The sequence below is a fragment of the Protopterus annectens genome, chromosome 5.part0, assembly GCF_019279795.1.
Source record: "Protopterus annectens isolate FY-2018-M chromosome 5.part0, PAN1.0, whole genome shotgun sequence".
NCBI lineage: Eukaryota > Metazoa > Chordata > Ceratodontiformes > Protopteridae > Protopterus > Protopterus annectens.
This window is the reverse complement of record NC_056735.1, coordinates 1,553,146,020-1,553,218,108: the sequence shown is the minus strand read 5'-3', so window position 1 is coordinate 1,553,218,108 and position 72,089 is coordinate 1,553,146,020.

Genomic DNA, 72,089 nt, shown 5'->3' with positions numbered 1-72,089 from the left:
TCTCCCGGGATGTCCACACCACACCATCACCCCCAACCATTGAAACCACAGTGAAAAACTTTTTTAAAGCAAACTTCACCTTACTTAAGGCAGAGGTGGTAAGTTTCACAGCCCCCACGCTAAAGGATAACACTGCCCAAGATGCAGAATCCTTTACAATTGAACTCTATGAGCACCTACAAGGATGCATGGATTGTGCCATCCCTAGCAAAACCAAGGCTCACTCCCCTAAGAGAAGGAAACCAGTCTAGCGGACCCCTGCCATAAACAGGTTATACAACAGAATGAGGAAACTAGTTCAGAAAAAAAGTAAATCCCAAGAAGGAAAGACATCCCCGATCAGTATCATTAAGAAACTAAGGTCCCTCATAAAATCATCCAAGGCTAACTTCGAAAGGCAAATAGCCAAGGATTCGAAAGATAACTACAAAGCCTTCTTTAGCTATGTCAAGAATCTAAGTGGCAACTCACAGATATGCTCTGAGCTAGTGCAAAATAGCACAAAATATACTGAACCTACTGATATTGCCAACATCCTGGCAGATAGATTCAGTGCAAACTTCACCTCCCTCTCACCTTCAAAAGGGTCCACAACAATACCGGAAAAGTGTAGTGTCCAGGAAATCACAGAAGCACAGGTGAAAACAGCACTTTCAAAAGCAAAAAACACAGCATCAGTGGTGTCAGATGGTGTCCCAGGCTGCGTATTGCATGAACTACAGAAAGAACTAACCCCCCCCCCCACACCTAAACAAGCTGTTCAACCTCAGCCTCTCCACAGGCTACGTGCCCATAGAATGGTGCACAGCAATGGTTATTCCACTCCACAAAGGAGGGGCCACAACTGACCCTGGTAACTATTGCCCCATAAGCCTGACTAGCCTGTCCTGCAAGGCTATGGAGCGCATCATCATGGAACTCATTAACAAAGACATTGGGAACGTCCAGACACTTGACCCAACCCAGTTCAGCTTTGTTAAGGGCAGATCATGCCAACTAAACCAGGTTGACTTCTTCAAGACAGTCACCAAGGCCATAGATGTGGGAAAGGTGGTTCACACAGCCTACCTTGATCTCGCCAAGGCATTCGACACCATTCCTCACTCGGGTATTATAGAAAAACTCACCAGCCTGAACATAAACCCCTACGTCACAAGATGGGTTTCCAACTGGCTTACAGACAGAACTCACATGGTAAAAATAGCGGGCTCCAGGTCTGACTCTAAACCAGTCACAAGTGGTGTCCTGCAAGGCTCAGTTCTGGGACCCCTACTGTTCGGCATTTATTTCTCAGAAGTACAGGCAAACACAGGAGGACTATGGCTAACCAAGTTCACCGATAACTGCAAACTGGAAGCCATAACTGACTCTCCGGCTGACAAAGACATCCTTCAAAAAGGCCTTACTGAGACAGACACCTGGTGTCAAAGTCATGGCCTCAAGCTAAATGCCAAAAAATGCATAGTCATCCCGTTTGGGAAAAACAAAGCACCCACGAATTACCACATAGGCGGTAGGCCCCTTAATACAGAAGAGGTAATAAGAGATCTAGGGATCCAGGTAGATAGTAATATCTCCTTTGACAATCATATTGCCAGAGTAGTTAGGAAATCCTTCTATGTGGTCCATCTAATTAATAAGGGGTTCGCATCTAGAAATAAAGAGGTTATAGTGCCCCTCTACTCGTCACTCATCAGACCCATCATAGCGTACAATGGCCCATTTGGGATGTACCTTACAAGACACTTCCAACAGCTGGAAAGACCACAAAAGCACCTCACCAAGGGGATTACTGGCCTCAAACATATGTCCTATACAGCCCGACTGAAAAAACTCCGGCTGTACTCAGTGGCATATCACTTACTCAGAGGTGATCTCTGCCTGACTTATAAAGCCATGTCCAACTCAGAATTGATGGACATGCTCCACCTAAAGAAATCCAAGTCACTGCGAGCCACGCGCTCTAGTGAGCTAAACCTCACCACAACAATAAATAGAACATGCTGGAGGGATAGATTCCTGTCACAGAGACTCCCCATGCTTTGGAACAAAATTCTTAACTACATTAGGCAGAGCCCCTCACTAACACTCTTCAAGAGAAACCTTGACGAGTGGATGGGTAACAGAAAATATGCCCCTGTGATCACTTCATTGGCTCTGCTTGACAGAGGCTTAGTTAATTAATCAATGGGGTGGTGAAAGCCAACACACTCTGGCTATTCTTATAAATGCCCTTGGGCAGATAGCCACGTACCTACCTATGAACCTATTTAAATCATGTAACATTGCACTTACTGGTTTATGTTAATTAAAAGTAGTTATGCAGTTTTATTACTTGCATCTAAGGGGTTATACTAGCCCTGACTAACAGTTCTGTATTAAGTTTATCATAGTTCATGCCTGAATCTGTGTTGCAGGGGGATGGAACCCTGAGTATGACCTAGGTTACAAAGATTTGAGTAGTGCCCCCCCGAATATTAAAAGTACCAAGCAGGGAGGAGAGTCCCCAAAAGGGAAGGGGAGGCTTTATTCACTTTGAAATACACATGCTGGTGTGATCTCCCTGATAGAGATCAGAGACCCCTACTTGTGCTGCTGAAGAGACGGATGCTTTAGAGAACACCACTTTGCCAAGTAAGGGGTATCCTCTGCAGGCAGTGTACTGCACTTCCCTTCCTCAACACCTGATCAACTGTGCACACAGGGTCAGGAGAAAAATGAAAAAATGTGTGTGTGTGTGTGTGTGTGTGTGTGTGTGTGTGTGTGTGTGTGTGTGTGTGTGTGTGTGTCTGTGTGTGTGTGTGTGTGTGTATGTGTATGTGTGTGTGTGTGTGTATATATATATATATATATATATATATATATATATATATATATATATATATATATATGTATGTGTGTGTGTGTATACACACACAGACACACACATACATACACACACACACACACACACACAGCAAGCAATATATTGAGAAAACTTCTATTACTTGGCAACATGAGGTTGAAATGTAAGCTGTAACTAATGAATTATTTTCTATAGACAGAATTATCATTAATACCTTGGATGACAGCAGCACTGATTCAGACAGTAGTGAATGTGTTTTTTTTTGTTCTTCATCAGTAATGAACATATCTAATCAAGGTTATGTATTTTTAGATTTAGGACTATGTACATCTGACTTCTGTTAACTGTTACTTAATGTTCTTAAGATCATGATATTAGCTGATACTACAGAAAGAGATGTGATCAATGTGCTGGAAGCTATGTTTTCAAGACATGCAATTCCAGGTGTATTAATGTAAGATGTGGGTCCATAGTTTGCAATTATGAGGTCTATTTTTTTCAGAAAAAATGGAGTTTAAACAGTTAATCTATAGTAGTAACTATACACACAGTCTAAAGGTCAAGTAAAGATGGCAGTGCAAACTGCCAAAGAACTCATGAAGAAATTAATATATTACCAGTGACTGCCATACTGATTCACACACAGTAGTTTTGGAATAGTGATGTACCCTACTGCCATGCATTGATCTATAGGCTGAAGAGGTATTAATAGGTAATAGATTGAAAGGTTTATTACGTTTGCATCTTTACTAACCTTTGAGAATTGAATTCAGGTGCAAGAGTGACTGAAAGAAAATGAGCAAACAAGAAGTAATGTTATGATAATTAAGTACATTATCTGTTTTGTCTAAAAGAAGGGCCATACATCTCAACCTCTTAGTGCAAGAAATCTGGACCAAACTTAAAATAACGGGGGGACAAGGGCCCAAAAATAGGGACAGAGTTTAAATATTGCTCTTATAAACTTAGAAAGTTGCTAGAATAACAGGATTGTGTTAGCATGCATTTTCTTAAGGATACAATGTCTGAAAGTCAAATGTATGACATTATTTACTGAAATCAATCCTCAGTGATTTGACAGAAAACCACAAATTTTACGAGGAGCAGACCAAAATTATAAAGCAAAAATACAAACATTCTGTGAAAATTTGGACAATTGATAGGTGTAGACTGAGACTTCATCAGGGCTACATTGAGAAGCATGTGAGGGTGTTGCTTTGAAGCCATATGAGCAGCCAAGGTCATTTATTGTTCACTAAAGGAAACACAAGACTTCTCTTTAAAATGAATGAATCTTTGTGACTGTGGTGAATACAATGACTGTGCATGTGATGGCCACAGAAATGCTGAAGTATTCAGGGATATATTTCATGAGATATCCAGCAGTTTTCTTGACATGTGTTTCCAAAGATGAATGGTAAAGAGAAAAGCCTAGATGAACTGTCCCCAAGATCATTACCAGAATAAGCAACCTGAGTATATCATCACTAGCAGTCCAGACTATTCAAGACCCTAAGTACTTGAGATGTGGAAGACATCGCTGAAAAATAGGTAAATATCTGTACACCCCTTGAACAGAAAAGTACTGTCTTAATTGAGTATTGAATAGTGTTGATTTCTGTTTGTCATTGTTTCTTGTGCTTCAGTGAAGAATTCATGGTTGTATTCATGTTATTACATGCCAACCACACCAGGATGATTAATACTTGTAAAATTATCTAGAAACATTCTAGGAGAACCAAGACTGGCAACACTAGCCCTGCAAACATTCATGCTGTCTTTCCAGCTGTTCTTCACCTTTCATTCCGAGCAGTGTTCCGTGCATTAAGAAAAGAGGCAGAAAGATTCCTGCACAGAGCTGTTAATCTTTCTTCATCCACACTGAGTGACTTGTCTTAATTATACCAAGTGCTTCATGAGCTTTAATGACGTAGCATATTTGGCTACTTTTGCTGATTCACAAAGAGGAACTGTATCTAAAATTAAGTGAAATCTGACTCAGTGACTTTAATCTGTGCTCCGAATATCTCAGGATTGAACATAGAGTTTTATACACATTATTTGTCAGATTGAAAAGTAATATTTTTTTACTTTTATTTTATTTTTTTAAGATTTGATAGTAGTTCTTTACAAAAAATAGCATAATGCCTCTATCAAGCTTAAACACAATATTTTTGTTTTTAATCACAAGATTTGCTAATAAAATCAATTGGTACTGCTACAAGTGACTTTACTACTGTCTGAAGATCAAGCAGTATTCAAATTTATATATATATAAATATATATATATATATATATATATATATATATATATATATATATATATTATTATTATATATATTTTTATGCATTTCCACTGTGCATAGAAACGTTCCCATTTTATTTTGTTATTTTCCCTCTGTAACATTTATATCATACTGCGGAGGTAATGTGTGGTTTACATTGTGTGGTTTGCCAAGGAGGTGTTTAAAAAAGTCTTCATCATCCATTTAAAGAATGGTATGCAAATGGCAAATAGTTTGCAGGAGATGTTTGGGTATGAAATGATGGCTGGTTGAGTGGTGGTATTTTCCACGATCCTTTCACATTTCCATTTCTTTCCATTGATGGAGGGTCAACAGACCATAATGTGACAGGTTGTATGACCACTAGCATCTATAGTGCAACAGTATGTCTCGGTATCATATACATGACACAACCATGAGAATGAACAGTTCAAGTGGCATCGCATAATAAAGAATATTGTCTTCTGTCTGATTCAGTATTTGTCTTTGTTACCTGTAAATTTATGACAGATAGGGATGTAGCAGTCACATGGTCTGTGATGTTTCTTCACATATGCCAAGGAAGTCTCACACACTCTCTCTCTCTCTCTCTCTTTGGCAATAGATAATCTCTGACAAATGAATTCTGAGAATGGTTCATCAGGGATAAAGATAGCAGTGGGAATCTACCTCCTCAGGCTTCTCTTTTCCCTCCTGTTACTCAGAATCTGTTAACTCAGGGAATGATACAGGCAGCCCCTCCTTCTCAGATAGGAGAATGTTTTATTCAAGAATAGTTTTAGTAGTAAAGAAAGAAGTTTTGAAAAAACTGTGCTAAGATAAGCAGGTTATCTAAATAAGAAAAAATGTGAATAACTTGCAGTCTGCATTAGGCTTTCCCCTGAGCTAGATCATTTATGAATACCTCTGTAGAAGTGGATAACCCAAAGAGATCTAAACCCGTTTGTAAAACTTCCACAATGTTCCATAATGATAGCCATTTAGGTTTTTAGTAATCCTACATTTAAAGGATACTTATCATCCTATAGGACAGATTTCAAACATTTCTTAAGGTTTTCTGTGTCTGGCTTTCACTTTCAGTTCTCTGCATTACCCATTGAGTTATCCATTGCTCCAGGGTTACTCATAAAGTGTCTAGCTCCAGTAAGAGCCTACTGCAGAGTGCAAAGTGTTCCCATCTGTTTCTTATTTAGATGACTTACTTATGTTTGCAGTCTTTTTCAATGTGTCAGGAATCTTACACTTGGGTGAGATATTTTCTTCACAAACTTGGGTTTCAGGAGAATATCCCAAAGTTTTGCTTGACTCCTTCCACAGATTGCTTTCCTGGGATGTATCCTAGATACCTCAGTTAAAAAACATTTCTTCCACAGGAAAAAAGTCGATCTATATCTAGAGCTATTCCTGAGATTTTCCAATCAGTCCAAGACCTCAGTAAGGGAATGTCTCAGGATACTTGGATTTATGGCATCCGTGATTCTCATGATTCCTCTAGCCAGACTCCACATGAGAGAAATTCAGTGCTACCTAAAATCATTATAGTCCCAACATCTACATCCTCTGACATTTCAGATTCCTGTTTTGGTATTTGTCAAAGGAGAACTTGTTTAGTGCTATTTTCCCTTCAATCATCAGAAGTCTGTTACAACAGACACCTCAGACTTTACTTGGGCAGTACTGCCCATGGCAGTGAAAGTGCAGGTCTTTGGAACAAAAAAAAGACAGACCAAAGCACATAAACATAAACATAAAAGAGATACTGGCAGTAATAAACTCCTTCAACTCTCTCAATCATCTATGAGTCCCAGGGCATACCTAGTGATTGCAGATGACACCACAGTAATGTGATACATAAGCAAATGGGGGTTGCGAGGGGTAACCAGACCTTCCCTGTGCAGACTAGCCATGATAGCTGAGGTTTTGCTTTTCAGCGCAGTTTCATTCTACAGGCATCTTATATTCTGTCCAAGCAAAATCTTGCAAGTGGAGCTGTTATAATGTTCCACTGACTTCAATAGGTAATTACACTGCTCTGATTAATCTTCATAGGAATCATCATAAATATGAGACTATTCAACCAGAGGCCATGTGTGTCTTGCCAATAACCACCTTTCAACCTCCCCCAACTCTGTGAAAGATAGTAAGGTCTGCAAGTCTCAGGGTATATTTTAGGGCATTGATCTATTTGTCTAAGCTATGTCTGAAAGTGAACATGGAGTTTCATTGCTTGGTATGCAAGAGAAGTGTATTCCAGAACAAGGGGAGGCACTGGGTTATGAACCTATCTCTCCATTTAGTTTTATCATCTTATGAAAACTGATATCACTTGTCTTAGTGTTGACTGCAATTTTTGCATATTGAGAAATAGGAGATCTGGATAATAGGGTCCCCTGAGGGCATGGAAAGCAAAGCAGAAATCTTTCCTCAACAGCCTATATGATATGAAACAGAAGGAGAGTGATCCCAGCCTTTCCTAATAGCTACAATTTTTTGAGGTTTGAGATCCTTTTTGTTAGGAACTTTTGAAGTTTTTGGAGTTTTTTAATGTGCCTAGTGAGATACATGGCAAAGGGTGCATTATTTTTTAAATCAGCCTAACCATGGGCAGACTACATTGGAGCACGAGCACTAACTTTCTTGGTTTTAGATGAGATGCATTTTGTTATTAATTATGAGATATAGAAGGATATGAGATATAGAAGGATATTCCAGCTACCACTGCTCCATGGTGAGCAAAGGAGATGAAACAATTAACCCATATCCCCAAGTTCCTCATCACAGACACATTGGACAGTGGGGTCATTGATACAGAAGGTAGTAGGTATCTGTTGTTTTTTGAAAGAGATGATACTGGATTTCTTGCCATTCACTTTGAGGTAATTTTTGATGGACCAGGAAGTAGATGTTAGTTCCGTGCAAAGGGCATTAGTATCCCTGGTTGCTTTAACAACTGCACTCACCTTACAATTATCAGCAAATATAGTCAGCCAGTGATCATTGTGGTCAGTGTTTAGATCAGAGAAATAAATGCCAGAAAGTTGGTGATTAAAGAACCGTGTGAAATGCCAGTGGTCACCTTCTCCCTGGCTGAGGAGGCATCACTAACCCCGACAACTTGTTCAATCCTAGAACTAGTTTGAAATCCAGCTTAACACATAGGTGTCAGTGTTTAAGGCCATTGCCTTGTAAACAATCCCATTGTGTGTTATACTGTCAAAAGGATTTGCCAGATCCAGGTGGGCAGCATGAACAGTGCAACCACTATCCACCTTCTGTGTGACCTTTTCAAAAAAACTCACAAGATTTAACAGGCATGATCTGCCCTTAATAAATACAACTTGTTGCAGGTTGAGCCTGATCAAATTTGTTTAATATCCTGGTTTATGAGTGATACTGCGGTGGTGGTGGTGCTGCGGTAGCGTTGTCGCCTCACAGTAAGACTTTGTCCTGTTCGATTCTCAGCTAGACCGTCTTCTGTGTGGAGACATGCGTGAATGGGCATACCTTCGTTGAAGGTTGTGCATCAGGGCTTGCAACTCGGCACGTAAAAATCTACTGCCAATCATTAGCAGACCAGAGTTCTGCTGTGGCGACCCCTAACCGGGAAAAGCTGAAAGACACAACAACAACAACAACATGAGGTGAGTGATGATGTATTCCAGATGCCTTCCATGACTTTACAGACAAGACTAGTAATGCTATTTGGCCTATAGTTACTTGTGTCAGTGATCAAGCCACCATTATTAAGGAGCATCACCACAGCAGTGTGCCATAACTCTTAGAACACATCATGTGGCAAAATTTAGGTTGATCAACTTAAGGAGAGTATCAGCAAGACCCGGCTTGACACTTTTTATTAGACAACTCAGTATATTTTTGGGACTCATTGAAGAGGTGTATTTGGTCATAGAGAATGCTTTAGGATATGAGCCTTTGAGATGTTGGGGGTTGGGACTCGGGGATGATAGTTTCAGGTTTGAACTTAGCAGCAAACCTATTTGTTTATTTATTATTATTTGCCATTGTTGACCAGGAAAGCCTGACTGGGTGAGCCAAAAGTACTAATTGACAATTGCATTATTACATGTACAAGTATTAAAGTTATAGATTGTCACAGATGGTTAAAACTTGTATCACAGATATCAATGCATTCATCATTGTTACAGTCGCAGATGAATAATGTGTCACTTTACAGAATGCTGATGGGTAATATTTACATTTTTAGAAGTTGGTATAACAAGGTACTAAACTGAGTTGTTGACATTATGAGAGTATAGACAGAGTGTGGGAGGAAAGATGGAAAGACTTAGGAGAAAAATCAGAGAGTTAAAATTCTGAATGGTATGAAAATAAAAAGGCTAGAGAGAGAAGGAAATGTGCATGAGTGGAAAAGGCAGTAGATTACAAGTTAGGGAAGATTATATGAGAAAATGCAGGGATACTGGAAGAATCAGTCTGGTGCAGACTATGAACATGACCAGGGTGCATTCAGATGTTGTCTGAGCAGAGTTTTAAAGCCTGGTAGTTTGTCAGTATGTTTCATTTATCAGGGATGGCTTTCCATAGTTTGGAAGTATAACAAAAGTATAGCGAGTCTCCAGCTGAGTTATTAGAATTATTTATTTTAAATAAAAACCTGTCAGCAGAAGGAAGGTACTTAGAAGAGAGGGAGTAAGGCAGTAAGCTATTTTTAGTGTAGGACATTTGTCTGGATAGTAAATAAGTTTATAGACAGATAATAACTGTGAGTATTTTAGGATGTGTGTTATTAAGCTGAAGCCAATTAAGCCACTTTAAGGCTTGACAGTGGTGGGTTCTATTTGCTGAGTTAGTGGCAAATTTAGCAATTTTACTCTAGCAAGTGGCTAGTTTGGATTTAAGTGTGATGTTTAAATTAGTCAGGATGGGTGATGCATATAGAATGGCTGGGAGTAAGTGAGCTGAGGCTAATGTTTGCCTTGCCGTGTCTGTGAAGTACTGTTTGTTCTTACAGCGGGAGCTCAATTTCCAATGAGTCTTTTTGATGGTTTGTAAGATATGGTGGTCAAATCTGAGATTTTCGTCTAGTGCAACATTGAATAATTTACTAAATGTATCTATTTCTATCATAGTATTGTTTTATGATGATATTAATAAAGATCGCTTTTGATTGCAATACTGTGCAGGGGTCAAAAGCATTAGGATTTAGAAGCAGGAATGCATTTTTTTTTCTAGACATGTTTCTACAGAGGAAAATGAGGTTTGTGCAATTTCTTGGAGTTTGGATAGAGTTGTGGCTGCACATATTAATGATGAATTATCTGCATATTGGACTATACTACCATGTCATGTAGTAGTATGGAGTTTGCTTATAAAAGCTAGTGTGTCAGCAGTGTCTTTAGGATGGAATGGAGATGTGATTATAGATCATTTTCGAGTGGTCAGAGTGGTGATGTAAATTATTCCTTAGTTTTCAAACTGAAAGAAAGAAGGACTTTTAATTATCCTAGAGTCAGAAGTTAGCCAATGCTCATAGGATGTTTTTCAGGTCTTTATATCTGCCTTCAGTTTCTTGGTAAGGTGATTTCTTGGTAAGTCTGTTATTCTAAAAGTGTATTAGGTCTGGTTTAAGTACTTGGGCTTCAGGCCAGTCATTTTACATTAAGAAGGTTTGTGGTCTGCACTCTTGTGGGAGGAGAGGCTGGACTCTGCCCTTCTGAGCTGGGAATTTCTGGTTAAAGGCTTATAGTGCCTGCATATTTGAACTGTTTATTACTGAAATTGGTGTACCTTGTTTGCTGTCGCATAAACTAGATTCAGGCCTGCTGAATTTAGCTTTGTTTGTATAACTTGAGCACTAAGCCAGGCCTTCTTTTTGGAGAAGGCTCCCCTGCACCCCTGTGGCAGGAGTGTGCAGTTAAAACTTGTCTGATTGAAGACTACAGGAACAGGGCTCAGTTTTGAGATTATTTTACTGGTTACTTGGGTAATTTGTTTAAAAGCCTTTTCTGATATCTTGTAGTCATCTAAAGCTGTTTTAAGTGTATTTTTTACTATTTATAGTCGTTTAAAGCTGTTTTAAGTGTATTTTTTTACAGTTTTTGCCTTATCTTTAAAAACAAATGTCCTTGTTTCCCACCTTTCTAAGCTAGTATAATCCAGTTTTCAGGCTAGTGCTGAATTCAGGGCTGTGTTACAAGTTTCTGAGTTGCCCATACCTTACTTGGATAGAAGGAGGTTTCTCTGTTCACCTGTGAAAGAGGGAGCTTTGAGCAGCCATCTGTCCCTGGAGGACAGATGTTAGTAGTTTATAGGCCATTTTGGGCTAATTTCTCTCTCTTTCATTTCCCTGCTGTAAAATCTGCGTTTGCATTGTTTTGCATATCCGAGCATCACCAGTTAGCTAGGACTAAATTATTCCCGGCTCCACCAAGTCTCCTCTTCAGTTTTTCCCGTGAAAGTAGTCTAACTCTCAACCTAAGCACTTAAAAAGCATCCTACAGTCCAGCACTTCCTCAGACCTAATAGCAAGCACTAATATACCCCGAAAATTGATTGCCCAGCAGGGTAAGGCTCATTATTCACCCCTCACCAACCAAGCAACTAAGCAGCTCACCCTACTATTCAGGCATGACCAAAGGGCAATTTCAGGTATACTCTCCAGTCCAGCTGGTGAACCTGGGTATCCTGAGGCAATGTTACAACTGCCTCATGTACACAGACAACCCTATCCTCCTACCACAAAACATTAATATATGCGAGAGATGCAATTATATAGCTAAACTTGAGGCTAAGCTCTCTCAACCCAAGACTGGAACAGGCAGTCATGAGGAGAAGGTTAACACTTGCCCCACACCTCCAGCCTCACATAGACATACTAAACCAGCACAGGCAAAAAATACACATAAATAAAAACCTGCAAAAGCATCAGAGACCTTCAAAGCAGACACCCAAAAAACCTGCACCTTCCATCACAAACCAGACAACACATAAAATACAAAATAAGTGTGCCACACAATCACAGCCCTTAAGGTGCAATAACATACCTAACACACTAGTAATAGGTGACTGTATAGTCAGGCACACTGACATCCCACTCACTAGGCTGGACAGGGAGAAGGTTACTGTTAGCTGCCTGTCAGGAGCCAGAACCCGCCACATAACACAAGCACTCAGGTCACTCCAGAACAAGTACAAATATGACTCTGTTACTGTTCATGTTGGTGTGAATGACCTGAGACCTACCTCCCTCGACTACATGAAAAAAGATATGGAAGAGCTCCCTGATCATGTAGCCCAGGCAGGTATGACCCTGACCCTGAGTAGCATCCTGCCCTCACTAAGAATGATACTGCAGTATAAAGAAAAAATGATCAGTTTCAACAATTGGCTAAGCTTCTGGTGTCATTCAAAGGGGATGCAGTGTCTGTCAGCCTGGGACGACATGCTCAACATGACTCGTTGCTTCCCAAGAGATGGCTTGCACCTGTCACCCCTTGGCTTTTGAATACTGGCCAAGGCTCTTGCTGCCCCCATAGTGCCTTTTTAGGCAAGGTTCGAATGTCAAACCCACCTCCGTAAACAGCACAAATAAAAAAAAGAGGGTTATGCTACTCAACGTCAGGAGTTTACATCTCAAATGCACATGCTTGAAGCATTCCTCAGTATGGAGAACGTTGACATCAGTGCAGTAACTGAAACCTGGTTCAAGACTCCAAAGAGCACCCCAGCACTACCAGGCTACAACTCAAACCACACATTTCGGCCACAGAACATGGACCAAAACACAAAAGGAGGGGGTGTATCCATATTCATCAAGGATACCTACACCTCCAGGTTAGTGGTGCAGCATGATACCTCTGAGATTATCCATGTGCAACTAACATCAGGCAAATCTGCAATGCAAATTGTGCACTGCTACAGATCACTCTCCTTGACCCAGGACCACCACTCCACCTTTCTGGAGACACTGGAAAACATGAAGGTCCTACCTAACACCCTGATATTGGGCAATTTCAATTACCCTACCATTAACTGGGAAAACTACTCAAGTACAAACTCCCAGGTCCAGCTCTTCCAGGAATTTATCAACTCAAGTGCCCTGGATCAGCTGGTAAACTCCCCTACCAGAGGTGAAAACATATTGGACCTGGTCATCACCAACATGGGCGACAAGTGTTCCGCACCGGAGGTCAACCCTTCAATGGTTATATCAGACCATAAACTAATCACTCTGGATGTCCACACCACCACCCCCAACCAAGGAAACCACAGTGAAAAACTTTTCTATAGCAAACTTCACCTTACTTAAGACAGAGGTGGCAAGTTTCACAGCCCCCACGCTAAAGGATAACAGTGTCCAAGATGCAGGAACCTTTACAAATGCACTCTATGAGCACCTACAAGGATGAATGGATCATGCCATCCCAAGCAAAACCAAGACTCACTCTCCTAAGAGAAGGAAACCAGTCTGGTGGACCCCTGCCATAAACAGGCTATACAACAGAAGGAGGAAACTAGTTCAGAAAAAAAGCAAATCCCAAGAAGGAAAGACATCCCTGGTCATTATCAGTAAGAAACTAAGGTCCCTCATAAAATCATCCAAGGCTAACTTTGAAAGAAAAATAGCAAAGGATTTAAAAGATAACCACAACGCCTTCTTTATCTATGTCAAGAATCTAAGTGGCAACTCACAGATATGCTCTGAGCTAGTGCAAAATAGCACAAAATATACTGAACCCACTGATATTGCCAACATCCTGGCAAACAGATTCAGTGCAAACTTCACCCCCCTCTCATCCCGAAAAGGGCCCACAACAGTACTGGAAAAGTGTAGTGTCCCGGAAATCACAGACGCACAAGTGAAAACAGCCCTTTCAAAAGCCAAAGGCACAGCGTCAATGGGGCCAGGTGGTGCCCCAGGCTGCGTCTTGCATAAACTACAGAACAAACTAACCCCCCACCTAAACACACTGTTCAACCTCAGCCTCTCCACAGGCTACATGCCCATAGAATGGCACACAGCAGCAGTTATTCCACTCCACAAAGAAGGGCCACAAGTGACCCTGGTAACTATCGCCCCATAAGCCTGACTAGCCTAGTCTGCAAGGCTATGGAGCACATCATCATTGAACTCATTAACAAAGACATTGGGAACCTCCAAACACTTGACCTGACCCAGTTTGGCTTTGTTAAGGACAGATCATACCTACTAAACCTGGTTGACTTCCTTGAGACAGTCACCAAGGCCACAGATGAGGGGAAGGTGGTTCATACAGCCTACCTTGACCTCGCCAAGGCTTTTGACACCATTCTCCACTCGGGAATTATAGAAAAACTCACCATCATGAACATAAACAGCTATGTCATGAGATGGGTTGCCAACTAGCTTACAAACAGAACGCACATGGTAAGAATAGCTGGCTCCAGGTCTGACTCTAAACCAGTCACAAGTGGTGTCCCACAAGGCTTGGCCCTGGGACCCCTACTGTTCGGCATATACTTCTCAGACGTACAGGCAAACACAGGAGGACTATGGCTTACCAAGTTCTCCGATGACTGCAAACTGGGAGACATGGACATTCTCCAGAAGGGCCTTACTGAGATGGAGACCTGGTGTCAAAGTCATGGTCTCAAGCTAAATGCCAAAAAATGCATAGTCATCCCATTTGGGAATAACAAAACACCCATGAATTACCACATAGGTGGCAGCCCCCTTAATGCAGAAGAGGTAATTAGAGATCTGGGGACCCAAGTAGATAGTAATCTCTCCTTTGACAATCATATTGCCAAAGTAGTTAGGAAATCCTTCTATGTAGCCCATCTAATTACTAAAGGGTTCACATCTAGAAATAAAGAGGTTATAGTGCCCCTCTACTTGTCACTCATCAGACCCATCATAGAGTACAATGCCTCATTTGGGATGTACCTCACAAGACACTTACAACAGCTGGAAAGACCAGAAAAGTACCTCACCAAGAGAATTACTGACCTAAAACATATATCCTATGCAGCCCGACTGGAAAAACTCTGGCTGTACTCAGTGGCATATCACTTACTCAGAGGTGATCTCTGCCTGACTTACAAAGCCATGTTCAACTCAGAATTGATGGACATTCTCCACCTAAAGAAATCCAAGTCACAGCGAGCCACTCGCTCTAGTGAGCTAAAACTCACCACAACAATAAATAGAACATGTTGGAGGGATAGATTCCTGTCACAGAGACTCCCCATGCTTTTGGAACAAAATTCCTAACTACATTAGGCAGAGCTCCTCACTAACACTCTTCAAGAGAAACCTTGACGAGTGGATGGGTAACAGAAAATACACACCTGGGATCACTTCTTTGGCTCTTCTTGACAGAGGCTCAGTTAATTAATCAATGGGGCAGTGAAAGCTGACACATTCTGGCTATGCTTATAAATGCCCTCATGCAGATAGCCTTGTACCTACCTATGAACCTATTTATATTTTATTTTTGATTAGAAGTTCAGGCCTAATGAATTAATCTAAGCACATTCTTCATTCTATTGTATAATTTTGTTGATACTTATTAATTGCCAGGGTAGTTTCTTGTTGATATTGCCACTGTATTTGGTTTTTGCTAGAAAGTAAGGTAGGAGATGAGCAGTTCAGATTCAGATCAGGATGCAGGAAAAAGTCCAACTGGGCATTCCTAGACTTGGAGAAAGCATATGACAAGGTCCCAAGAACCAAATTCCAAAGCAGGTCAAAGAAACCTGATTTGGACAGTCTTGCAGTGGTTCAATTTTCCAGAAACACAGGTAGAATTAGTGTAGACTATCTAAAAGGACCCAATGACAGTCTCACAGAGGGTTTCCCAGTGGGAGTGAGTGTGCATCAGGGTTCATCTCTGCGCCTGCTGCTGTTAATTCTGGTGATGGACTACATCAGTAAAAGAGTGGAGGGACAAAGCAACAAAATTGTTGAATGTAGATGATGTGGCATTACAGGCAGACTAGCAAATGAGGGAAATCAGAAGAATCAGAAAATGGAGACACAAGGGTAAATAATGAAATAGGTTAACAACATTAAGTATCTGTGAGTGGTGGTGGAGAAGAAGAGAAGTCTGAATGAGGATGTCAGAGTTAGAATCAGACAGGCCATGGCCAAATGGCACAGGGTGACAGGTGTAGTGTGTGACAGAAGAATGCTAAAGAAACTGAAAAATAAACTGTACAAACAATGGTGTGACCAGTACTATAATTTGGTACAGAAACCTGGACAGTAAAGGCAATGCAGTTGAGCAAGCCAGAGGAGATGGAGATGAAGTGCCTGAGATGGGTGGTAGGGTACACACTGTGGGACAGATGAAAAAATGTGAACATCAGGGCAGAAGCCAAAGTAGCTCCATTTGCAGAGAAGGCTAAAGAGAACAGATTATGGTGGTTTGGGCACATGTGCAGAAAAGCAGAAGACAATCTGGTGAATGAGCTTTGGGACAGACAGTAAGAAGGCAAGAGGAAATGTGGGCATCCAGTCAGGAAAGATGAATGGACTGTGTGAGAGAACACCTGCAACAGTCAGGCATGACTATTGAAGAAGGTATGAGAGTGGCGTTGAATCAAGAGCAATGGCAACAGTCCATACGACACCCCAACCCCATGTAGAAAATAGGAGAAAGGGGATTGATGATGATGCTAATGCATTAATCTAAATGAGCATAAGGAGTCTTGGCAAAGTTGACTGTATATCCCATAAAAATTGTGGGGTCAACATGGGTGAATTTTGGGATTTTGTTGCACCATAGTAAAATATTTCCTTTTTACTGAAGCCTCTAAAGAGGGTGGTGTTGGTTACCAGAGGGTGGATAGATATTCAGAGGATAAAAGTATGACTTAACTAATAAAGTACCAATCAGGGGCAGGGAACTTTCACCAATATAAAACTCTATAAAGTACTTCTGTGTTGATAGCCTAATTGCCCTGTTGGAATCAGATAAAGTTATTACATCCCTTATTAACATACATCAGATGATTATGAAATGGGGTGTGAGGTAACTGCTCACTGTAGCATTTTACCCTATGCTAATCCACTTTTAGAATACCAGCCCAAGTTAATGCAGGATTTCTATCATTTAGGTTATAGAATATATAATGGTTAAATAAGTTACAAACTGATATTTCTGATATTTATAAGGACAGTGACCAAAACATTATTGCAGCTAAAAACATTTGCTAAATCCACGCAGAAAACATACAAGACAGGACCACAGATGAGTTTGTAAAGGAAAAGTTTATGCTGGTATGGGTCCTGACTGTAACTTAAAGGAGAACTCAACTTTGAAAGTCAAAATAAGACATTGTTTTCATTGTATCTTTGTTTTCTGCTTTTTTTTAATGCATCACAGTCACTCTTCTTATAACATTTTGATGTATTTTTCTTCAAAATGGTCAAGATGGGGCCAGCCATACAAATGTGATTTTTGCTTTAGAGCTTTCTTGTCCCCTTCCTAGAATCCCTTTCAAGTCTCCCTTTAAAAGAGTTATGCTAGACATAAAGAAGTAATGTTGTCTTCCTGTCCCACTGAGAACCAGTGACAGCAGTGTGAATTATAAGCATTGTATATACCTTCTGTAGCAGGAATGCTTGCATTTTTCCAAATTACCATCATATACTTTTCTCTCAGAGCCTGTTTTAAGCAATTTCCAGCATTTATACAGCTCCAAAGAAAGTACCTAAGCTGCAAGCTTTTCAGTGGATTTGTAATTTTGTAATCCCTAAGATCACTGACAGGACCCCACACACTTTTCCTGGAGTGTCAAAGCTACCACTGCAATCCAAGAGCTGTTCATCAACACTTCAAATAGCTGGTTCTGGTACTCAAACGCGTCTATAACATCAGCAATATGAAAATTAGTGTTTTGTTTTCTTTTTTTTATTATCTTAAATGTTGGAAATGTGCTTGTTGTTGCTCAAAAGCACAACAGAAGGAAACGGATAACCGACTACTCCTGAATTTGTGCTATGAGACTTTTTTTTTTAAACTGAGGCACAAATGTCTACATTTTTACACTTTTGCTGCACTATTACCCTTGTTTTGTTATAATGCAGTATACTAACACTTCTTCAAAGCTATAATCCTTGGGTATACCAAATCAGTAGTTCTGTGTGCAAGATTAACCCAGCTATCTAAAATACCATCGCAGTTACAGAAAATACAGCAGATCACCATACAAAAACTGGTTAACTACTAGAGTTGACATCTCTTAGAAGCCCAAAGTGAGATGTTCTTAGTGAAACTTGAGATTGTGCATGCCATCATCAAATACAAAATAATTATTTCATCTTAGTATGAAAATAAAGACCCTGTGATGTGCAATGTTCATTGTTTATACTATTTTATATGATAATAAGATGAATTAAACTCAGTATCCCAGCTTTCTGTGACTTATTTAGAAAATATTTTCTCCTTTAAAATACCAAGACTTTTGCAATTTGTCATGCACCCTGCAGGGCAAAACTGCCAAAATCAGGAGTGTTCTGCAGAAAATAACAATTGGTGATAACCCTGTCAGCTAACTGCCCTGATACTGTTTCTCTTTCTCTCTCCAACAAAGGCAATGGAAAACCCTTTTGCTCTTAAGACTCTGCCACCCCTCCCCCTTTCTTTGTTAAACTTTATTTATGCTTTCAGTATGTCAACAACATTTGGACAATGATCTGTCAACGCAATTGCATACAACAAAGTTGAAATAATCATGCATATGAATGCAGAACGAATGACGAATTAAGAATTTGTATACTGCATGTTCCATTAGCAGTTAAAATATACACAATCAATATGAGAGAAGAGATTATTTATTTAAAATAGTACATTAGATTGCTAGACCAATAAGAACATGAATGAGTAAAAGAGATAAACTCAGTACTCATCAAAACTACACCCTCCATCTTTTTTAGTAGCAGCTGCTGACCACATGACTGATTACCTATACAAGATTATAACATGACATATTAGGTAAACTGTCTTTCGTCTTTTCCTGGTTAGGGGTCGCCACAGCGGAACTCCGGTCCGCTAATGATTGGCAGTAGATTTTTACATGCTGGCTTGCCAGGCCTAATGCACAAGCTTCAATGAAGGAATGCCCATTCATGCATGTCGACACACAGGAGGCGCTCTAACTGAGAATCGAACGTGCAATATCTAACTGTGAGGCAACAACACTACCACAGCACCACCACTGCAGTGAGCATGACATATTAGGTAAAACTACAGATTTCCCTGTGTTTTTGGTATGCCATTTAGGTGAAGCAATTTCATCTGCCATAGTACATGGGAAGTTAAGCTTAGAAAAGGTGGGTGGACTTTCCCTTCCTTTGATTCCAAGTTAAAGGAAATTAAAATGTTACAAAGTACAGATAGGTTGCTGGTACCCAAACAACACTGAAACTATATTGTAGGGAGACAAGAATCATAAGGGTTGAGTTAAATTTTAAGGGAGGTTGAACCTTTCCCTTAAGAAACAGAGGGGGAAGGGCCGCAGTGAACAAAGCAGGTGAGAAGGAATCACTGTGTAATGCAGTTCAGATAAATTAATAGGAGGAGAGAGTAAGTTTTAACATTTAGGCATTAGATACTGAACTGGACCCACTGTTACAAGAGAATTACCTATTCATTGTGTATGCAAAAGATACATATCATGCATTCTATTAAAGGGCTTCTCATACTTTGCGAATTTAATACTCATGGGTATGTATGGTAGAGACATTTATTGTATTCTAGTTATTTACATCATTATTAAGTGACCTGAATTTTGCCTTCTGTTTGCAAAACATAAGCAATTGTTATAAAATAACTAGAGGATCAAATGGTACAGCTATTTACCAGAATTATATGAGGTTTAATGCAACATTCGTAAGCATGACTGGCTTGCAACTTTGGAACTGCAGTGAGACTTACTCACAGTGACTCTTTTCTTTCTCTAAGGTGGCCATTTTTGATTTTCAGATTGAATTACGGTTAGTGATATTTCTAGACATTTCCAAATACCAATATAAATCAACTAGAAGAGCATTAAGGCCAAGGGGCTTCCAAAGACGAGATAGATAATAGTGTTGTGTATTTCCTGGAACAAAATCTTTATTTTATCCTTGATTTCTTTAGTCTCTGACAAGCATTGCATGCTTACAGAAATAAAACTTTAGCTTCTCTGTCACATTAGTACTATTTCGTGTAGTATAAACATCACCTAAAGTGCTACATTATTTAGCTTTTTCCCTTCATTGGACTGCTGTTCTCTATAATTTTGGAAAATTGTAGGTACAGTCCAGTTGATAGGCAGACATCTTGTTTCTTCTCACCAACTGTCCCAGTTATAAAGTGACAATAAATGTACATGACAAGCACTGTGACAGATGGAGAACAGTCCTGTATACAGAATTAGGAGTGTTTCCCATTCTCTGTGATAGTGTTATTTTTGACATGGTGTATGTACATACCAGAGGCGGGGGGGGGGGGGTTACAGTCATCTACATGGGGATTGCACAGAAATATTGAGTTTCTGTGAATCGTTGAGAGTCAGGTTGAAAACTCAGATACCGTGGTGTTGTTCTGTTGGCAAGTTAGCCTTCAGAAAGTTCAATAAATATCAGGATTTGTTAATCACTTTTATTGAATTATCACTTGTGATATAGGCAGGTAGAACTCAATGAGCTAGAATGCAGTGAGCTGACTGTAAACATTATGGATGAGATCTAAAAACAACATATGTTCATTTCCCCCTATTCTTGTTATGGCTAAATAGCTTGTGTTTTCTTACCCTCTATATTTATTTTGTCACCATACTAGGTTATGGTAGTTTTGCTTTCTGGCTAATAACGGAGTTTATTTTTTAAATATACATTCTATGTTATTTTCATTCTATTATTGCTTATTCAGTCCTTCTATTATTTCCTTTCCTGTATTGTATAAATAGCTGGAGATCTAACCACCCAGATGATCCATGTTCAACCAATGACATAGGAGCTGGAAGAAACAAGTTGGGTAGAGAGGGAGGGACAAGTGAGTGGCTGAAGCTGGCTTACCCATCCTGTGGGAGTGGAGGTGGTCCTGTTTGCTGCAATGCCAGTGCACCTTATAGACAGAGGGAATTTTGGCATGCAGCATATATGTCCGAGTGATGACCATGCTTGGATTGTGATGAGCCACCTAATCAGAGTACTTTGAAAATGTGGAAGCATGCATGCATGTGCCTTCTGGTTCAAGTGATTATGAAAATGAAAGCCATAAGGGGTGAAGATATAGGTGTATAAAACAAACAAACAAACAAACAAACAAACAAACAAACAAACAAACAAACAAGCAAACAAAAAATGCTTCCCTAATGGATGACTGCTGTATTCTTGGCACTGGACTCACACCTCTATGGACAGCAAATGGACCAGTGAGCTCTCACCCCATGAGGGAGAAATGTGTTGATTGCTCTTAACTCAAAGGGGAATAAATAGGTCTTTTTGGGGGTAGAGAAGGATGCTTGATGGTCATGTATGATAGGGACCCAAATAAAAAATAAACCTTCTATTATTTCACATTCTCTGTCTATTCTAACGTAGTATCTGACACTTTAGTGTGCCAGATGTGCTTCCTGTAGTGTATTATGTTTTAAAGAAACTAAGAAACTTATTACTGCCTTCATGAAATAATAGTATTTTTAATTAATAATTGATCCAATAACAGCACTGCAGTATGCCTACCCTCTAGATTATTAAGACTGATAGCTGTTGAGATGAACCTGGATTTTTATGTTATACTCAGTTATTCTGTTCCATTTATGTGTGTATGTGTGTACATATGTGTGCTTGTGTGTGTGTGTGTGTGTGTGTATGTGTGTGTGTGTGTGTGTGTGTGTGTGTGTGTGTGTGCCACACCAGAGAGAAAGAAATGAGTATAATTATATGAAGAACAGTCAAATTGCAAAAACATTGCTGCCTAAAACACACTTGCCTGTAAAAGAAAGACACCACCACCAAGCAATTCAAATAGGGAACCATGTAGTCGCCTTTTCCAGTCAATTAACTCTAAAGATCACTACAGGTCAAATTAGTCTGATATGTGGTTTTCAAAAATTAATGTGTAGGGTTTGGGTTAGGAGCAGGGTCAGGTGTGATTAAGGTGAACAGTCAGGTAAAGCATGGCACATGGTAGGGTTACATAAGATGTAGCCATCAAACATTTATACTAAACTTTGCAGTTATCACCACAAATTCTGCAAATTCTGCAAATTAGTGGAAATGGAAACTTCCATCTTTTGTTAGTTTTAAAGCATTGCAGTAGCAATGAATCACAGACAAGGCCTAAAGTGTGTATAAGTTTATTAAATTGTAGAATGTGGGTACAGCCCCTTTGTTAAATAGGAAATGCTGACCAAATTACCCAAAATAGGAAATACTTGATCAAATTACCCAAAAACCATACTTAAGGTCTTAGACTTTGAAATCTGATAATGAAACCCACCTTGGTATTAGACTGCAAACACAGGCTGTTGTTGGTTTCAGCTAGGAATAAATTTGTGTTAGCCTGCAAACACAGGTTGCTTTTGGTGTCAGATACAGAAAAGTCTGTCTAGGTTGTTCTATTTCTGTTTGTAACCATTAATACCAATCTATTAACACAAAACATGATGTCTTTCTTATAGATACAAAATATAGTTAAGGTTAGATAAGAACGTATTTAGATATCTTCTTAATTATGATGGTAGCTGAATACACTAGCCAACCCACCTCATAAATCTTTTATATGTATTTATGTGTCTTCTTTGACAGTTCGTTCATGATAAATGAAAAGTGTGATCCATGGTGCCATAGTCATCTACTGAAGTGGCATGCAGCCCTGCATTTGTGCTGAACCATAGTTACAACCACTCTCTTTTCTTACTGCGAGGGATCATATGGATAGTTGAACCACAGCATGGAATTAAACAGCTGAGTCTGGACTCTTCCAGATTAGGTGAAATGCATCAGATCCCCAGGAATTCCCACAAGATAGGTTTGGGAATGGTATCTTTTGTGTCTAGAGGAGCAATCTGGTATGTTTGGTCCAGACCAATTCATTATATGAAAGGAAGATTGTTGAAAGCACGTCTTACTCATTGCTTCTATCAAGAAAGATTTTTGAGGAAGGGAGTTTGGCAAAATTTACAGACTCAATACCAGGTCTTACAATCTGTTGACTATGGATCAGTTCTGAGATTGCACTGTATATATTCAATTAATTCTTGGATTCAGAGGAGAAGTCTGATTAACCTTAAACATCAGTCTTGTTGGCAAAATAAGTTATGATGCAATTCTACTGTCTCTTAGCCATTTAATAAAGCAAATAATTGATTTATACCTCTGAAATAAGGCATGCAATTTATCTTGCAGCAATCTTTTTGATCATTCTGCTGCACATGGAGGGGTACTTTAACTATTAGTCTTCTACATAACATTTACACATCATTAAATGTTAGCAACCTGAACATAAACACATGGGGCTGCTATCTCAGTATTGGGCTTATCAGAGGTTATATCTGCTGACATTTTTCATTTGCAAGACAAGAGGAAGAATCCATTCATTTGTCACCCCGTTTGTTCTCCAAGTAGCAGAGTCAAGCTTTATACTCCACCTTGTAGTCCAAAGACCTTGATGCTGTTTATTTCAAACCTGTACTCAAGGGGGCACTATTTCATGCTGAAGATGGTCCTAAATGCTCATGTTGCCTATAATCAATTCTACCACTTGAAATTTTGTCTGAATTCAATAACTTTTAATTTTTTGCTGTATACATATTTTCACTTGTATTATATTGTTGGTGTACAGTGATTTACAAATAGCATTTATATATTTTACTACACCTTGCAATATTCCCCCAAAACTGTGCAGTAGTTACTTCATTTAAGTGATTTCAGCTCTGTCTTCTGTGGAAAATATCTTCAGCTCTTGTTTATTTATTTACATTTATTTACAGTTTATTGCCTGGGTTATTCCCACTTGTCTAACAGCCTTCTTTCAGGGCACTCTGAAAATGGTATTCATACTGACTAGCGGAATTTGGCTATGGCACCAAAGACCTTCTCTTACTTTCCTCAGTAAATACCATGGATCTTTTACATTCACATAAGCTGCTTTCACCTCAGGCAGGTGAGACTTTGGCTTAATATCTCATCTGAAGGATGGCACACTCAAGATTGCAGCACCATCTTATGCTGCACCGTAGTGTCACTGCTGAACATGAATCCAAGTACCTGGTATGGAAATAGAACTCACAATCTTCTGATCCTGTAGTATTAAAGAGGATTGACCTAGCTGTTGAGGCACTAATATAGACAGACATTATTCAGGTCTTAGTTCACCAAAGCATAGTTTAGTTCTCCAAAGCATAGTTTAGTTCACCAAAGCATAGTTGGCCAGATTACAAAACTACAGTGACACTGAGAAAGGTTTAGTGTGATTCAGAAACACATAAAATAACAAACTGGACTGTCCATAGTGCTACATTAAGCCTTAAGGCACTCAGTGTGGCTATCTTCCCTACCAGTGAACCAGTGCCTCCTAACAATATAATAATGTGGTAATGTCAAGCTTGGGGTATGTCTACAACTCAAACTTGGCAAATGACCAGGTACATTACCAGCATATATTCATGGAAAATTAAAGCAAAAAGATGCTTCAGGATGAGGCAGTGCAGGGTAGTTACAGTAGTATGTGAAAAAAACTCGAAAATGAACTGAAACGAAGGTACCAAAAAGTACTAGTAACAAAATCCAGAAAAGTACCCAGGAAGGGTAAAAAACAGCAATCCACAGCTTCTAAGCAAAAGTTTAATATGAACCACACCAACACATAAATGCTTTCACAAATATCACTGAGATTTCATCCCTGGTATGCAGACTTCATCAGATCTGATGAAGTCTGTATACCAAGGATGAAAACACAGTGACATTTGTGAAAGCATTTATGTGTTGGTGTGGTTCATATTAAACTTTTGCTTCAAGGACGTGAAAAAAGTATATGGTCTGCAGCATACAGTACTAAGTTGCAGGTCCATCTGCCCAGTGCCCCAGCATTGTAGGCTTGGCTCTGCTAATAGTGATTATATTCACTGGGGTTTGATAAGCATAAATATGGTTATGCTAGGCACCCCCATTCCCTTTTTCTGAATCACAATCCATTACATCCAACACATCACATATCTCCAAGATAAATGCCGCTGTAATTCTCAGCTTGCCATACTGTGAAACTGTTTCTCTTCACTCAGAATACAATGCCCACAATCTGTCTTCACCAATACCTGAATAGTTTTACTAGCCACCTCAAGCCATATGCATAGCTAATGTGACACTGCTCACCACCCCACCTCTCTACTTCTAATATAAACCTTATGATAGCTACATATACTGTAATTGTCTATAAACCTGCATCTTATAGGTTCATAGGTAGGTACTAGGCTATCGGCCCAAGGGACTAAGTAAGCCTAGCCAACAAGATTCCCTGGCTTAAGCCATGCACAAAAGTAATTTTCCTGTGTCACTGCTGAGCAGAGCCACAGAAGTGATCTCTGGGGTGTATTTCCTATTTCCCATCCACTCATCAAGATTTTTCTTGAAGAGTGCTAATGAGGAACTTTGCTTGACATAGATAGCTTGTTCCAGAGTATGGGAAGTCTCTGGGACAGGAATCTATCCCTCCAGCATGTCCTGTTTATTGTGGTGACAAGGTTTAGGTCCCTATAGTGTGTAGCTCGGAGGGATTGGGATTTCTTTAGATGTAGCATGTCCAACAGCTCTGGGTTTGACATAGCTTTATATGTTAGGCAGAGGTCACCTCGAAGTAGGCGATATGCTACAGAGTTTTTTGAGATGGTCAGTGTAGGGCATCTGTATGAGGCCAGTAATCCTTTTTGTGAGGTACTTCTCTGGCCTTTCCAGCTGCTGCAGATGTCTTGTGAGGTACATTCCAAAAGGGGCATTGTACTCTATAATGGGTCTAATGAGTGTCGAGTAGAGAGGAACAATGACCACTTTTTTCCTGGATGAGAACCCTTTTCTGATGAGGTGTGCCATGTAGAAGAACATCCTGACTACTGTGGCGATGTGATTATCAAAGGAAAGACTACTGTCAGCCTTGGTCACAAGGTTTCTTATCACACATTCGGTGTTAAGTAGACTGCTGCCTATGTGGTAGTTCATGGGTACAGAGTTTTTACCAAAGGGGATGACAATACCCTTTTTGGCATTGAGCTTGAGGCCATGGCTCTGACACCAGGCATCTGTCTCAGTGAGGCCCTTCTGTAGGATGTCCACATTATTTGGGGACTCGACTATGGTTCCTAGTTTGCAGTAATCTGTAAACTTCATTAGCCAGAGGCCTTCTTTGTTAGCCTGTACTTCAGAGAAGTACATACCAAACAGGAGAGGTCCCAAGACTGAACCCTGCGGTACTCCACTTGTCACTGGTTTGAAGTCAGATTTGGAGTCTACAACTTTTACAGTGTGGGTTCTGTCAGTGGGGCAGTTGGCAACCCATCTTGTGATGTAGGGATTTATACCTAGTTTAGTGAGTTTAGCTATAATTCCAGAATGGGGGATGGTGTCAAAAGCCTTGGCTAGGTCAAGATAGGCTGTGTGATCACCTTACCCTCGTCTACAGCTTGAATGCCCTCTCAGTTTTACCCACATAGTATGCAGGACATTCATTACATACAGCCAAATATACTAACATCCTTGTGCTGCAATTACCTTTGCAGAATCTAACTATGCTACCCAGGCCATTTTCTAATGTAATACTACCTTCTTTCAAAATATTAGAACACTGTTTACAACCACCACAAGGAACTGTGCCCTTACCATCGTATTTGTTACAGGGTGTGTTTACCTCGAAAGTTTTTTTAAGACTAAAACCTGTCCTAAAAGAAAAGGAAGGTGTTGACGCAATGGATTCAAACAATTCCTTGTGGGTTTTTAATAAACTCCAATTATCTCTTAATATTTGCATGAAAGTCTCGGAGAAGCTATTATGTTCTATTACACAGGCCCTTTGCTTGCTAAGTACACTATGGGACTGGTGCCACAATCTGCTATTAGCTTAAAGAAATGTCACCTCCCTGTGTCTGGATGTATAAACACTCCTCCTGTTTGTATAAAGCTGCAATAATTGCAATGTCCACAGGGACTTGCACTAAATACATGTTCATTATACTCAGGCATCACTATTTCTGAAGTGGTTTTTGGATCACACAACTTCCTCTTAAGGGATTTACAGTTTTTATATTTAACTTCAGGGTATTCCCCTATTATTTCTCTGATAGTTTCATTAGTTAGTAACATCTGGCAATTTTTTTTATAATTTGCATGCCATTTCTTGAATCACTGGTAAAATCCAAACGAAGACTAGTACCATAATCTCTTTCTGGCTCTTGTTGTGCTAAACTAACCGGTTCTGAAAAATATGGTCTAGCTTCAGTACCTCTCATCTTATATATATCCTTTAAATTTTCATCTGTCTCCCTTTTACTGTATCCCCTAACCATTAGATCCTTATGAAAGGAATCTAGTTCCTTATTTAAATTCTCATCTACCACTGTTAGCCTAGATAACCCAGTGGCGGCTGGTGACTTCAAATCAAAGGGGGGGCTGCAGGAGACAGCTGAATGGGTGGGGTCAATGGGAAAGGGTGTGGCCAACTTAGAAAGGGGAGGAGCTATGTTCAAAACCACAAAAACTAACGAAATACACTGCCCTGGGAGGCAAACCATCATTATGAGAGTCCAATCAAGACAAAATGAAGTGTAGAAGAATAAAAATATTTCAATGCATTGGCTGCATGACAGCTTACTTAATATCTAGATGGAAACAAAAAGGTTGTGAGGCATGAAAAAATAAATTACTTTTTAAATACATTAATGGAATGCCAGTCAAAATCAAGTATAAGAAAAATAGGCAGCACTCAACTCAAACCACTTCTTGCACTGCAGTTCTAATTATAATTTATATTCAGCTTTATTAAAGTACCAAGTAACATGCTGAAAGTAGAAATCTCTGATGCCTCCACTTGTAAAAATGTTTCTTATCCAAAAAAAAGATCTGCTGCCTGACAACTATCTACTTGTTTCATGGGGAAAACATGATCAAAGTAAAAAATGAAAAGCAAACAAGAAATAAGCTCAAGATGCATTGCTTAAAAGGATTACTGTACAGGTTATGGACCACACGATTGGCATTCTGTTTAGTTTACGGGTAAAGCCTGCAGAGATGACTGGAAGTCTCCAAGTGTAATGAGCTTCTTAAAATAATGTAATCCTGTCCTTTATTACAAATACTATCATATGCATTTCAATACCCGAGGCCCGAGGCTTATACATTATCTAGTTAAGTATTCTCTACATGGCAACAACAGAAAGGCTTTCCATGTTGGCAATTCTTTAACAGTATGCTTATTAAAGCTTACTTGCATCTTACAATCTCAGCCAAGCTTACCTGATGGTCATTAAAGTATTGCTACTTAAACACAGAGCAACAGGCACTTTGAGTAATAAGCATAAATCAGTAGTACAAAAATATGACATAAACCAGACCACTCTGCAAAAATCAAGGACAGATGAAAAGCCACTCTAGTACTTGTGTTTGCCTTGGATGGGGGGGTACTCTGCACATTTACACTGCATAACTACTCCTTGCCTTGCTTCGACACATCCAGAGTCACTACATGGGGGAGTGGGGTGCAACAAGTATGTCACAATTTGAAATGTCTCTGGCTGACTGTGATGGCCCTGACACATTTGTCATAACTCTCAACCTCAGAGCAAGAAATCTGGACAAAGCCATACAAAGAAGTGAACAAACTGGTGACCACAAAAAGTTCCAAAAGACAAAGAAGAGAAGTAGCCACGGGAAATCCTTAACGCTTAGTTTATTTAAAAAGCACAAATACGTCCAGCGTTTTCGCAACCTGCAACAGGAAGCTTCATCAGAGGCATAAAATAGCGCGATAATGCGCTTTAAATAGCAATTTCAAAATACGTAATCATATTAACATATTACATATTACATGTTTTAAAAATGTTTAAAAAATAAAGTAAGTACAATCAATCACAAAATACATATGTATTCGGAGAACTTAAAAAATGTATGTATGTGTGTATTTATAAGTTCGAACAAGCAAAGGCATAAAATTCAAAAAAGTCACAATAGCATAGTGTAATCAGTGTACGTCCTAGTACTGATTAACGTGATTATGGACTCAAAGAAGTGAGACAAAGGCCCAAAAATAAGGACAATTTTTTAAATATTGCTCTTATAAACTTAGAAAGATAATAGAATAGTAGGTCTTGCATTAGTATGAATTTTCTGAAGGATATGAAATCTGAAACTCAAATGTCTGTCATTATTTTCTAACTTTAGTCTTTAATGATTTGTCACTAATTTGCCAAAAAAAAAAAAAACACAATTTTGTGAAAAATGAACCAAAAATGTGATGTAAAAATATAAAATAGCCACACAATACAGCTGGGAACCTGTCAAAGAAGGGACACTTTAATATTAGTAGTGTTAACTTAAGTAGCTGACAAAATAAAAGAATCTACATGCATTTCTGAAATAAAAGTAATCTATAACTCTGATTATTACAGTTATTTCTTAATTGTAAACCCTCCATGTTTTCTTCCAAAATTGCTATTTTGCGGAGGGGTTATTAGGGGAAGAGCAACATTTTGAGCCAAAATCCGGGACAGTTGAGAGGTTTGGCTATGCCTAATTCTATAAAGCAATTTATTTGCATGTACCTCTCAACCTGTTATGCAATAAATCTGGACAAGGCCAAATATATTGGGGGAACATATAAACAGTACTAAAAATTGCTCTTGTATAAACTGAGACAGTTGATAGAACAACAGGTCTTACTTTAGCATGCATTTTTCTGAAGGTTATGAAGTCTGAAACTCAGTGTGTCATTATTTAGTGACTTAATTCCTAAATGATTTTGCCAGAAAAACCACACATTTTATGAGGAACAAACCAAAAATAAGAAGCAAAAATCTATTCATTCTTTGAAAATCTGGACAGTTGGGAGGTATAGTTCAGCTGGGGCTGTCTAAGTTTGCTGACCTTCCCCCTCACAAAATCATGGAGCCTCCCCCTGCAGCCATTCCAATGATCCATTACGTGGCTATTTCACTCCATTTACCATAAACACTAATGTGCATACTGATTTACTTCTATGATGATTTGGACTTCATTTGAAAGTTTTATTTTGCATTTTACAGCACAAACACTAAGACATCTGTTAAACAAACTTAGCATGAAAACTTCTCTGCCCTTGAAACTCACATTCATTGAAACAGCATTGAAACCCACATTCAAAGAAAATACATTTTACCAGTGGCAGATAAAGATTAATTCTGGGCTGTTTTCAAATCATAGGCCCCTTGCATATGAAACATACATGTGCTCTTTGATACACCTTTCTATTGTTTTGAACATTTTTCCAGTAAACAATGAAACAAAATGCATGTACCAATAATGAAAAAACTGCCAAATTCAGAACATTTCCATCATAAGTCTACTCAAGCTTCTACAGTCCACCATTATCAGTAAATATGCACAATTCTACAGTCCACCATTATCAGTAAATATGCACAATCTCTGAAGAAGTAAAAAAGTCATCTAAATAATTCCACATTGAATAAATCTGTAACTAATGAAGAGGTTGCTGCTAGCAAACACCTTTATAGTTCATAGTTTCATCGAAAAATAAAGCGTCTGAAGCCCCTGAGGAATAAATTGCCTATATTACATTAAAAATGATAAGCTAGTAATATTGCAATAGGAAATGGATGGCAAACTGATAACAGGCTCATAGTTAGTATCTTAACTTTTACAGTATGGCAGCATTCACCCCTTGTGGGAGTAGAACCAACAACCTTCTGCATCAAAAGCAAAATACACAACCTGTTGTGCTATTAACAATGCAAGCTGACTTAGCATAAGCAGCACTAAACTTCTCTTCCCCTGCATCACTCAGCTCCTTGTAAAATCTACTCAATACTCAACTGCATCTCAACTTCGCAGTACAAGAAATCTGGAAAAAGCCAAATTTATTGGGGGGGGGGTCAAAAGGCCAAAAACCAGGGACACATTAAACATTGCTTGTATAATCTTGGAAAGCTGCTAGAATAAAATGCTGTTACCACCATACATTTTACTGCCAAGGTCCCTGTGCAAAAGAGTCGGAGTAACATACCACTATGCCAAATCACCTGCTTTGTGAAAGAAAAATGCTGTGTTACCACCATACATTTTACTGCCAAGGTCCCTGTGCAAAACAGTCAGAGCAACATACCACTACACCAAATCGGCTGCTTTGTGAAAGAGAGGAAGACTGAAACTTAAATGACTATCATTTAATGAATTCAGTTCTCACCATAGCAGTCAACCTCTTAGCGCAAAACACCTGGACAAACCCAGTAATGAAGGAATACAGCCCTCAAACATATTCAGTGAATTCATTTCTTGCCATAGCTGTCAACCTTAGCACAAAAAAACTGGACAAAGCTAATAATGGGGTAATACAGTCCCAAAAATAAGGACAAATTTCACATATTCATCTTAGAAAATTGCTAGAATAAAAGGTTGTGTAAAAGGTTGTGTTACTATGCATTTTCTGAAGAATATGAAGTTTGAAATTCAATGTCAATTTTACTTCTGACGGAAAAAAAAACAATTTTCAGCAGAGGCCCAGGGAGAAATACTGCAGACACATGTCTTTGTAAAATGGCAGGACATCAGAGCAAATACACACAAACACAGGGATGAGATGCAGACTCCACACAGAAGCAACCCCAGCCAAGAATCAAACCAGAAAACCTATAGCGGTGAGGCAACACTGCTATCACTGCACCATCAAATATGCAAGGAATTAAACATTCAGAAAACTGAAGTCTGAAATTCAAATGTCTGTCAATTTTATTTAACATTTGTTAATCAGGACAATCTGACTTGGAACAAAAAAACAATTTTCAGCAGAGGCCTTGGAAGAAATAATGCAGACATGTCTTTGTAACATGGGAGGACACAAAAGCAAACCAACACAAACACAGGGAGAAGATGCAGACCCCACACAGAAGGCACCCCAGCCAAGAATCAAACCTGAGAACCTGCAGCTTTGAGGCAACAATGCTACCACTGCACCATCAAATATCAAGCATGGCAATATTTAGAAACCACAGATATTATGAGGAACAGATCAGATCACATATGAGGCAAAAATCTGTAATTTTTTTACAAAAGGTGGTGAGTAGGGAATTCAGGTCCTTAACACCTGCATACAAGGTACAGGGTTCATGCCTGAGTATCTCTACCCATTACTATTTGCTCTCACTAGCCACCAGTATATAGTAACTGGGGCATTTTACACACACACACACACACACGCTGATTGAGAGACAATCAAACTCACCCACATATACACAGAAGACACACATTCACCCCCCATAAAAAACACTCCGACCCACATATATCACATCTTGTGTTAGATCTGATTTTGTTTTTTCCTGTTCACTGATCATGACTTTCTCTACTGACTGGTATAATTACACCTTGCTGTGGAATGCTGAGTGTACAATTTGAATCATTCATATTCCAAACCCATTATTTATGCATACTTAATCCCCATCAGGACACACTGCACAATTTCTAACACACTATCATTTATCACAGCATGGTCACTTTATCATTCTTTTCAAATAGTCCCCATTGTCATTCTACAGCATTCAGGCAACTGAGATCTTTGAGATATACTGTGCAAAAAATGGAGACAAATGAGCGTCCACAGTATTGCTCTCAATAAGACAGCACTGTGATAACATTTATATGCCTGTTATTCCAACAGCTAAACAATGGACCCATACTAGTGGAAAATGTTTCATTTAAAATAATGCAGTTCATACATTTTAAATCGAAACTGTGTGTATATGTACATGGAATTTTTCTGTACAATTAAAATATTTTTCTGGTACATGATTAAATGTCTAATGTACATAATGTTTTTATTTCTGGACCCCCACCTGTAAATGGGTTTTGCCCAGTAAGGGCAGAAATAAACAAACAAATTAGTAGATAAATAAATAAATAAATAAAATATGATATATCCACAAAAGCTCGTCTACGGTTACGCAAAATGTTTTCTGTTAGACAGTGCACCCTCATTAACAGATGCAGTTCAACATCTAATAAAAGAGATTTTATTCTGTTGGGTGTCTGACACTGATAGATCAGCATATGTAATTATAAACCTGTTTCCATAACAAGAAATGAAGCTGTCTTTTGACCTCTTTTAAATGAGCGGCTGGCTAGAACTGGATCATGTGATGATCTATGTCCAATTTTCAAGGAATTGAGTGCTCTGAAAGCATGCAGTCCATTCCTCTTCAATTAATAGATGCTCACACACAGCTAATATACTTTCAAATGTGGATTAATGGTTACGCTATTGTGTTCCAGCAATATCAAGAATGTTTAATGCACTACAGAAAATAAATTGATTAGCTTTCATCACTGGACATTTAAAGCACCAAATTAATCAAGTTAAATAATATTTAATCTACCAGCTAACATGAAAATTCAATCCTTGGAGGACTAATTACTTAAACTTCAAAATATATGCATGTAATGAATGACTTAAACTGCATATGAAAATCTATAAAACTGTTTATCTATTTCAAGGATATCAGAAACATACCTAAAATGCCTTTTCCACATATTTTAGGCAATGGAATCATTCTCCTTGTTAACAATCTACCTCACTTTTCTTTTTTACAAGTATTTTGATATATTGCAATATTCACACACACATTCTCACACACACACACACACCTACCTGACCAAGCAAGCCCAGCGACCAACACACAGCCCTTCACCTAGCCAAGTCCAGTGACTAACACACAGCCCTTCACTTACCTAGCCCAGCGACCAACACACAACCCTTCACCTACCTGACCAAGCAAGCCCACACACGCAGCCCTTCACCTACCTGACCAAGCAAGCCCAGCGACCGACCGAACAGCAAGCAAGCCACAGACTGATAGTAATATTCACACACACACACACACACACATACACATACCTACCTACCTGACCAAGCCCAGCGACCAACACACAGCCCTTCACCTACCTAGCCCAGCGACCAACACACAGCCCTTCACCTACCTGATCAAGCAAGCCCACACACACAGCCCTTCACCTACCTGACCAAGCAAGCCCAGCGACTGACCGAACAGCAAGCAAGCCACAGACTGATCCGCAAGACCAAGCGACTGAACAAACAGCCCACAGACCGATCCACAAAGCCTTTGATCCAGAGACTGAACAGCAAGCAAGCCCACAATCCAAACACCTACCTGAAGCCGAAGCCCACTCACTGAAAAAGTCCCACAAGAGCAGTTTAGTCCTCCTCATTGGTCCTGACTGCGGCTGAAGCAGTCCGGAGCTCCTCTGTTCTGTGCGGTCATCACTGCACAGATTCCTGGTACCTCACAGCAATGATTGCTGGGTACCTTTGTTACCTCTGTGTCCATATCAGGACTGCTGGTAAAGACAGTCTGGGATTGCAGTTGTTTTTATGTTTTACAGATTTTTTTTTGTTATTTTTCTAGGTGGGAGGGCTGCAGTCTGGCAGTCCAATAGGACGAGCCGCCCCTGAGATAACCTCATTCCTTGACCCTTTATAATATTCTTAAACACATCCCCTCTATGCATACTATTTCTATGTAAGTAGGAATTTTTATGGCATGGTTTCCTGTACATTTCTGTTGATGTCCTGCTCATATTTTTCTTAACCTTTACATCTAAAAAATGAATCTCCTTTGTAGACATCTCTATAGTAAACATAAGAAAGTGAGTGCAACTATACATGTGTCCATAAAGGGCCAGTAATTCTTCATTGTTGCCCCCCAAGACAAGAAAGAGGTCATCGACAAACCTCCTGTAAAACAAAATATTTTTCTTGTAACTTTCATTGTTCTATATTTCTTTCTCTTCCCAATCTGCCATAACTGCATTGGCATAGCTATTGGCACAAGTGCCCATAGCCATGCCATCCTTTTGTAAATAGCAGTCATCAAACATAAAAACATTATTTTCTAAAACAGTTTCCATAAAGAGGCATATAAGGCTCACTTTCTTCTTTTCATATTCACCATATTTAACTAAATACCTTTTAAAGGCAGACATACCATACTTGTTGGGGATAGAAGTAAACAATGACTTAACATCCATTGTCACTAACAGGCAACTCGACAAGTCACAATTTTTACTAAACTGAAACAAGTCATTCAGAAAATGTCTTCTGTCTTTCAATATATAAATATTATTATATAAATATTATTATTTAAGATAGGTCTAATGTGTCATTCAACAAATACTGATATGGGTTCAGTGGACCATTGTCTACCTGCCACTATTGGCCTAAAGGGTGGTTTATTCATATGTTTATGAATTTTTGGTAAACCATGAATGCATGGTATTGCAGGAAAATCTATTTTCAAAAATTTATATAGATCTATATCAATACATCTGCTTAGAAGGCAATTTTCTAACATATGTAGTATATGTCGGTGTAACATCTAACATATTTAGTATATTTCTGTGTAACATCTTCTAACATATTAAGTATACATCTGTGTAACATCTAACATATTAAGTATACATCTGTGTAATATTTGTATATCATTAATAGTTATCACTTTGTAAGAATTCCTATCCTTTAGCATATTTTTTATGGACTCAAAATAAAAACTTCTATCCGTCACCACTATTGGTCCGCCTTTATCAGATGGCCTAATAACAATGTCATCATCATTCATCAAATTATCTAAAGCAAGCATTTCATCTTTTGTCAAATTAGCAAAATGTTTTTTATCCTGTTGTTGTTGGTTAAAATACTGGTACAGGTCTCTAATACATAACTTCTCAAAGGCTTCCAATAGTGGATGTCCATTAGACATAAAAGTACTAGGTCTTTTAAACACTTTTACCTCATTTGTATTATAAAACAATAATTTCAGCCCAACATTCCTAAGAAACTTCTTTAGCTCACATATTGTCTGGGCACTATTAGTTCTTTGTGCTGATATAAAGTAAAGCTCCTTTTGCAAAAGTGATTTCTCACAATGTGTCAAAGCCCTAGCAGATATATTCCAAATCAAATTGTCCCTTGATGACCCCACATCATCTTGATCATTTTTTCCAAATATTTTGTTGATTTTCAAAAAGACAAAACATAATTTCTACTAGAATACAAATGAAACAAAGACAAACTATATACAATATGTACATATGGCCTATATGAAAAAAAAATGGGAATAACTTAGAGTTAGAGAGAGGTAGTTAGACATAACAAAAAAATCAGGGCAATTTCTCCAAGCACTAAGAAGATGTGGAGATCTTTAAAGTCTCAATGAGAGAAAAAAATTTCTTCCAAGGATTGTTGATCCATTTATTCGGGAAGATTCTTGTTTTTTTTTACTTTTGTTTCCATATGTATTGTTTCTTCTAATAGAGTCATAAATTCGTGAAAGTTGGGTTCAGATGAAGTTTTCCATTTTCTTGTAATACATTTTCTAGCAATTGCTAGTATAGTCAATAGTAGATACAAATTATTTTTGCTCATAACATTTGTTTCAGTTACATTCAGAAAAATCATGGATTTAGTTAGTATGAAGGAATCTGAAAAAAATAGCTTGAAGGAAATTTCCAATTTCCTCCCAGAATTTTTTAATTTTGATACACTCAAAAAATATATGAATCCAATCAACATTACAATTCTGAGAACATCTCCAACAAAACAACTATTTAGAAGAGTCCCTTTTAGCTATCCTCCTGGGGGTGTAAAACGCCCTGTGTAAGAATTTCCATGAACAAATATTCCAAGCTTGTAAATTGGAAGTTAATTTAATAGAATATAATAAATTAATTTTGTTTTCAGAGGAGAGGTTAATCTGATGACCTTTAGTAATAAAGTTCCAGAAGTTTTGTTTTGGATTAACTTTGTAAATTATTAAGTTTTTATAGAGCAATGTGGTTAAATTAGACCAATTATGATTATTATAAACCATTTCTTGGATAATGGAAATTAATTTTGATTCAGAACTAAAGGAAGAATTATTGATTATTTTGTATAACTCTTGAGCATGCAATTAAATGCTTTGAAGTATAAGCTAATCTGAATTTGGAATATCAAAGGTGTTTATTATGTGTTGTATGTTTAAGACTGATGAGTTCCTAATACAATTTTGCCAACAAGTAAAATTTTTTAGTTCCCAATTATTTATAATGTTTTTATGTAATTTGTTGGGAAAGTTTTTAGTTATTTTGAAAGGAAATAAGAGTTCCCACCATAATTTAATGTCTAAGTTTGAGTTTATGAAAGATCTAAATGAGTTGTAGATGTAGTTTATGAAGACTGAGTTGGTGGGTTTCAAAATGTTAAATTGTAAATTAAGACATAATATTTTCCAAAATATATTTATTTGATCATTTGAAAGAGTATTTTTGTGAGTTTATTCTCATTTAAAAAATAGAAATATGAAGGGATTTCCAAGCTGATTAAATTTTTGGGTCTATCCTGTTGAAAACTATTTTGAATATAGAAGCCTTAATATATGTCTCTAAGTCTGGAAAATTAATTCCTCCCACTTTCCAGGGTCTAATATGGTGAGCATAGGCTATCCTGTTTCATTTAGGGAACTAGAGAAAATTTAAAAGAATTTTATCTATTTCTTGTAATAGTTTTTTATTAGGTAGCATTGGAATGGCTTGAGCTATACAGTTTATTTTTGGTAATAATACCATCTTTATTAATTGAAGTATATCCTCAAACTTTAGGAATAATTTATTCCATTTGTCAGTGAGTAGTTTTATGATATTTAAGATTTTTTTATAGTTTGTAGATAGAGTGTTATTAATATTGTCATCAATAATAATTCCTAGGTATTTTATAGAAGAGACCTGTTTTCTTATTAAATGGACTGGAGTTATGAAAAAATTTTGTTTTTTATTTAAATGCATATAATTAGATTTAGATTCACTTATATGTAAACCTGAGCTATGAGAGAACCTTTTAGTCTGAAGATCTAACTCTTTAAGAGATTCTTGTGAGACACTTAGAGTTAAAAGTATATCATCTACAAAGAGCATGATTTTGGAATTAAATTGATCATAAATGAATATACCTTTAATTTTTGTGTTTTGGCATAATGTAATAGCAAATAATTCTATTGCAAGAGCGAATAAAATGGGTGACAAAGGACAGCCTTGCTTCGTACCTTTGAGTATTTTAATGGGTTCTGAAGTAAAAGGGCCTAGTTTTACATATGCAAGATTATTTTTATATAGATTTTTTATCAAAGTAATGAAATGAGATGGAAAATCAAAGATTTCTAAAGCTTTGAAGAGATAATCCCATTTCAGCGTATCAAAAGCTTTTTCAATATTGAGGGCTATTAGAAGAGCTTCACAATTGTCCCTATTTAAAATGTCAATAAGGGACAGTATTCTTAAAATATTATCATAAGTGTGTCTATTGTAAATAAAACCAGACTGATCAGAACGTATAATATGTTTTAAGGATTTTTAATTCTATTTACAAGAATGGATGCAAATATCTTGTAGTCATTGTTTAGCAAGGAAATTGGTCTATAGGAACTACATTGTTTTGGATCTTTATTTTCTTTTAAAATAGGAGTGATTAGGGAATATTTCCAAGAGGGAGGAATTAAATTATTGGTTTGAATTACATTTAAGGCTTTATGGAAAATTGAGATGGCTGAGGGAGGGAATAACTTATATAGTTCCATTATAATTCCATCTATCCCGTGGGCTTTATTATTTTTGCTTTCTTTAATTTTATCAACTACTTCTTTAAGAGAAATTAATTTTAAGATCTCAGATTTTAGTTTATCTGGAATTTTATTTATTTTAAGTGGACTTTTATTTTCATCTATATGTTGAAATTTGCTGAATGATTGAGTTGGTGGTCAGAGTAATGATATTTAAAGTCTTCAAGAATATCACTAACGTCTGATACCATTTTATTATTTCTACCTTCATGAATGATTTTTGTAATATTGTTATCTGAGGCTTGTCTTTTAACTCTCATTGAAAGATTATGCAGATGTTTGGGCGACATTGAGCGTGAGTTGATTTTTAGTTTTTCTAACGCCAAATTTGTTTTATGAGTTAATATTTCATTGCATGTATTATTTAAGTCTGTAATTATTTTCCTTTTTGTTTTTTGATGTTGTGAATTATCTATATTGATAATTATAAGCTTATTTTGAATATTATGAAGTTCCAATTCCCATTCTTTAGTCTTATTTTTAAACCAAGCTAGAATTTTACCAAATAAGTAAGCTTTTAGTGTATCCCAGAGAATTGTCAAACATATATCATTTGACTGGTTAATGTCAAGAAAGTTTTGAATTTCTTGATCTAACCATGGCTTGAATTGTGGTAGTTTGGTGATGTATGCTGGTATCCTTGTTTTGAAGACCAACCTTTTAAAATCAATTTCCTGTTTTAAAACAAGTGAATTATGATCCAAAAAGGGTCAAGGGATTATAGAAAAGTTAATTATTTTCATACTTAAATCTTGAGATACATAAAATTTATAAATTCTGGTTTGGGTGCCAAATCTATAATCACTATGAGAAAAGGATAGTGAGTTAGGGTCTTTATAACTGTAGGTGTCAATTAGATTTAGGTTCTCACACCAATTTCTTAGAACTTTTCCTAGAGAAGTAAGATGGAAGTGCTTTTTATTCGAGGTTTCAGAAATGTCTAAAGTACAGTTGAAGTCTCCCCCTAGAATCAAAATACCCTTATAAACTTTTTTAATTAGTTCTAAATGTTTCCTAACAGTTCCTATCCCTATACCAGGAAACCAATAGGTGTTAACAAGTGCCCATATTATGTTATTAAATCTAATTATTACAATTGAAATAAGACCTTCTTTGTCTTCATACTTATAAATAATTTGGGGAATGATGACGTTTTTCCTCCAAAGTATTAAAACTCCTCTTGTTTTTTTCTTGTATGATGAGCAAGATAGATTTATATATTCCAATGGATTCCAATTAAAGTTATCATCTGATTTTAGATGGGATTCTTGAATAAGTACAACCTGAATTGTATTTAGTTTCAAGTATCTAAGGAAATTGGATCTTTTCCTTGGATTGTTTAATCCATTAACATTTAAGGATAGTAAGGTTCAATCCATCAAGTATGACTTTCTTGTGAGTTAATTGAAGTTTTCATGTTTGGTATTGACTGGGTAATAAAGAGTGTAACTTTATCTAGAAAAAATTGCTTGAAATATCTAGTTTAGTTCTCCCTAACAAATTGTATAATGTTTTATTAGAGATAGGCCAATACAATGAATATTTGAATACTGAATAAAAAATAAGTAAGAGCAACCATATTAATAAAGAGTTTATTGAAAATTTTAACCAACATGAAATGACATGCACTTCTAATCTGAGTGAACATATAAGTTCATATAGATTAACCTTCATGACAAACAAAAAGTGATTAATGACAATAACATGTCTGAGCTCCAGTATGAGTTAATAGGAGATCTAAAATTAATTTATATATCCACTTTTGTTGTTAGAATTGAATGAATAGATGAAATTTGTAATACATAAAGGAAATAGATTTGAAACTGATGTAATAGAAGCAGCTTATTCAAAACGATTGTTAATGGGAGCAAATACAATTTTAAGTAATTGTAAGTGTATAGAACAAAAGAAGATTTCATATAATAAAAACATTAATGCTAAGTTATAAAATATTCAAAGTAGAAAGAAAGTCTAGGTATAATGATTGATGAAACCTATATAATGATAAATACTGTAACCAAATAAAATAGCCATAGTTTAGTAATAAATAAATAGATGCATAAATAAACATAAATACATAAATTTTCCATATTATCTACTTTGACAATGCCTTAACTATTTCAAATTAAAGAATATACTAGCCATTAACAAAGTTAGTATAAGTAAGTTCATTTACTAGAGTTGAAATTAAGTATCTAACAATGACTAAGAAAATCCCTTCTGTCTTTTGAGACCACTATACTATAAAAATACTATATTTTTAACATATTGTGGGAATAAAACTTGTAAACTTTTAATGTTTAAATAATATAGCATATAATCAAATTACACATAGTAGACTCAATGAAGCATGCCAGATATAGAAGCATCACATTTACTAAAATACAAATATTTATCCAATTTAATTTCTGGCATGTTTAGATTATAAAATTGCTTAGTGGATAAGTATAACAGAACAAAGTACACTAGATGTAAAGCATCATTATTTCCACTGCGTAAAGAGTTTCATTTTTAACTATCAATAGGACAATTGAAGAACTATTATAAATCAGCAGCCACAGATTTCCTCAATATCAATATTCATTAATACAAGGATAATAAAGTTAGTAATGTACTAGTTCACTAAGTTATGAATAATATTACTTACATTCTTTTTGGGTAGTGATTAACAGCATAGTCAATCCCAAATAAAAAAAAATGCCTTAAGTTATTGAATACATGTAGTCAATACTAGTGTTATGAATTTATCCAAATCGAAAATGATATGAAGTATTGTTTATAATTGAAAGCATAAACATCTTATTCCAGAATTATGGCAGTTTATATTCTCTAGGGTTTCATATTTCTACTGAGTTGTTACGCATATCTTTATTATTTATTGTCATTTAAAAGGTAAATATTCTTAAAACCCATTTCAAATTTGCTAAACACAGCCCACAGAGAAATCTGGATCAGAAATTTAACAAAAAAGATAGCTTATATTACATGTTTGCAGATTAAAACTAAGAATCAATACTTGCAAGTTCATTTCTGCCTACTGTGCATTTAATCTATAGTTTTAAATAAATAAAAAGCAAAATACTAATTTACCCATTAATCATCTGCTATAGTTAATTTAGACTAACTCCCGTCACTTCCTACACTAAATGCATTGTTGTTTCATATGATGTCTATTGTAAGAAAAACTGTGATTGCTACTGGTGATGTGAATACCACACACACACTTCTTTTCTACTACATTAAGATACTGGGTAAAACCTCAGCCAACATTAAAGACTCACCAGCCTCACTTACTTACAAATTAGGCAAATAGTACTGGCTATAGAGAACCTAAACTTATGACATAAAATCTATATATAGGGACGTCACTGAGATGCATAACTGATGTAAATTGAGAACAAAAATCTGTTGTGAAAACAGCTGCATGCAGGGTGCTAGAAACTAGCAGCATTACAATAACTTAGTAGGATTTAGTAGCTTTAAACATAGCCAAAAAAAATGAGTGCAAATTTAAAAATAATCGGAGACACTTCATCTATTAATCTGACAGGGTAGAGGACTGAGTTAACATACATGTTCTGAATGATACCAGTTTATAGCTTTCAAATATAGAATGACATTCATCTTAAGCCACTACTATCATGACAAGTTAAGAGGCTTAACTAAAATCCAAAACAAAATCTGCATTAGTTGAGAGGTATAGGTAGGAGCAGATCAACTATTTTGAATGGACATCCACACAAGAGTTGAACCGCTCAACTATAAAGTAATAAAACGCCAGAACAATGACTAGACACCCTATTTTTTGCACTCATGCACACCAATTTGAGCAGATTTCTAGCTCTAAAGCTTCCATCTCCAAGACAAGGGACACTGGCTGTTTAAACAGAAGAAGCTCTAGGATCGAGTACCCCAAGAACCGCTAACAGCCTACCTGTAAGCACCACACACATCCGCATTCACTCATAGCAAGCCACTACACAACGCATAATGTATATCTGCCATCGCACCACCGCAGGAGATCTGGGCAATCTAACAAAATGGAGGGACACAGACCCCGAATCAGACATCCTCCCTGACTACTGTTCTCAGAAAATTAATAAAAGGGGTAATTTACTAACTTACTCTTGCTGCGCGCTCCTCAACCATCCACATTCTCACAGAAACCAGACAAACTCTGCAGCATGCCAATGTCTCTTCCCCTCAAAACAACCATCCCATACAACTGCCATGCGATCACCACAAGCACTCACTAGTGTATTAGATCCATTGCCTGGCAACAGAAAAGCATCCAAAATAAGTGTCAACAATGTAATAGACCACGTAACAACAGATCCACAACTACATCGAGAGTTCTCCCAAGGCCCAACAAGGAACAAACCTGTTCACATATTTCATCATCCCAGGCAATCACAAAACACAACAATGCAGTAAACTAACCTGTCAAATCCCAAAACGGGCACTGTTCATCACCAGTCTTCAAGGAGCTTCAGCCCTCCCCACAGCATCGTTTGCGCAGTTGACAGAAATAACTGTAAAAACATGCATCGTACAGCATAGAGTCTATCCTCGTCAGCAATATATATAACCTTCATTATTGTATCTCTTAAGTTTACAAACTAGCCTGGCCAAACATGCATCCTTAAACTAAATAGTACATGACTCAACAGTAAAGCTACGGTGTAAATCCGTACAGTGCACTCACTGATGTATAACACGAACTGACCTAGACAGGCACCTTCCTAAAAACTGAAACATTTTCTAACCATAGAAGACATTAATATTTAGTAAATAAATAATATGAATGAAAAAATATCTCAACTAATCAGACTAATTAATCAATCAGAATAGACAAGTGATATCAGAGAATGTGAGACGGAAGCTCTCGTCAGTAACAACTATAAAGCTATATATACTTATGTGACATAAATGTGTGGGATAGATAGTACATGAGTTATTTTGATAAAAGTTGAGGTTAATTTAGTTTAATCTACCTATAACTGTGTGTAAAAACATTTAATTCTTCATATTCCTATATTTTAGGATGACAGCTTCCTTGTTAATTATGTAGATTCTATTTTAGAGGAGAGAGAACATTTGTTACCACGATGCTATTTTAAACAAAAGTGACAGTAAACAGTCATAATGGAATGTTAGAATGCTAAAATTGAGTAGAATAGTAACTAAAGTCTAAATTATAAAATACTGTAATAAATGTATTTAAAAATCAAAAAACATTTCAAATTAAGAATTGTATAAAGTATGAATGCATACAGCATACGTTTAATTGCTGCTATTGAAGTAAAAATCAAGGGTGTCACTTGAACAAGCTATAATTATTATATGGTTTCTTAGTAAGTAGCTATATTAAGGACCATTAGAGAAGTCTAAACACATGAAATATAAGATGTAATCTTAGTAAGGTTTAATCAGAAAATGTAAGAAAACATTCTTATATGTGTATGTTAGGTAAAAATACATACTTTTTGAATGATTAGAAGTGAAATCAAGTCCTAGTTGATGCTTTGAGAGAAGTAGTGACTCCAGAGTTTCTAGGACCAGTTTTCAGTTTCTTCTTTCTCATATCAGTCCAGTTATTTTTCTCAGAGGTTCTTTTTAAAGTGGTGGAAGATGACCAATCCATGTCTTCTGGAATTGCAGTTATGTTGTTGTTTTTGATGAAAGTTATAGCTTCTTCGACATTGTTGAATGTTCTTATGTCATTTGAATAAAGGATTCTGATTCTTGCAGGAAAAGCAAGTTGTGCCTTTATTTTATTTTGTTTCAAAAATCTCACAAAAGGCCAGTTTTTTTTTCCTTAGTTCCAAGACTCTTGAAGAATAGTCATTGTCAAAGCTAATTTGACTCTTATTATATGTCAATGGATGACCTCTCCAGGCAGATTTGAGAACAAGTTCTTTGTCTAAATAAGACAAGAATTTCACAATAATAGAGCTAGGAGTTATATTGGATGAAGAATGAATAGGTTTCCCTGTACTTATGTCCTCACCTTCTGTTTTTTCTGGAAGACCAAAAATTCTAATGTTATTTCTCCTTTCTCTGTTCTCTAAATCATCTATTATACTGATTAGCCAGGTATTCTGCTGTAAAAGAGATTCACAATGAGTTTCATCTTTCTTAAGTCTCTCATCTATGTCACTTAGAGAAGTTTCCATATCCAATATGTTTGATTGTTGCTGCTGCAAGATTTCATTAAGGACATCAGTCTGTTTCTGACAGTTGACTTTTAGATTTTCAATGTTGTCTGTAAATCTGTCCATTTTGACAGATAGTTCAAGTAATGTGGCTGACAGTTGAATTTCCTTTTTCAGTGAAGTTTCAGATTGTGAAGACTTAAGAGTTGCTCATTTCTGTATTGAAGAAGTTATCTCCAGTTTATTTGATAGGAAAATGTCAATAAAAATGCATAAAATGTGGTATTCTTATAGAATTGAGGTTCCTTAATAAGAATTTACTACTTTTGAAAAATAAAAATTATTCTTTTCTTTAATTCTGGTACTAGATTGTGGAGCTCAAAAAAGTTGCTGTTACCAGTTAGCCATCTAGGCTCCGCCCCATCTTCTTGATCATTTGATTGTTGTCTATCTTTTTTGTTTATACCAGCACAAAGAGCCAATAATGCCCAGGCAATAAATGAGCTGAAGATGTTTGTTAGGAATGTTGGACTCAAATTACTGTTTTATAATACAAATGAGGTAAAAGTGTTTAAAAGACCTAGTACTTTTATGCCTAATGGACATCCACTATTAGAAGCCTTTCAGAAGTTATGTATTAGGGAGCTGTACCAGTATTTTAACCAACAACAGGATAAAAAATGTTTTACTAATCTGACAAAAGATGAAATGCTTGCTTTAGATAATTTGAATGATGATGAGATTGTTATTAGGCCAGCTGATAAAGGTGGGCCAATAGTGGTGATGGATAGAAGTTTTTACTTTGAGTCTATGAAAAATATGCTAAAGGATAAGAATTCTTACAAAATGATAACTTTTGATGATACACAAATGCTACACAGATGTATTCTTAATATGTTAGAAGATGTTACACAGATATATACTAAATATGTTAGAAGATGTTACACAGACATATACTAAATATGTTAGAAGATGTTACACAGACATATACTAAATATGTTAGATGTTACACAGACATATACTAAATATGTTAGAAGATTGCCTTCTAAGCAGATGTATTGATATAGATCTATATATTTTTTTGAAAATAGATTTTCCTGCAATACCATGCATTCATGGTTTACCAAAAATGCATAAACATATGAATAAACCACCCTTTAGACCTATCTTAAATAATAGTATTTATATAATATTTATATATTGAAAGACACAAGACATTTTTTGAATGAGTTGTTTCAATTTACTACTATCCCTAATGAGTATGGTTTGTCTGCCTTTAAAAGGTATTTAGTTAAATATGGTGACTATGAAAAGAAGAAAGTGGACCTTATATGCCTCTTTATGGAAACTGTTTTAGAAAATAATGTTTTTATGTTAGATGTCTGTTGCTATTTACAAAAGGATGGTGTGGCTATGGGCACGTTTTGTGCCAATAGCTATGCCAATGCAGTTATGGTAGACTGGGAAGAGAAAGAAATATTGAACAATGAAAGCTGTAAGAAAAATATTTTGTTTAACAGGAGGTTTGTCGATTACTTCTTTCTTGTTAGGAGAGGGCAACGAAGAATTACTAGTCCTTTATGGACACATGAATAGCTGCACTCACTTTCTTAAGGCTACTATAGAGATGCCTACAAAGGAGATTTATTTTTTAGATGTAAAAGTTAAGAAAGCTATAGGCAAGACATCAACAGAAATGTCCAGGAAACCATGCCATAAAAATTCATACTTGTATAGAAATAGTATGCATAGAGGGCATGTGTTTAAGAATATTATAAAGGGCCAAGGAATGAGGTTATTTAGGCTAACAGTGGTAGATGAGAATATTAATAAGGAACTAGATTCATTTCGTAAAGATCTAATGGTTAGGGAATACAGTAAAAGGGAGACAGATGAAAATTTAAAGGATATATATAAGATGAGAAGTGCTGAAGCTAGACCATATTTTTCAGAACCGGTTAGTTTAGCACAACAAGAACCAGAAAGAGATTATGGTACTAGTCTTCTTTTGGATTTTACCAGTGATTCAAGAAATGTCATGCAAATTATAAAAATAAATTGGCAGGTGTCATTAACTAATGAAACTATCAGTGAAATAGTAGGGGAATACTCTAAAGTTAAATATAAAAACTGTAAATCCCTTAAGAGGAAGTTGTGTTATCCAAAAGCACTTCAGAAATAGCGCTGCCTGAGTATAATGAACATGTATTTAGTACACGTCCCTGTGGACACTGCAATTATTGCAGGTTTATACAAACAGGAGGAGTGTTAACATCTGGACACAGGGAGGCGACATTTCTTTAAGCTAATAGCAGATTGTGGCATCAGTCCCATAGTGTACCTAGCAAGTTGCCAGATATGTAGTAAATCTTGTGTGGGAAAAACTGATAGAGATCTGTGTAGCAGAATACGTGAACATGTTTACAATATTAGCATTGGAACACCAAATAATGCTTTAGCCAGGCATGTTAGAGACACTAATGAATCACACTGCTTTAAGTTCATGGTAGTGAATAAAATAAAAGTCACTATGAGGCAAGGGGGCATAAGAAATAAAACAGAAATTAATGAATCAGAATAGATTATTAAATTACAAGCAACCGAAGGCAGTGGTCTCAATGACAGGAATCCTATTAAACCCCATCTGAAAGCAAGAAGACATTGATACGGTTTTGAAGATTTTTTATGAACTAAATGTAAACAATGTTTGCTGCTAGGCATTCACTGCAAATTGAATGAAAACCATGTTCTGATATGTGCTTTGTGATAGGCTATTTTTTTGGTGCCAAGTTTGAAATACTTGAGTTGGATTCATGTCTTTGTAATGAGCTAAGTACAAAATAAGTGTTTTAGAACTGTTAAATGGGTCTGCTGAAGCAACAAGGAGAGCTATGAAAGCGCTTACTGTTTATATTATTTTTATATGAAGTAAAGATACATTTTTTAACTGCTTTTATTGTCGTTTCCATTACTGAATATGTGTATGTTTAGCTGCCATTGACTCTGTTTGCTGTTGGATTGTTAAAATAAACTTTGGTTTACTTTTACCTACAGCATTTCCTTGTGACTTACTCTAATTGTCCATGGGCATGGGATCAGTTACCCTTTGTGCTTTAGTTCTGGGATTTTTGATGCCATGGAGTATAATCTTCAGGACTCATAGAAATACATACTCCTAACTTGCAGGGATTTTCAGATGATTTTTCATGCTATTGTTTAATGATATGCACTGTAGTTATGCTTTACTACCTTTCTTTTCTGTTGAAGGAGGAATAATAAGCATTCTTAAAACTATATGGCAATGAAAAACTGCTGACAAGCCAGACTGATAAAACAACATCCATAGACACAAGTCAGAAAGCATGGTTTGACCCTTGACTTAAGTATAAAATAATTTATTACAAATTTTATGGCACTTCATAAACAATAGCTAAAGTAAGTTTTGCATAAATTTGCCCAGGACTTAGTATAATGATCCCAGCCTGGCCATATCCATTCCTACATACTTATCTATGCTGCTGTGTTGCATGCAGATTATGCTCAATCAAGTTGCTGTTGTAATAAATGTTGTATTTAGTATTTTTAAGCTTAATGGACACCTTGAATAAATGGTTATGTATGAAAGTATTAGTGACATTTTTTCAGTCAGCTGACCAATTAGATTTGGTTATTTTTTTCAGACATGCCATACAATATGCAATCTTTTACAAATGACATTTAATTATAATTAATTATAACTCATGAACTTGTTAATTGAAAGACAAATGAGCCACAGTTATAGCCCTCTGCTTTCCATTAAATGTCCTCTTTGTCTCTATTACATGTAGCTGATACTGACTGCATATCACCATATTTCTTCAAAGTATGTTGCATTTTGTCAGGTACTGAGAAGAGAAAGTTTTTCATTGTCAGAATTAGCAGATGGAAAGAAAATTAAGACTCACTGAGGGGCGGTGATGCAATGAAGGTCACTTGGTAGTAAATGTCAAGAGAACATGAACCAAGGATCTTGTCAGCTGGCAGTCTGTAGAGCCACCATCTGCCCATTAGGCAAATGAGTTTCATATTAGAAAATAAAGCTCTGATCAGCTTATGTTAGGTTACATTTATTTCTTCAAATCTGAGTGAAGAAAAGCATGATTTATGTATCTAGTCCATTTGTTAGACACTACATCACAATACTTTGTACTTGTCAGCAAGACCTTATAGTTGAATCTGCAATATAATAGTTTAATTGTCACTTTTGTGTGTATGAATAACACTGAGTGCATCACACAGCATGCCCTTGTGTTTCAGTGTCACTTCTAATAAAAATAAAAGATATACTCAGGTATGCTATCAGAGTAAAGTAAAAATATAATGTTTATAGCACTGTGCATATCCTAGGTAAGACAAAGAACACATGGCATCATAGTAGGGAAGAATCCGGAAGATATAGATTGAGAATAAAGCTAGTTAGTGAAGCCAGATGTTTCTTATACAACAGCAGTTTAAAATAACAATGGGGATACTCTTTAAATTGAATTCTATGACAAATATAGTCTCACAGCTCTTATTACATTGACTGTTATTATTAAACACATTTATAATGGAATTATTAAATCTGTTTAAAGTGCAACATTTTTACTGTGGACACAAGACTGACTTACAAAAGCACAGAGTTTAAAAAAGCAAATTAGAAATTAATGGAAGACCTGACTAAACAGTACCAGTGATTTGGCATTTGAAAAGTACAATTAAGAATAAAAAAGTCTGTATTTTTATATATTTGTCTGAAAAACAAATATACACTATGTTCTTGATTTCTGGCTACTGCCTGTGTTATGCGTATGTACATTTGTCCTCTTATGAATATTTCCAGGACTTCAGGTTTCCTTCTTCCCACTGCCATAAAAAACACATCGGTTAAACTGATGATTGTTTGTGTGTGTGTATGTGTATATATATATATATATATATATATATATATATATATATATATATATATATATATATATATATATGTATGTATGGATCTAGTTCACTTTATTGAATTAACACAATCCCAAAACACAAATCACTGAGGCAAGAACATTGAAAATTTACAAGAACGAAACTGTACAACATTGAAACTCACAACACTGAACTGTGAATGGAGATCATGGTATAGTGAGGATCAGGAAATTTACCCTTTTCCACACTGTAGTGCAATCTCAGAGTTGGTATATATAATTTGCAGGGGGAGTGGGGGCACAGGGGGGATTCTAAGTTTCAATGTTGTGCAGTTTCATTCTTGTAAACTTTTGAAGTTCTTGTCTCGATGCTTTGTATTTTGGCGTGTTAATTCAATAAAATGAAGTAGACCCATATATATATATATATATATATATATATATGTATATATATATATATATATATATGTATATATATATATATATATATATCTATAGAGAGAGAGAGAGAGATATGTATAGATAGATAGATATATGTGTGTACTTATGGTATTATTTACTTAGCCAAGCTGTTCTTGGTCAGAAACATTTCTGCATTACTTCAAAGTTTTTTATATTGATAAAAGCTTTTGACCAAATGTGTGCAGATTGTTCTCTATTAGCAAGAGAATAATTCTGTTGTTTTCTTTTACCTTGCTAATTTATTTATTTTTATTTTACATTTGTTTACCGGGATAGTCCGACTGGACTGGGTCCATTTACAGTGGAGGCCTGGGGAGAAAAGCTCCACATATATTAACAGAAATGCTAGAATTTAATATATAGCAGTAAAAACTAATAATAATACATTGTAGCAGAAAAATACAGCTAATAAGACAAAAATGTAAAACAGACAGGATACAACTCAGCAGTTAAACAGACAAAATACATTTCAGCATTGAGGGTCATTACATACATCATGTTAAAATGAAGTAGCTATATTAAAGAGATAAAAATTGTTGGATGTAAAACACTGTAGCATTTACAGTAGGCAAGTAATAAGCCCTTCTAACTATCCACCGAGCTAAAGCAGTGATTTTAGGTTATGCATGGGCAAAGCAAGGTGCCTATGAGATGTGATTTTAGAGAGTTTTTGAATTGTGAGGTGGTGGGGATGGAGTTCACTGATTGGGGGAGGTTGTTCCAGTTTCTAGCAACCGTGTGGGAGAATAGTGCTTTGCCAGCAGTGTTGTTAGGCCTAAAGTGCATAGAAGTGATTTGTCACTAGAGCGGAGTGTGCAATTTGTTGCATAGTAGGTAAGTAGTTGATTTAGTGATGGGGGTTTTGTCAGGATACTTCAGAATGTTATAGGCAATAACCAGTCGGTGATAAGTTAGTAGTTGAGGAAATTCTAACCATTTTAAGTCCCTTAGAACTAGACAATGATGGGATCTGAAGGTGGGGTTGTTAGCAAATGTGACAATATTGTTATAGCATGACTCATGTTTGTCAAGGTCAAGTTTTCTGATATGGGTAAGAATTGGTGCTGCATACATTAGTGTGGACAAACATGAGTTTGGACTAGGGTGATCCATGCTTGATCTGAGAGGAAGTTTTTGTGTCTGTATAATGAGCCCATTTTTGTGAACCTTTTTGATGGTTTGCGAGATATAGACATCAAAGAGAAGGTTTTTGTCAATCTCAACACTGAGGAGTTTGGTATTGGCAGAAGGAGAAATAATAGTACAATTTTTGGAAGTAATAGAAAAGGAAAGAGGAGTAGATTTTGATTTGTTGAAAGTAAATAAAAGCAATTTAGTTTGATTAGGTTTAAGGATGAGTTGGATATTTGTGATCCAACTTTCCACAGAGCTAAAGGATTCCTGGGTCTGTTTTTGGAGAGTGGAAAGAGATGGGCCTGAGCAGATTAAAGTCGAATCATCTGCATACTGTATGTGTGTGGCATGCTGGATGGAGGTATGTAGATTGTTAGTGTAGATAGAAAAGAGAAGTGGGCCCAGTACTGAGCCTTGTGGTATGCCTATGAAAGTTGGAAGTAGAGGAGATAGTGTCCCTTGCTGTTGGACAGATTGCTGCCTATCAGCTAGATAGTTCTTGAACCAGGCAATAGTAGAAGGGGCAAAGGATAGGGACGCTAGTGAATCTAATAGTAGGGAGTGTGAGACCATATCAAATGCTTTGGATAGATCCAAAAATATAGCAGATGTATAGTTATAGTTGTTTCTGTGTTGGTTTACTAGATTGGCAAATGAGAGAAAAGTGGTAGTTATACTGTGGTGTGGCTGGAACCCATGTTGTGTGGTGGAGAAGTGTTTGTGTGTGTTCAGGAAATGCATGACCTGAGAGTGAATACATTTCTCTAGGAGCTTGGAGAGGGGAGATAGAATAGCTATAGGATTGTAATTTGAGAAATCACCGCCTTTATGAAAAGGAATAATGTAAGACACTGTCCACAGTTGAGGGATGTAGGATTCTTTTATGGAACGGTTGATGAAAACTGGGTAGGATAAGGATTCTGCAGCTAGTTTTAGGAAGTTGACAGGTAGACTATCAGCTGCAAGGGTGGTAGGTTTTAATTTCAGAAGTAGTTTTTTTTTTAATTTTGGAGGTGGGAACAGGTGAGAGTAAGAGGGGATGTTATCTAGACACTTGGCTGGGATATGTGGAGGGTTGTTTTTGGACAATTAGCTGGATAGTGCCATTATGGATTTTGCAAAGTGGTGGTTAAATTGAGAGGCTATCTCCATATTGTTACTGGTGGAGTTGGGAGCTGGAGTAGTAGTTTTCCCTGGTTTAAGTAGGGAGTTGATAGCTTGCCAAACTTTTGAGGATTTTTTGTGTGTTTTGTTTGGACAGTAAAAAATGGTTCTGTTTATCAAGTTTAGTTTGTATTTTGGCCTGATTCCTAAGCTGTTGGTAGTTTTGTATGGCTTGGGTGGTGTTATGCCTCTTCCAGATTTTCCAGGCCTTATCTCTGGACTTTAGTAGGGCTCCTGTGTCCCTACTTAGCCATGATGCATAATTAGTCCTAACCCTAATTTTCCTGATGGGGGCAACTCTGTTAAGGACATAATTGAAGGTACTATTAAAGCAGTCAACTGCCTGGACTAAACCAAGGGAAAGTAACGGCTCTCACTACTAATAACTACTACTAATGAGTTGCAGTGTGGCATGTGTGCTCTGTCCAGCACTGCATACGGGAGGGGGGGGGTAAAGAATTTTCCTAATGAGTTACAGTGTGGCATGTGTGCTCTGTCCAGCACTGCATACGGGAGGGGGGGGTAAAGAATTTTCCTAATGAGTTACAGTGTGGCATGTGTGCTCTGTCCAGCACTGCATACGGGGCGGGGCCTAAAGAATTTTCCTAATGAGTTACAGTGTGGCATGTGTGCTCTGTCCAGCACTGCATACGGGGGGGGGGTAAAGAATTTTCCTAATGAGTTACAGTGTGGCATGTGTGCTCTGTCCAGCACTGCATATGGGGGTAAAGAATTTTCCTAATGAGTTACAGTGTGGCATGTGTGCTCTGTCCAGCACTGCATAGGGGGTAAAGAATTTTCCTAATGAGTTACAGTGTGGCATGTGTGCTCTGTCCAGCACTGCATATGGGGGGTGGGGGTAAAGAATTTTCCTAATGAGTTACAGTGTGGCATGTGTGCTCTGTCCAGCACTGCATATGGGGGGTGGGGGTAAAGAATTTTCCTAATGAGTTGCAGTGTGGCATGTGTGCTCTGTCCAGCACTGCATATAGGTGGGTAAAGAATTTTCCTAATGAGTTACAGTGTGGCATGTGTGCTCTGTCCAGCACTGCATACGTGGGGTGGGGGGTGGGGGTAAAGACTTTTACATTTTCATCACTACTGCGTGATCTTTGATTTAGTATATCTAAAGTAACAGGGTTTAGTGTGTGCAAGGAGGCTTGCTTTATGGTTTGCTGTGTTAGGTTAGTAGGTTTATTTACATGAGCAATTGGGATGAGGGGGGATGGTGTTGTGAGAAGTGTTACTACTGTAATATGCTGACAGTGATCAATCCGATATTTGGGGCAATATTTCTTGTATTTACATTTGTAATGTCAGTTAGGATGAGGGAAATGGCACAGTGAGGAAAGTGTAATTTCTAATTTTACAGTAATGCTGCCAGTGATCAACCAGATATTTTGGGAAATATTTCTGTCTTTGTGATTTGTATGAACAGTTGAGATGAGAGGAATGGTATCATGAGATAAGTGCCACTACTATTTTTACAATGAGGCTGGCAATAATCAACCAGATATTTTTGAAAATATTTTTTGGCTTTGTTATTTGTGGGAAGCAACTTGAAGTGGAATACTTTAATATGTGGACTTTGGAAGTGAAATAATATTTCATAGCCATTAGCTTTTGTGGCTGTAACCACTGGGTGAGGGTTGGGGTTGGCAAGATAAATGTAACTCACCTTGTCTTTGCTCATTTTAAATAGCTCCTATATGGCTTTTAAGGACTAGTGGGCTTTTGTGGAAAGTAAAAGTGAACACTTACATGAATACCTGATATGCACACCGATAATAAGCATAATTGCTGTGGCTAACTTCTGTGTAAAAAATGAATAGGTCCCTGTTGCTGTTTGCTTATTATTTTGGCTTTGGATAGTGCAGTGGTGTAGCGGTTAGCATTGTTGCTTCAGAGCAAGATGTTCTCAGGTTCAATTCTCAGCTGGGGTTCCTTCTGTGTGGAGCCTGCGTTTTCTCCGTGCATTCATGTGGGTTTCTTCCAGATACTCTGGTTTCCTCCCACATTACAAAGACGTGTCTGGGGCATTTCTACCCAGGCCACAACTGAAAATTGGCTTGTTCCAAGCTGTACTTTCTTGGTAAACAAATGTTAAATACATTTGTATGGCTAATGCATTTATGTGAAGAAATGTGCAATATTTTAATGTATGTCATCTATTTGAAACAAAGGAGAAGTACATTACACGGTCATCATCTTTTATCACAATTGGATGACTGAATTGCTACACAGAAGTGACTATAACTGCTTGGTGGGGCTAGTCTGTATGAAAGTTACTGCCCCATGCCCAGTTTAACAGTTATCTGTCAAAAATAAGGGATAAATGCATCACAGACTACACAAACCTTCATAACTACCAAGGCTGTATAAGTGGTTGTGATATGAGTTTATTAATTACCTCTGCACCGAACCCCACATAGCCTAAAATTAGCCCAGCTCATAGATGTACATAGAAGGTCATTGTACTTGGGTGGGGAGCTGGTGATATTGTGATTATTTCTTTTACATTTCTCCCAGACCTCAGAGGTCACTATATCTTGTGTTGTACTGGGGACAATGTGGTCATTATTTCTTTAACTTTCCTCACAAACGTCAGAGGGGTGCACAGGTGGCCATGATACCTTGTTGAGAATTACTGTACTGTCTCTAGAAGTAATAAGTTGGAAGCATTATTATAATCACTATTTCTTTCTTTTTCCTCGCAGTCAAACATCTGCAGGTGGCTATCTTTTTTGGGGGGAGTAAATAATCATGATGTTTATATATGCCGGACTGCAAATATGTTACATTCTATTTGTTTTTTTCAGTTTTGTCCCAGTCTGACTAAAGAAGGGTATATGGATGGAGGCTGTCTTTTTGGGGATGGGGTGAGGACAGAAGTATGACAGCATCAGCAGCAGCTTGAAGTATGACTGTGGGCATATGTGCCTTAATTTTGATCCCACTGTGATGCCAGAGGGGGATACACAGAACCATGACCTTAAGCTCAATGCCAAAAAATGTGTCGTCATCCCCCTTGGGAAAAACCCGGTTCCCTTGAATTACCACATTGATCGTAGTCCACTGAACACAGAAGGCTTTATAACAGATCTTCGAGCACAGGTTGACAGCAACCTCTCTTTTGACCACCACATTGCCACTGTGGTGAGAAAGGCCTTCTATGTGGCACATCTCATTACTAAGGATTTTGCATCCAGGAAGAAAGAGGCAATTGTCTCCCTCTACTATTCCCTCATTAGGCCTATCATTCAGTACAGTGCCCCATTTGTCATGTACCTCACTAAACACCTACAACAACTGGAGAGGCTGCAAAAGTACCTCACAAAAAGGATCCTAGGCTTTAAACGCTTGTCCTATATGGACAGACTCAAAAAACTCCAATTATTCTCTGTCTCATATCACCTACTTAGAGACAATCTCTGCTTGACTTACAAAGCCATGTCTGACCCAGCTCTATTAGAAATGCTACATTTAAAGAAATCTCAATCTCTCTGCACCACATGGTCCAGAGACCTCAACCTCATTACCACAATCAACAGAACATGCTGGAGGGATAGGTTCATAACCCAGAGACTGCCCATGCTATGAAATAGACTTCCCATACATGTCAAGCAGAGCACCTCACTGGCCCTCTTCAAGAGAAATCTTGATGAGTGGATGGGAAATAGAAAATTCACCCCGGGGATCACTCCAGTGGCTCTACTCGACAGAGGCACTAGGAACTAAGGTTAGGTGGCATGATGCCAGGGCAATCCTATGGGCTAGGCTTGTAAAGGCTCCAGGGCCATTACCCTAGTACACATCTATGAACCTATGAAGTGACTAGCTATTTTGAGGTGGGGTGGGGAAGTATGGAGGTGGGGGGGGCTGGTACTATGCTGAGATATGGTATATGTACCCTTAGAAGAATTTGTCTTTTCAGTTTATTGTGAACTAGTGTTTGGTCAGTTTTGAGCATGAAAACTTGGTTATATCTTATTTCTTTTTTTAACTACAAAAATAAGATTGCATTTATTTTCTGTATGAATAATTTTTTGCTCAGGCCATCACTGGAAAACATGTTTGGAAAAAGCTCTAAAACGCACTTTATAGAATCCATTACACCATGGCTTCTGGTTGCCTATCAGCCTTCAGACCTCCAGCTAAATTTAATTATTACATGGCAGATTTGGTCAGTTAGGGTACGTTTAAAGGATGCAGAGAAAAGCAAAGTTGAAGAGTATCACTGAATATTTGTTTCCTTAATCAGGTTGTCAATGTTCTTGTTAATGAGGTCCATGATAATCCATTCCATAGCCTTGCAGATCGGGCTAGTTAGGCTGACAGGTCTATAATTTCTTGGATCAGTGGATGTTTCACCTTTGTGCAAAGGGATAATAGTGGCTGTCCTCCACTCAGCTGGGAACAAGCTGTTACTCAAGCTTTGGTTGAATAGGACGCTTAATGGTGCTGCACGTTTCTGCCTGAGTTCATGTATGATGCAGCCTGGAATGTTATCTGGTCCCATGGAGGCTGTATTTTTTGCCTTTGAAAGGGCAGTGATGACCTGTTACCTAGAGAAAAGGAAAGGGGAGCAGGTACTGGGGATGTCCTGATTTTCTGGTGGGGGGGGGGCAGTGGGGTGAAGTTTTTGCTGAATCTGTCAGCCAGCACATTGACTATATCTCTGGCATTTAGGTATGTGGTGTCCTTAACCACCAGTTCTGAGCAGATCTTTGAGACTGCAGACATATGTAAAGAAGGCCTTATGATTGTTTCTAGGAGATGTAGCCAATTTGGACTCAAAGTTTGCTTTGGAGGATTTCACTAGTGTTTGTATTTGCTTGTTTAGGCTAAGGAGACATTGCTTCCAATTGGGCACCTGCTCCTTCTTGGTCCTGGACAGCAATTTTTTTCCTTTTGTTAGAGTTTATTTATTGCAGATGTCCACCAGACAGGTTTACTCTTCCTTGCGGAGTATAATTTCATCCTGTTTGGTATTTCTGATTCCGTGCATCTTTATTAATGCTCGTATAGTACTTTGGTGTAGATTTGAACATTGGTGCCATTTCCTACAGATGGTGTAGGGGGCTATGGAACTGTTTATACCATCCCTCAGGAGGATATAATCAGCTTTGGAGAAGTTTATTTGTTTGACCCTAGCTAGAGGGGGATTGGGGGGGTGGTAACTTTGAAAGTGACCACATTATGGTCAGATCTTACCAGGGAGTATGATGCTGTAGGGATGCTGCAGTGGTTACTCATCTTGGTTCATACCAAGGTCAAGACATTATCACCTCTTGTGTGGGTATCAAGTAGCTGTTCCAAGGTGTTTGCACTGACAAAATTGAGGAATCTCTGGGCATTTGTGTTCTGGCATGAGTAGTTCTTCCAATCTATGCAAGCCGAGGATCAAGGCAAAGGGTTGAATCTTGATAGATTCGAAGAGGTCCATATAGGCAGAGTGGGCATGTTGAGTCAAATTTGGGGGCCAGTCGCTAGTTAGATTTGAATAGGGGTCTTGTCAATGGTTAACTGCATTTGGTGTGTCTCATGTGTGTCATACTGACTGACCAGACTGTAGGTGTGTATGTCTATAATATATATTAATATATATTGAAATAAATTAATTTTAATCATACTGTTCAGGCTGTCTCCATCTCATACCACTTCAGAAACAAACAAAAAAAGGGGGAGAGACTAATTATTAAAAAGGTCTAAACTATAAAATACCAAACACAAAGGCTGCAGATAATGCATTTTAGTGCTATATTTTAAAAAAAATGTCACTGGAAGGACAGATACATTTTGTGAATACAAACAATAGTACTGGTGTCTCCTTTAGAAGCTGTTTGTTAGTTTGCTGTTCAAATAACAATGAAATGCAGATGTTTTAAAGTCCCAAAAGCCTTTTATAAGAAGTAAAAAGGGGGCTCAAAATTTACATTTTTGATAAAGCAAGCTGACAGTTTGCAGTGCCTGGAATTTGCACTGGAGTAGAAGTGTACTGTGCTGAATGCTTAGCTGAGATGGACAGACACTGAGCAACATCAGAACTGCACTCACTGACTTGTTGGACTGGAGTTCGTTAGCAGAGGTTCAGAGATTATCATATTCTAGAGTTAGTGTGAAAGGCTGACTGTGGCACATGCATGTGTGGATGGAGACATGTGCACCATACAGTGGGTGCAGTGGATATGTTAACAAGAATATCAGAATGATACTTAGAGCTATATTATGTCTGTCAGACAAAAGTATGTAATTTCCTTTACTTAACAATGCAAGCCTTAAGCATAGATCCAAAAGAGAGTCACCATTCTGGGCTAAAAAAGATGTGGGTATTTGGCATGGAAGGAAGACACTGAAAAACAGAAGGACTTAACTTGATTAGTATTAGACAGTTATTGACATGGCCTACTAGAGACAAGAGTAGAACGTCTTTGGGACTTTGCCATTTCCTTCACTATGGTGTGATCTCGGAGTTGGTATATTTAAGTAGGGGGGGTGTGGGGGGCACAGCCCCCTACATGGGGGGGGGTGAGGGACGAAGCCCCCCACTTAAATTTGTGCTTAAGTTTATTTTTTTATTTTTTTTACGGAGCAGCGAATTTTTTCCCTGAGAAAAAAATTCACTGTTCCTTTTGTTCGATATTTTGTTGTTTCGATATTATCGGTACGATGAAATAGCGTTTACTATTTACATCATACGATAATATGATATAGACGCAAAATATATCACCATGGTTATTATATTGTTCACATTTATTAGAGTCAAAAATCTAATGAGAAAACAGATGGAAGTGAGAAGACAGACTGTGAAAAAATGGTTAAGTCACATGATACTGCTTACCAGGATGTGTAGTGCATGTATATAAGAATGCCCTGAAATCTGTCACTCATGTCATTGTTTTATCCACTTTGATCTGCTTAACATAAATTGGGCATAAGCCAGTTGTGATGGTGATAAAGCAGAACATGAGAGCCCACTTTTTTTTATTATTTGTATGTATAGCTATCAGAATGTTATGGTGATGGTACAGTTTGATAGCGACAGAGCCATAGGTAGATTAATTAACAGATGTGCAGTCCCCAAAGAGTCTTTCTCCCACTAGAGAGCTGCTACATCATTCTGGCAGCTTTAGGAGACTGGAGGAATAGCTTTTTTCTTTCAGCTGTCAAGGCACTGTGTGTTTTATAGATTCTGGTTTCATCTCAAAGTGACATGACTTGTCCATTGTTTTAAATTCCTTCATAAAAAAATACTACAGGTGGGGAAGGGGAAGGGTATGACAGTCCCCTCTTATTAATAGAACAAGTGATTGGAATGGTATGCAACAGTGCTATTCAGGCTGAGGTCACTTGCTTTAGTCCTTCATTTTAATTGTCAGTGTAATGTTTAAAGACATTCTGCTTTTCACTTTAGCACTTATGAGCTGTGCAGTATCACAGCGTTTCTTTTAATGTGGGGCATTAAAGTTACAGATATGCTATAACATCATATAGTGTCATTTCACTCACTGGTGTATGCAGTGCCTATAGGGTTCTGTGACCTTTCTGATGATGAAATACCATAGCTTGAAAAGAAAAAGGATATTTTCATCTGTGAGATACCATTTGGGATTGATGTGGCTAATGAGGAGAAGCATATTTCTCAGCTGCCCAGATTTTTGCATTATATTTTCATGTGTTCCTCATAAAATGTGTGGTTTTCTGGTAAATCACTGAGGATTAAAATAACTAAGTAACGACAGACATTTGAGTTTCAGATTCCATATCATTCATAAAATGCATTGTAACAAAAAAACTGTTAGTCTAGCAACTTCCTAAGTTTATAAGTACAATATTCAAAATTTGTCCATATTTTTGGGCTTTTGTCCCCCCTCCCCATTATTTTTGGGTTGGTCCAGATTTCTTTTGCTAAGAGTTTGAGCAGTATGATGGAGAAGTGCAATTCTGGTACAGCTGTTTTCTTAAAGAGTACAAAGCACTTGATTAAAATGGCTGAAAATGAATGCAGCAAGGGGAGTGGAGCCACTAGGATATTGTCTTTGGTCTGGTATTATCTATCTATTTATCTGTCCATTAGATTACTCTATTTGCATCTGTGCTCTCTGTCTTTGTGGGGTGCTAAAATGCTGATGTGGTTGCTGAGTCATTGATAACTCTGAATATTCATGTAACTATATCACCACTATTTTGGACCCACACTTAAAAAGCCCAGTGTTCTCCATTATAGCAAATGTGGCAAGTGGTCTGAAAGCAGAAGAGGCAGACTGTATGAAATCAAAATGACATCCCATAATACCCACTGATAAACAAATATAATATGGCTTGGTGGGGGAACCAATGTATGTGTCTGAGATCAGCAAATAAAAATATATTACAGTAACCTTCACCTATTTCAATTTCATTACAGTAGAACACTGTGTACAAAAAGACTGTGTGGCCAAGATTGTGCTAAGTTAACAGTCTTTCTATTTTGCTCTGCTACCTTGCATATATTTCTAACAGGATTTTTGTGTCTAAGAACAGCGTGTACACTATATTCAGGAAATTTATAACTATAAAGTCATACTGAAACAGTTCATCTAAAATATTCCTGAATTTTATTAACTTTCCTGTCAAATCAGTTAGAAAGGACTGCAAAGATATTCTGTGATGACTCATACAAAGTCAAATTCTCAGGGCCAGACTATAAAAACTAACTGAAATCTCTACTACTTATAAATATGCAGGAGCTTTTGATTAAAATGGACAAAACTGACAATAAACTAGATAACTTCAAAGAAGACTGTGCAAAACAGATGGAGCAATTACACAAAATGATTAAACAACAAAAATAGCAGAAATCGAAGATGCCTTAAGTGATATAGAAGGAAGTATGTCTGAAGGAGAACAACACATAGAATTCCTCTTGAAGCAAAATAATTCATTATTAAGTAAAATTGATGACTTGGAAAATAAATTCAGAATAAATAATATCAAAGTCTTCAGTACACCTGAGGGATTAGAAGGTGGTAATCCAGTCAATTTCTTAACTTCCTAGCTACCAAAATAATAAATTTACCTGAATCAATATCTTTTGACACCAAAAGACTCACAGATCTCTGGTTGTTACTTCAGTGAAGAAAAATCCTCTTCTATGGTCAGTTATAGTTAATTTTTTCTTCCCAGGATAAGGAATTAATTTTAAAGACTGCCTAGTCTAGATTTCCTATCAAAGTAAATGACAATATATTAAGATTTGTCAATGACTATTCCACATTCACAAGTTCTAAAAGAAAATAATTTTTACCATTAGTTAAAGAACTAAAAAAAGAAACATGTTAAAGAGTGTCTTTTGTTTCCTGCAAGGCTGAAAATATTTTTCTCAGATGGTGCAAAGACATTTGATAGCCTTGACACCGCCATAACATTTATTCAGAAAAACAAAATTCTGGATCAAATAGAAGAAATAGAGTGGAATACAATTTATTTGAAGAGAAAAGCAGAGAGAAATGGACGAAAGAACAATATGAAGAAAAAGTAAAACAAGTGACTTGTTTAATATGCACCAATACTGACTTGATATTGTATTCATTGTAATTTGTTATTAGAATCTGAACCAGTGAACAAACTAGTGTCTCTCTAGTTTATGGCTATAAATAGAAGAAGCATCTTTGAAAGATGTTCGTTACAGAGAGGTAAAGAAATAAATGTATTCATATAAATAGTTATTCTCTTTCTTTCTCATTTTCATGTCTATATCTACAACTTCTAAGAATTAATAATTAAATAAATAAATAATGTTGGTTATATACAGTGCTTATAGGATATACATTGATATATATATATATATATATATATATATATATATATATATATATATATATATATATATATATACATACATACAGTGGATATAAAATGTTTACACATCCCTGTTAAAATGCCAGGTTTTTGTGATATAAAAAAACGAGACTACAATAAATAATTTCAAAACTTTTCCCACCCTTAATGTGACCTATAACCTGCACAACTCAATTGAAAAACACAAATCTGTTAGGGGAAAAATATAAAAAATAAAAAATGTACAATAACCTGGTTGCATAAGTGTGCACACCCTTAAACTAATACTTTGTTATGTGTGCATACCCTTAAACTAATATTTGTTGAAGCACCTTTTGATTTAATTACAGCATTCAATCTTCTTGGGTACGCACCTGCCATCAATTAAAGATACTCTGATTAACCCCAAATAAAGTTCAGCTGTCCTAGTAGGATTTTCCTGTCATTTACTCAGTTGCCTGCTACAGCAAAAGCCATGGTTCGCAGAGACCTTACAAAGCATCAAAGGGATCTCATTATTGAATGGTATCTGTCAGGAGAAGGGTACAAAAAATTTCCACAGCATTGGATATACTATGGAACACAATGAAGACAGTCATCAAAAAGTGGAGAAAATATGGGACAACAGTGACGTTGCAAAAAACTGGATGTCCCACCAAAATTGATGAAAAGACAAGATGAAAACTGGTCAGGGAGGCTGCCAAGAGACCTACAGCAACACTGAAGGAGCTGCAAGAGTTTCTGGGAAGTACTGGTTGTGTACTACATGTGACAACAATCTTCCATTTTCTCCATATGTCTGGGCTATGGGGTAGGGTTGCAAGATGGAAGCCTTTTCTTACACAGAAAAACATCCAGTTCCAGCTAAAATTTGCAAAACAATACATCAGGTCTCCCAAAAGCATGTCGGAAAATGTGTTATGGACTGATGAGACCAAGGTTGAATTTTTTGGCCACAATTCCAAAAGGTATGTTTGGCGCAAAAACAACACTTCGCATCAGCAAAAGAACACCATTCCCACAGTGAAGCATGGTGGTGGAAGTATCATGCTTTGGGGTTGCTTTTCTTCAGATGGAACTGGGGCTTTAGTCAAGGTGGAGAGTATTATGAACGGTTCCAAATATCAGTCACTTTTGGCCCAAAATATCAGGTGTCTGCTAGAAAGCTGAAGATGAAGAGGAATTTCATCTTTCAACATGACAATAACAACACGCATACATCCAAATCAACAAAAGAATGGCTTCACCAGAAGAAAATTAAAGTTTTGGAATGACCCAGCCAGAGCCCAGACCTAAATCCAATAGAAATTCTTTGTGGTGACTTGAATAGGGCTGTGGAGAAGAGATGCCTCTCAATCTGATAGATTTGGTGAACTGTTCAAAGGAACAGTGGGCAAATATTGTAAAGTCAAGATGTGCCATGCTGATAGACTCCTACCCAAGAAGACTGAATGCTGTAATTAAATCAAAAGGTGCTTCAACAAAGTTTTAGTTTAAGGGTGTGCACACTTATGCAACCAGCTTATTGTATGTTTTTTATTTTTTATATTTTTTCTCCTAACAGATTTGTTTGTTTTTAAATTGAATTGTAGAGGTTATAGGTCAAATTAAAGGTGGGAAAAGTTTTGAAATGATATATTGTGGTCTCATTTTTTTATATCATAAAAACCTGGCATTTTAACAGGTGTGTGTAAAGTTTTTATATCCACTGTACACACACACACACACACACATATATATATATATATATATATATATATATATATATATATATATATATATATATATATATATATATATACATATATGGGTCTACTTCATTTCATTGAAAACTCATTTCACTGAAACTAATTTTTCTGAAAGGTATATGCCCTATTCCCCACTGTGGGCATAGCCCACCACATAGTTTTGGTATATATTGTCTTCTGGAAATAATTATTAATTTCACTTATAAGTATCCATGTCTATGATTTACAATGTTTAAAATAGGTGGGGGAACTATGCTAACTCCAGATTCGCACTACAGTGGGGAACAGGGCAGATACCTTTCAGCGAAATGAGTTTCAGTGAAATGAGTTTTCAATGAAATGAGTTTCAGTGATATGAGTTTTCAGTGAAATGAAGTAGCTCCATATATATATGTGTGTGTATACAATACATGTATATATGTCTTTTAACACATATGCTTTAAATTAATATATAGACACACATATTCATCAAATTAATAAAATATATAATCATTAAACACATAGTTTTACAAAATAGGGTTATATGATAGTTTTGAAAACTGAGTAGCAGTTTTAAATGATCATTTATTAAGTTGTTTGGCTGGAAGACCATTGTACTGACAGATATGAAGTGTCATTGATTTGTTTCTGTATGAGTGCAGGGCCATTACAATAAAATGAGTCCTTTGTTTTGGTTTTCTGTTAGTTCCTTTTTGGTACAGTTGACTTTTGACAGTTTTTTGTTAAAAAAATTAAGGGTGATACACTCATAAAAGTAGATTTCTAATTTGTACATAAATTCCTGTGTGCTGAGCAATGACTGAAATATGTGCCGCATTGGCTTTATTGTCTGTGAGAGTGAACATGTGTGGTCCCATATTTGAAACCCAATATTGATTTTTTTTTACCACTGGACAGTGTCATCATATGATTTTTAGTGCAAGTGTATTTAATGATTTTTTAAACATTTTTAAATAAATTTGATTGCTTAGTTCTGATGAAGTTCCTTTAAGTTTAAGGAATGAAAGTGCTTAACTTTTAATAAAGTCTTTTTTGGATCATTAGCAATCCAAATTGCTGCTTGCTACAGAAAGTAATTTTTTTTTTTTTTACAGGTAAGTATTCAGAGGGATGGAAATAATGAAATACAGAGTGAGAAAGGTAAGGTACAGGATATGCTGACAGTATATTGCCAACATCCTAGCATCCTATGCTAACTTTATCCCCCTCTCACCCCCTAAAGGGCCCATATCTATACAGGAAGAATGCAGAGTCCCTGTAATCACATCTATTCAGGTAAAAGCTGCACTCTCTGAAACCAAAAACACAGCATCCATGGGACTGAACAACATCCCAGGCTGTGTTTTACACAAACTACAGAACAAATTGGCTCCCCACCTAAGCACCATGTTTAATCATAGTCTCACGTCAGGCTTTGTGCCCACTGAATGGCACACAGCAACAGTTATCCCACTCCACAAAGGGGGAGCCACCACTGATCCTGTGAACTATCGTCCTATTAGCCTGATGAGCCTGGTTTGCAAGGCCATGGAATGTATCATCATGGAAGTCATAAACAAAACATTGGTAACCTGCAAACGCTGGACCCCACCCAGTTTGGGTTTGTGAAAAGCAGATCATGCCTTCTGAACTTGATCGACTTCTTTGAGGCAGTCACCAAAGCCATAGACGAGGGTAAGGTGGTTCACACAGCCTATCTTGACCTCGCCAAACTGCATTTGTTTACATTTAAACATGGTGTGCAGCGTGCATATGTAATCAGCACTGTTACTCACTGTGCAAACAAGTAAACTCCATGTAGGGTTCGAATTAAGCCTACACTGAGTTTACAGAATCTCCAGGTATGTCTTTAATTTCATCTGCCAGAGTAATACCTAAGTATTTGATTTTTTTTATCTTTTGGTGTAAATCTTTTATATCTGTCTTCCAGTTCATGTATATTGTTATTTATAAGGAGAACTTTAGTTTTGTTATCATTAAAACTAAGTCCTGATATTTTTTCAGATATTGCAATTGAATTAAATAAGACATAAAGAGAAGATCTGCATTCATTTAGAATTAACATAATATCATCTACAAAGAGTTGAATTTTTGGTGTACAACTATCATTCATTTGAAAACCCTTAATATCATTATTATACCTAATATCATTAGCAAAAGATTCCATAAGTAATGCAAAAAATAATGGAGTTAATGGGCATCCTGCTTAGTACCTTTAGTAATCTCGATTGATTTAGATAAATAAGAGCCAATTTTTATATAGGCTTAAGATTTATCATTAAGGAGTTTAATGAGTTGTATAAACTTATTTGGAAAACTTATTTCTTCTAAAGCATTTATCATGTAGACTAAATTAATTGAATCAAAAGCATTATTAATATCTAAACTAACCAAAGTTAGATTTTCTTTTTGTCATTTGCATAATCATTTATTGTAACTATTCTTTTAACTGAACCCTGTGGTACTCCACTTGTCACTGGTTTGAAGTCAGATTTGGAGTCTGCAACTTTTACAGTGTGGGTTCTGTCAGTGAGCCAGTTGGCAACCCAGCTTGTGACGTAGGGATTTATACCTAGTTTAGTGAGTTTAGCTATAATTCCAGAATGGGGGATGGTGTTGAAAGCCTTGGCCAGGAAGCCAAGTAAAGCAATACGGACAGCAGAAGACATGTAAACCTGCTTAGCTATGGGCAAACTAAGTCTGTATATTTGAGTGGAATGCCACAATGATTACCAGGGTTATTAATAAAGCAACGCATGTAGTTCCAACACATTATATGAAAGTGCATACAGTGCAGAGTATTGTGGAAACCTGTTTCAGGCATACTGAACAAAAGCTGTACAAATGATCCCTAGGGATACATAGACTGCATTATAAATAAACAATCAAGGGAAGTGTGTATACTGAATAGGGACACACAGATGAATTGTAGGAATGAACACAGGGAAAGAGGATAGGTGAAAACATGGTAATGTACAGCAGATGAGGGCATGTCATTGAAGACACTTGTAGCATAAACATTAATCACATATCAACATGAAACAGTACAGACTGCACAATGAATGTATATCATGTGACTTTTCACAAGGTGACATAACAGTGGAAAAGATTCTTTGTGATATGAGCATCCTGGCATGAACAATGAAGAGGACATATCTCAGGGATGGTGTATACAACGGGGGTTAGGTGCATATTGTTAAGCTGTACAAAAATGTGTTGCCAGAATATAACTGTAATATTAGCAGAGGTCTAAACCAAGTGGAACACATAGTATCAGGCTCATGGACAACAGTAGATAGGAGCACACACTATCATGGACAATACCAGAATAATACCATCAGTAATCCCATGTCTCTGTCATAACATATGTGATTGTGAGTGATCATAGATGGTTCTGCAGAAACACACTCCTATGACTATTATGAGCTGTCAGCAATCTATGAGGGCAATCAAGGACACCATCCTAAAACTTTAACATCTTCTGGAGGTGTTAAGAGAGACACTGCTATGCCTGTATGTAAGATTATGATCAATCCACACTTTGATAAATGTAACCCATGCGATCAATGTTGTCAATCAGCTATGTATGCTGTGTGCATCAGGGGAACAAGTATCACACATGCATCTAGTATAACACCTTGATTGGGGTCCTACACCATCAGACACTGATGTTTACGCAACAAAAAGAATACTTAGGTATGGCCAATAAGATGTGTGGGAGTTCACTGTGGCAAATGTAGTACACTTGAGTAATGCATCCCTGTAAGATGTGTAGAGAGGTACATGAAAAGGTGCATTGTATTTAATTATTGGTGTGATGAAGGCTGTCAACAAGGAAGTATAATGGCTTTTGAAGTGGATGTCCTGCACATACTCAGGAGTTGTTTTACATACAAGGGAGTAGTCACCACTGTGGGCATGTGCTGGTGGACATTCTGTATACCATCTACCTGAGTACAGAGGTCAAATACCACTTGGTCTGTTTATAAGGTTGTGCTGTCTACATTATCATTAGATTGTGTATTTGCTTTTATAACATAACAAATCTTCCCCCCGTGATTTTGTTTACCTCATGTGTCTTCATGGCTGTGAAAGCAGTCCTTTGTGTGTGTTGATACTGTCTGCATTATACTGATATCACACTTGGATTCAATGATTGTCCACAATCTGCAGTCCTCCAGAAAGCTGTTTGGACAAAAGATGTGTATGTCATTCTTGATGTCTGTGACTTAAATAATGAACATGAAAGGACCTAGCACACAGCCCTGAGGTATGGTCCTGATCACTGGAATCTTGATATCAGTTACTTTATATACTTCAAGATATTAATATGTCATGTATGTGATCCACTGGTCTACCCACTTGTTGATATAGGTGTTTATGGCCACTTACAATAGTGTTTCAGTAATACTTCATTGTGGATTTGTGTCAAATGACTTGGCCTGGTCAAGTTCCACAGGATGATGGTATTATTATCATTCATGCCCTCAATGACCTTCTTGAGGACATCAAACATATGTAACAGACATGGATCTAGCCTGAACAAATCACACATCTTTCACACAAAGCCAGGATGTCTATTTAGAAAAGGTCCATAACGACATGTTGGTCTATCTCACAGATGAGGAGAGTCAGGATGTGTCTATACATGCATGCATCAGATGATGTCCCTATCCCGCCATTCAGATGGATGCATGTTGATGTACACCCTTCAATGGGAATATATTCTATCTGGAGGCTCTGTTGAAGTATGGTTCCAACCATTTCTGGTAGGTCCACATTTTTATTTATACAATAGGCAAACTGCGATGCTGTCATGGTCCATTGATTCAGTGGTATTAGCCATAAAGAGCACACAGATGTGCTGCCCTTCTTAGCATAGAAACTGGTTAATGTTTGCATGTGTACATTCAGGGGGGTGACATATTAGACAAACTGCCAGCTAGCGGACTGTCTAATTCCTCCAGTTGATCATATCTGGTGGTATCCACATGCACATCTGTACTTAGTTGGGTATTCCACTTAACATTTCAAATTTATTGGAATAAATGATTTCTGAAAAGATCTAGAAATACAACCTTGGTCATTCATTACATTCCACACACTGGTAGTATACACACAGTTGTACAACTGGACATCACTTGTACAACATATGCCTATATGTGTTTCATTGGCAAGCTGTGTTTGAGCAGCCTGATGTCATATCAGGACACATTACAGATCAGTTGTTTGTGGCTTGTGCAGAACATTTCTCAACACAAATGCTAATTGTCACACAGTGGTGTTGCTAACCAACTCAGTACTCCTTTGTTATATCAACACAACTGCACATGCCAAGAATTCCAAAAGGCTGCAATTGTATCAAAACATGTGATACATTGTTCTGTATATAGGTTCATAGGTTGGTACTAGGCTTTCAGCCCTAGGGCCTATACAAGCCTAGCCATAGCAATTCCCTGGCTATTTCTTCCCACAGTATTTACTTCCCTGGACCCCTGTCTAGCAGGGTGACTGACGTGATCCCCGGGGTTTATTTCCTATCTCCCATCCAATCGTCAAGGTTCCTTTTGAAGAGGGCCAAAGAGGCACTCTGCTTGACATGTATGGGCAGTCTATTCCAGAGTCTGGGGAATCTCCTCTAGGTCAGGAACCTATCCCACCAGCATGCTTTGTTTTTTGTGATGACAAGGTTTAGATCCCTGGAGTGTGTGGCTCTGTGGGATTGGGATTTCTTTAAGTGTAGCATGGCCAACAGCTCTGGGTTTGGCATGGCCTTGTATGTTAAGCAGAGATCACCTCTGAGTAGACGATATGTGACAGAGTATAGCTGGAGTTTTTTTAGATGGTCAGCATAGGGCATCTGCTTTAAGTAATAAAAAACCAATCACCAAAACAAACCAAGAAAATGCAAGGCCAGCAGCGGCAGCAGAAAGACACCAAAAATAGCGTAACACAATAGCGTAACACAATTTTATTTTCCGCTTTCGTCCGTAGACTTCATCAGAATGCAGAAAAATGTACAAAATAAAGCCTTAAATACACAACCTCTAATTGACCATTAATACTAATTAATCAATTAAATCATTAAATGGTTAATTGATTAATTAGCATTAATGGTCAATTAGAGGTTGTGTATTTAAGGCTTTATTTTGTACATTTTTCTCCATTCTGATGAAGTCTACGGAACAGCGAAAATAAAATTGTGTTACCATTGTGTTGCCATTTTGGTGTCTTTCTGCTGGCTGCATTTTCATCTGCTTTAAGTCTGTGATTCTTTTAGTGAGGTATTTCTGCGGCTTTTCTAGTTGTTGCAGATGTCTTGAGAGGTACATACCAAACGGGGCCTTGCATTCTATAATGGGTCTAATGAGGGATGAGTACAGTGGGACGATGACTTCCTTTTTTCTGGATGAAAAGCCCTTAATGATGAGGTGTGCCACAAAGAAGGATTTCCTGACTGTTGTGCTGATGTGGTTATCGAAGGTAAGACCACTGTCCACCTGTGTCCCTTATCACACTTTTGGTGTTTAGTGTACTGCCACCTATGTGGTAATTCACAGGTACATGTTTTTTCCCCAAAGAGGATAACTATACATTTCTTGGCATTGAGCTCGAGCCCATGGCTCTGGCACCAAGCATCTGTTTCTGTAAGGCCCTTTTGTAGAATATCCACATCATTTGGGGATTCAATAATGGCTCCCAGTTTGCAGTCATCTGCTAACTTTGTTAGCCAGAGTCCCTTAATGTTGGCCTGTACTTCAGAGAAGTAGATGCCAAACAAGAGCAATCCCAGGACTGAACCCTGAGGTACTCTACTACTCACTTGTCTGGAGCTGGATTTGGAGTTGGCTACTGTTACAATGTGGGTTCTGTCAGTAAGCCACTTGGCAACCCGAGTGACGTAGGGATTAACGCCCAGCTTAGTAAGTTTATTTATGATTCCAGAGTGTTGAAGGCCTTGGCAAGGTCCAGATAGGCTGTGTGAACCATCTTACCCTCATCCACAGCTCTGGAGACTGATTTGAAGAAGTCAATCAAGTTCAGGCGACAAGATCAGCCCTTCACGAACCCAAACTGGGTGGGGGTCCAGTGTTTGAAGGTTGCCAATGTCTTTTTTTATACATTCCATGATAATACATTCCATGGTCTTGCAAATCAGGTTTGTCAGACTGATGGGGTCCAGTTCCCAGGATCCAAGTGGATCCCCCCTTGTGGAGAGGGATAACTGTAGCTGTGCCCCACTCAGTGGGCATGAAGCCTGAGGTGAGGCTATGATTAAACATGACACTTAGGTGAGGTGTCACTTCATTTTTTAGTTCATGTAGTACACAGCCTGGCATGTCGTCTGGTCCTATGGATGCTGTATTCTTAACTTTGGAGAGTGTGTTTTTTACCTGTGTGGCCATTATTACTGGAATTTGGCAATCGTTTGGTATTGAGATGGGCCATTTAGGGCATGAGAGGGAGAGGACGTTGGCACTTAATCGATCTGCCAGGATATTGGTAATATCCTTGGAATCAGTATATTTAATGCCATTCTGTTGTAGCACAGAGCAGATCTGAGCATTGCCATTTAGATTCTTGATATAGCTATAGAATACCTTGTGGTTGTATCACAGCATAACAACAAATCTATGAGACAAGACTTTTGTGACCATGTAATCACTATGAATTTATAT